We start from the raw sequence: 72,089 nt of genomic DNA, 5'->3' as shown, positions 1-72,089 counted from the left end.
ACCCGGATAAGTCCTTCAGCTGGCACTTAAACAAATATATATACTAGTTCAGTGATAAAGAACGCCATACTAGACTCCAAATTGTACACAAGAAACAAAATTAAAAATAATACAATACTAACAAAGGGCAGAGGCTCATGACTTGGGACTGGCGCAAAAATGAAGCGGTGTTAAACATGTTTATGAGATCTCAACCCTCCCCCTATACCTCTAGCCAATGTAAAAAAAGTAAACGCATAACGATACGCACATTACAATTCAGTTCAAGGGAAGTCCGAGTCTTATGTCAGAAGATGTAACTAAAGAAAATAAACAAAATGACAATAATACATAAATAACAACAGACTACTATCAGTTAACTGACATGCCAGCTCCAGACTTCAATTAAACTGAATGAAAGTTTATGTCTTTATCATATGAATATCAGGCACCATCTAACCCGTTAGGGGTTTAGTATCATACCATCATAACATATATGAGAAGAACATAACCCGTGTCATGCCAAAAACTGGTTTTGAAATAAACATGTTTAGTTCAGATGCAAAGACCCTATAAGTGGATCAATATTAACGCCAAAATATGCAATCTTTAATGACCTGACAACAGTTTCGTAATTAAGTCCTTTCTTAATCAGTCTGTTTAAAGGTGTTGTTAGCTGCTGAGGTGAATACTGACATTTTTGTGGTTTATAAAGAATATTTCCCCAAAAAATTATGAAATACCTGAACGTATAAGAAGTCTGCATGTAGAGCAATATTTACGAATGATGTCCTTATACCGATGATAAAATTTAGACTACAAAATGTAGTTTGAGATATCGAAAACCCTTGTGTAATAATTTTCAGTAACACATAAATTTCTCTCGTTAAAAACTTAAACATTGTCACATACACGAGCGAATCGTTCAAGTTGAGATATATAACCACCGTTAGATGGTTACAAGGGAACGTCCGAGTCACATCTAAAATTGAATAATCTACCGAAACTTGTAAAGTGTCCGTATACATAAGGTGTTGAATTATTATGAACAATCTCGTCAATTTCATCCGATTTGTCTTTACCGATTATAAATGATATACTAATATAGTATGGGACGTCCGAAAAATATTCCCGTTGTTCACATGAATAAAACAGTTGCCTATTGAAGTTAAGCTACAAACAAAATCAATTAACCGACATAATATACTTACAATATACTTTTCCCAGAGGTGGAATTCGTATACTTTTATTTTAAAATTCAAACGATATCAGACATGTCAGTGTTGAGTGATGCGGTCAAATAGTTTTGTTTTACACCCCATTATGAACTACTAACTTTAGTGACGGTTCAATATAATGAATACAGGGATTAAATGCTGACAATCTTAATTGATGCTGAAACTATTTTGCATTTATTGTAACGTATCAATATACGCATGTATATAGAACAACAGTAGGACAAGCTGACACTCTAAATTTATTCGGACAAAATTTGTAAGTTATTGTGTTCCAATATTGCTGACTTTTGTATTATACATTCAACCCTGACATAAAAATATTGCTGATTTTATATACGGCTGAATAAATCTTTTTTAAAAAGTACACAAATATGGTAATTTTTTAGTTAATGCATGTAAATAATTTTGTTATAGGAGTCAGCCTGAGGTGTCACAATTTTGTTGCGAGACAATATTCTGAACAAAAAGAGGACATTCTGACAATCTAAATTGATTCGAAAAAAAATAATGTATTCATGTTATGTTCCAATATTGGGGTCATTTATATTATACATTACACCCGGATATGAAAATATATCTCAATAAAAATGCGGTTATATAGATTTACATAATAAAGTGCAAAAATAGTAAGTTTTGGTTGATGAAGCCAAAAAAAATTGTTGTTAGAGTCTGCCTGATGTACCAAAAACTACTGAAATGTTGTTAGGTATCAATATATTTAATAAAAAGAGGACAGGCTTGCATTCAAAATGTGTGCGAACAAAATTGTGTAGTTATTGTGCTTAACTATTGTTGTCATTTGAATTAAACATTTTTATTCGGACATAAGATATTGCTGATTTACTGAATGTACTGGAGTTTTCCATTCTTCGGGAGCTGCGAGGATACAGTGAAATCCGTGTACATTCCCTTTCGGTATTAAAGGAGATATTATTTAAAATATTCCCCACCAAAAAACAAACGGAGTTCAAGGACACTAAGAAGTCTGGTTATTATGGCGGAGGAAGCCGAAGTACTCGGCGAGGACCACAGGGACACTTGGCGGGATCAGACAAACTGAGATATATAGTCTTGAATGTTTGTTTTTTTTTAATTTTAGTTCAAATATATGTTTCTAAGTTTAATGTGAAGTTCATTTTCACTGAACTAGTACCCATTTTGTTTATTGGAAAGCTTGGGGCCAACTCTAGAAGCGGGATTTTCTCGCTGTGTTGAAGACCAATTGGTGGCATTCAGCTGCTATCTGCTCTTTGGTTGGGTTGTTTTTCTTTGACATATCCTTCATAGGAAAAAAGAAAATAAGTATATGACAGGAACTATGTCTATCAGTGTCCAACGAATATATAAACATCATATTACAGTAAATTCCATTATTAAAAAAATAATAAGATAGCAAAATTGATAAAGTAAAACGAGTTAAAGGTTATATTGAAATATATATTGAAAATGTTCATTGATAACAGTAAAAGCATTATTCTGTCTTGCTACTCATGAATCCGCTGAGTATGATCAGAATTTATCTATAAACAATCTTCAACTTTTTTTGAGATTGGCAAACATTCTTAAATAGTACAAACATTTCACTTGATATTAAATAGTGTGTCTTTCTATGTCGTGATGTTACACTATTGTTTTATGTAAGGGTGAACATTTGTTCCTATTAAAACGTTTAAACCCACTGCATTTATTTGCCCCTGTTCTGAGTAATAAACCTGACGTTAAGTGGTTATCGTTTGTTACTGTGGTTCATAAATATTTCTCGTATCTCGTTTCTTTTCATATAGATTAGACCGTTGGTTCTTCTGTTTACATGTTTTTATACGTCTAGTCATTTTTTTTTTGGGGGGGGGGTCCTTTATAGCTTGGTGTTCGGTGTGAGTCAAGTCTCCGTGTTAAAACCCGTAATTTGACTTTTCATGATTTACTTTACAAACTCTGACTTGAATGAAGAGTTAAAAAACTCATTGGCACCCATACCGCATCTTCTTAAATATATAAATATGGGTAATAACACAAACATAAGTTGAACGTTTATGATTTTATCAATACGCATACCACTCAAGACGTTGGTTGTGTCCAATTTGCAATACTGAATTTACTGTTCTCTGATAAGCCCATAAAAGACCGATGGTCATTAATGTTCGTATACCAATACATGTAAAGAGGTATATGATCATAAGGGGATGAATAAAAAAATAAAACATATTTGACATGGCTGTAGTCAACTTTGTGAGCGGGAGGTGAAACCTAACTTCAAATTCTTGCCTACAACTTTATGACATATCTATTGTACTTTCTTTAATTTGATTTATATTCTTCCGTCTTGTTCGCCTATCATTCCTCGACACAGGCCAGTAGGAACATAGTTATTGTCTGAAATTAGTATTAATAGTTACGATGTCTTAAGGAGTTTCTCAGTTTCAAAATAACTAGCTTTCCATAACACTAGTATATATTGATAGGGTATTAACATAGAAACCAAAAACGCTAAAACAAATATAGGTCAATATGCTTGTTTTCGAGATATAAGCCATTTAAAGTTTAAGTTCTCAAAAACTATTAGAAAATAACAAGGATTTTATAAGATTTTTACAGATGGCTAACAATTATATAAAAAGTCATGTAAAAGATTTATAACAAGAATGTGTCCATAGTACACGGATGCCCCACTCGCACTATCATTTTCTATGTTCAGTGGACCGTGAAAATTGGGGTCAAAACTTTAATTTGGAATTAAAATTAGAAAAATCATATCGTAGGGAACATGTGTACTAAGTTTCAAGTTGATTTGATTTAACTTCATCAAAAACTACCTTGACTAAAAACTTTAATCTGAACTTCGCACTATCATTTTCTATGTTCAGTGGATCATGAAATTGGGGTCAACACTATAATTTGGCATTAAAATTAGAAAGATCATATCATGGGGAACATGTGTACTAAGTTTCAAGTTGATTGAACTTCAACTTCTTCAAAAACTACCTTGACCAAAAACTTTAACCTGAAGCGAACGGACGCACAGAGGGACGAACGAACGAACGGAGGCACAGACCAGAAAACATAATGCCCCTCTACTATCGTAGGTAGGGCATAAAAAGAAAAATGGGGGTCAATAAGCAAACTTTTAAAAGGCATTCAAATGAATAAAACCATAGGATTCCGAAAATCTGACAAAAATCCCAAAACATGACAAGCGAACATCCTTAAGATGTGGTATGAGTGCAAATAAGTTAACTCTCCATCCAAGTCACAATTTGTAAAGGTAAACCATTGAAGGTCAAATTACGTTTTTAACAGCCTTAGCTCACACCGACAGCAAGCTATAAAGGCCAAACAAAATTACTAGACGTGTAAAATCATTCAAACAGAAGAACCAACGGTCTAATTTATTTATAAAAAAAAAAACAGATACGAGAAACATTTATGAACCACATCAACAAAAGACAACTAACGTCAGGTTTCTAACTCAGGCCAGGTGCTAATAAATGCAACAGGTTTAAATGTTTTAAAAGAACTAATCTTCAACCTTTTATACACAATAGTGTAACATCACAACAAAGAAAGACACGCTAAAACATATCAATTGAAATGGTTGTACCTTTTAAGAATCTTTTCCATTTTTTTTTCAATAACCATTTACTTGTTTTACTTTAGTATGTCTCTCTTGATCAATTTTGCTATCTTGTTATTAATTTGTAATAAAAGAAATGTATTGTTATATAATGTTTATAATTATATTTAAACCAATTGACATACTTCCTGGCATATGCTTATTTTCAATTTCATATAAAGGCTATGTCAGATTAAGGGGGTTGGCTCGAGTATTTTGTCTTAATTATAAAAATGAGAATGGAATTGGGGAACATTTCAAGGAAACAACAACCCGACAAGAGAAGTGAACAGCCGAATGCCACCAATGGGTTTTTAACACAGCGAGTAAATTCCGGACCCAAATGCGGCACCCAGTTCGCCAATATATAAAAAATGTGTACTAGTTCAGTGAAAATTGACGTCATACTAACTCAAAAACATACTAACAAAGGCCAATAGCATACACATAGTTTTTAAAGGGTAGGGGTCCACATATCTGTCAAAACTAAACGTAAATTCAAATAAAACATACAAGAATAACAAAGGCTAGAGACATACACATACACTTGTTAAAAGGTAGGGTCAACATATTTGCCAAAACTTGTTGAAATTATCGGTGGTTTTTCATGTTTATGGTATATTGAATATGACCAACTGTATGATGTATAAATTATACACTCATAAAAACGGTCAACCAGAGTTATAGACACACATAAGAGGGTGTGCTATGCATATGTTCTCGATTGGAAGACCCTTGACACTTCAAAAGTGTAGTTTAAACATTTTTTTTAGAAATCATAAATGTCAAGATTATATCATTCTAGTGTGAAAGTAATCAAATAGTTAAAATCTAGCATACCATACCACATCTTCTTTTTTATAGGTACATGTAAACAAAGTCTGGTCGGATCAGTTTTTGTTCAAACTGTGACAACAAAAACTTTTGAATTCCTCAAAAAAATGCCAAAATAATTATCAATTGTACGGAGGAGTATTAGTGCCACACAACTTTATGTTTTTTTTTATTTCTTCCAATGCGATATAACGCAAACATTTGCTCTGATCTGGTATGACGGACACAATTTCGAGATAACGCAATTTTTTTTTTTATATCTCATTTCTTATACAAGATCCAAAGGAAGCAGCAGTTATGAATGGAGAATGCTGCATGTATTAAAATGTATACCCCTTTGTAATCATTGCGAAGTAAAATGCTTCTCATGAATATTTTTAACATATCATTGGCGAATACTAAGTAGGATAATAGATATAAGAAAATGGGGTTTGAATGTCAATGAGACAACTCTCCATCCAAGTTTCTGAAAGTAAACCATTATAGGTCAAAGTACGGTTTTCCACACGAAGCCTTGGCTCACACTTCACACCAAGCTATAAAAGGCCTAAAAATCTATACAAAAAGTCATGGTAATACATGTATATATTACAAAGAAAATGGAGTCAATTAAAGTTATATCGAAGAATATAAAAATCAATACAGCTAATACAGCTATAGCAAAATATAGATATACTTCTAAAGAAAGCTCTCGTACATGTCGTATGAGGATTGTGTAAGGTGGTTAGATCCAAACAAGCTACCGTTTTCCAATAAAAGTAAGATGTTTTGTTATTATGTCACCCGATCGACAATGTCGGGTGACATATTGCTTTTCCTCTGTTTCTTTTTCTGTATTATTATTATTATACTTCCACCTAATTTTGTCCGCCCGCTTTCTCAGAGCCAAAAGTACCAATCCAAATGATGGTGCACTATAACAAGGAACCCTGACTCCCCAGAGTCTGTGCAACTTTGGAACTAAAAAAATGGCTGCCATCACCATGGAAACGGAAAAATGGTGAAAAAATATAATTTTGGAGTTCCTTGAATTATTTGAGAATGCTTAAGCTTAAAATCTTTAGATTTTAATACAATCTAGGTGCCCACTATATACTGGTTTTGGATGATTTTGGCACATTTTGGAACTGCTATGTTGCCATGGAAACTACACCAAAAATTTCAAAAATATGGAAATGCTCCAATTTTTTTGAAACTTTAGCATAACGATGAGCAACTTTGGTAGATGTGGAATTTGGCGTTGGAATTTCCAAAATGTCTGCCGTTTCCATGGAAACAATGCAAAAAGGTCAAAATGCTCCAAAAACTTCCGGGTTTGGTGAATAACTTTGGTATGCTTGAACTTAAAATCATCAAATTTTTATGTAATATAGTTGTCCACTATATTCAGGTTTTGAATGATTTTGATAATCATTGGAACTACTATGTTACCATGGATACAGGAGCAAAAATTTCAGAATGCTTCAAAATTGATGAAACTTGATATGATTGTTAACTGTCAAGTCTAGATATGACTTTTGAAGTTGGAATTTCCAAAATGGCCACGGTTGCCATGGAAACTGCAAAAATATCAAAAATTCTCAAAATGGTTTTAACTTAATGAAATTTGATATTATTGGTAACTGACAAGTTAAGATGAGACTTTTGACTTTGAAATTTTCAAAATGGCTGCCGTTGCCATGGATGTGAAATACTTTAAAATGCTCTGAATATACTGAAAATTTACAAAAAGATGAATAGCCATGCATATTTGTGCATTTACTGTTAAACAAGTTTGAAATGGCTGCCGCTTAGTGGCAATAGGGGGAAGGGTGACATCCGCTATTGCTTGCAATGGCAATTCTAGTTAAAATTATGTTCTCTCTATTAAAATTGCTTCCCAAGCATCTTAAAGTAAAAAAAATTAGTGCGTCAAAATTTTGAAAAAAATGCTTCTTTAATAAATAATTAATAATTGATTTAAAACAGAAAACTTATTTAGCTTATTTGTCTTGAAAATTTCACAATTGTATGACATTAGTTTTGCTCTTTCAATCAAAATATGTCCAAACCCTGTTTACTTATTTGTTAAATTATGTTTGTTTCTGATACACAAATTAATTATTGATATATGTATAATTGCACTTCAAGTATTCCCTTATTCCTATGCATATTTATTATAATGATTTGTCCTAGTATGTATGGTTCATTTCCAGTAAATCACAACCGAATTTAGTGACAGATAGTCATATATATACAAATATTAATGAATAATTGAAATCAAGATGTTTGCGTTATAACCCAAATGTTTGCGTTTTTTTGCAAATGTTTGCGTTGAAACGCAAAATGTTTGCGTTAGTTCGCAAAGGTTTTCGTTATAACATCAACATAGAAAGAAATATAAAAAAACTGTGTGGCGCTAAATAAACGGCCTAAAGATACCAGAGGGACAGTTAACTCATAAATCGAAAATAAACTGACAACGCAAAGGATAAAAATGAAAAAAGACAAACAAACAAAACAGTAAACATGACAAAACATAGAAAACTAAAAAAAAAACAAGAACCCCACCTAAAAGAAGGGTTGATTTCAGGTGCTCTGGAAGGATTAGCAGATCCTGCTCCACATGTGGCACCCGTCGTGTTGCTTATGTGATAACAAATAATACGTAGGTAGGTTAATGCTGTTCTGGAGTAAATCGGCTATTTATTCATATACAAATCAATGAAATTTGAAATTATTTAGAATTTTAGTCCAGAAACTTTCTTACCAAGAACTTATTTTTATCATCCCTAATATCATCCAAAGTTTTAATCTCTAGTGTCTGGTGCCCTTTTATAATAAAAAATAACAGAAGTGACATGCAATCCAACCGTGGCCACACCAAAAGTCAACTATCTTGTCAATTTTTAAAATGTTGTATTCATTTTAAAAACAAGAAACAGCAATCCTGGTATTCATGAGCTTTCTAAGAATAAATATGCCAAGTTTTAAAGAGATCAATAAATGTTAACGGGGTTTGCCAATGCGATCTTTATAGATAAATGATATTCAAATCCTTTCGCGGCGACATTTAAACACTGAATTGATTCAGATCGATTATTCCCCTTTTTGGTGTAAAAATGCAGGGAAAGAAATAATCGACAGTTTTACAGATTTTGACTAGAAATAGACACATTAAAGATTTAAAATAATGTTATGTTTTTTTTTATTTTTACTCTTGAGGTGTTCATGCATCTTTAAAGTATCACCTTGCATACGAAGAGAAAAAAGGGGGGATACACTAACGTTATACTTTGTAAGAGCTTTCGTAACCCAATGTTAATTTCTAACTGCACATGTGTGTCATATGTGTCGATTGCAAATAAAATGATCTTGCTTACTTTCTTAAATTTGATTAGCATTGGGTCTTAACGACTTTTAGATTACCAAGGTTTGGCATAGTAAAATAACGTGATGACGAACGGCAAAACAGTATTTCTAAAACAAAATGATTCTCCTGATAGGGAAAAATACTTTACCAAGCACCAGTGCATGGTTCCATCAAACTCATGTTTCATGAGAAATAGTAATCTGCTAAGCCCTGTTAAAGTTTTGTAAATGTTTTTATTTAAAAACATTTTTAATTAGTTAACTGAATTATTAGGATCAATAACTGTCACATATCATGTGTGAATCGGTCTTTTTTAAAACTATATCAGCTGCATGTAAGAAAGAATTTCTAGAGCTATGTTCATTTGTTGAACATGCATCATTCATTCATTGCAGTCTTTTTCAGTATAAAACAGTAAATTGTTATTGAAAAAAAACATTAAAAAAAGAAATTTCCTTCAGATACAACTATTTGTTTATTCAATAAAGTTGTATGCATGTGACAGCATTGAGTTAATTATGAGTATTATCTGCCTATTAAATACATATATGTCTATTTCAAAAGATTCAATGTCAAAGAAACTTATGATAATTTTTTCATTCATTTCAAATAGTTTTCTCAAAATTAAAACAAAAAGCATTGCATATGTAACATTGAATTAAAACTACAATCCATACAATACTTTCTTGTGGGTTGCCATGATCCATAATAAATGTACACATATATCATCCTGCTGGTTTTCATATGATAATGTTGTACTAGATAATTCTTTATTCCTATACTTGTCTTTTTTTTATTTCACATGTAACATGCAAAGAATATTCCTATATTCATGTAAAATGTTGTGAATTACAAAGTAACAATATATATACCAGTAAGTACATGCAGGTACCACATATGATGTTCGAATTATAATTCTCACTCAGTTCACAGTTTTTTGTATGTATTCAAAATTATCTCAACTACTGCAAATGATGCATAAAGATATGAACATTTCCTTCTGTATGTTGATCCTTCAAGAAAGAAGTGCACAGTCATTTCCTCTGATGTAAAACTTTTATTTCTTTGTCTTCAATGTTCCAGAGTCAGTTTTAACAGTAATAAAATCCTTTCTTTTGTTGTCATACTGAAAATTGCTGCATTCCAAAGTTGTATGTGACATGGCATGGGGTTTTCATATTCAGCATTATTATAGTTTTGTTATATGTCCTCAAGCTTTTATCTTTAAAACATTGATTTCACTTTCTTTTCATGCATAGATCTAAAACTATCCCAATATATGGTTGCAAATTGTCTGACAATTTCCTTGTGTGTGTTGATCTTCATATAAACAAGTGGTCACTCTTTTTCTCTGATTAGTTTCTTTAAATTTCAGTCAGGCTATAGTTTAAACTTGTATAACAACATCTTCATACATGTACTGAAAAAAATATGTAAACAATTAGTGACATTTTAAAGTAATTGATATTCATGTTATGATATAAATAGAAAACTTCAGTCAAAATTGTCACATTAGTGTATTCCTTAAGGGAGTTCGCTTCTCAGTTTCAAAGTTATTAACTTTTCAAAACACTAGTTTATATAAATAGGGGATTAATAAAGGAATCCAAAGAGCAAAAAATATATATACATGTAGGTCACCGTGCTTGTTTTCGAGATATTAGCCATTGAAATTTTGGCGGGAAAATATTCTGTCTTGACTTTTGATAGCTTTATCATTGACAAGTTTAAGTTTTTTAAACTATTTAAAAGTAATTAAAATTTTATAAAACTTTTACAGATGGCTTATCATTATACATGTAAAAGATTTACAAAAAAAAGATGGGGGTCACCGGGCAAATTTTTTCAAGGCATTCAAATGGATAAAACCAGAGGATTCCGAAAATCTGACAAAAATCTAAAATATGACAAGCCAGCTTCCTTAAATATTATAAATAATTAAGGAATACACATTTATTGAATAAAAAGTTTAATTGATGAATTGTCTGTAAAAGTACAATAAAGTTTGTAAGTACAACTTATTTTAACTGATATTTACCCATCACATTGCTTTGCCAATTTGTTATTAATCATTATGACTAAAGCAATATTGGGTGGGTATGACTAAATACACCAGACAACTTATACACCTAGACTGAGGGTCTGGATGTTGTTTACAGAATACATACAATCATGTAATGATCATTATGGGCAAAAAGTGCAAAAATAAAAGGCTAAGAAATTAAAGTATCAGAAAAGACTGGTAATAAAAGACAATGCTGGTGTGTTAAAATACAAAGAATAGAGAATAATGAGCCAAATAGATAAAGATTATAGAAAATGGTATAAAAAAATAAAGAACTGAAGGACCCTAGCAGGAATCATTCATTATAATATAATCCATACTTACATTTATTTGTGTAGACCTCATATTTGATATTATAGAAACTACACTCTTTATGCATTGACTGTCAACTTATATGTGCCAGGTGTAAATCAATCTGCAAAAAAAAGTTACAATATTTATTGACAGGTTTCAATTAAACGCAATTGTATACACACCTGCAGATTGTAAATAAACACAATTAAGATTGATCTGTTGATGTAAATTGTTTTAAAACAAGTTTGTCAAAATTTGAACAGACCTACTCAAAGAAACAAATACTTCAGATACACATTATTATAGTGAATCAATATTCCAAATAAATTTTAAATATAATATAATGCCTTGAAACTAAACATAAGAAAACAGAACAAATTCATAAAGACACAACATTTAAATGTACACTAACAGGGATGATTTAAAATGAAAGTATAATGACTTAGCATCAGATTTAAAACCACAAATGAAAAGTTGTTTATCAATTATGACCATGATAATAAATAATATATCTCACATATCATAACATCTCATATTTGTGCCTGCCTATACAATTTTATTAAATACAGACAAGCCATAGCCAGTAGTTTGATGCACAGAATCATGCATGCATATATTTTGAGTAATTCATGCATATATTTTGAATAATTCTTTGTTTTATTTTTATAATATGTTATAAATTGGAAAAAGAAATGATTTAGAATGTGTAATCAGATTGATCTAAAGATTCATGTTCAAATATACCTAATAGATGTTTTAAAAAATGTTAAGGTGTTTGCCTCAAACATAAATTATAAAATGACATGCATCACGAGACAAATTGAGGGGGGAGGGGGGAATTAAGGCATAGGGGAAAGGTGGCGGGCATCAGGTGGGCATGGTGTTCGGACACTTTAACAAATTCTACTCCTTACTTTGCATGGTTGATCATGGGTTCTGACCATTAATGATTAAGAATGTTTGACCCGCAAGTGTGCATCCCTGGTCAGTCTGCAAAATGTCGACATAAAGTAATTTAGTCAATACTCAATGAAGATTGGATTGTTTATAAGCAAGTAGAATATTGACGTTTTTATTTGAGAGAAAAAACACTCAACATAAATCAATCTATATGTTGTACTTACATATTTCTCTTGTTTTGTTGTTTTCCTCTAATAGTTGATGTGTTTACCTCAGTTTTAGTTTGTAACCCAGTTTTGTTTTCTCTTTATGACTTTCGAACAGTGGTATACTACTCTTACCTTTATCTATAACTTCATTATTAAATCAAATTCTTTCCAATTCAATTGATTTCAACCCTTTCATCTAAATAATAGCACGAGTTATTCTAAAACTCCTCAGTTCCTTTGTTCAAAGGCTTGTCAGGTTTAATGGTATATTTTCATTTTCGGATTTTTCTATCTTTTTCTAATTGAAATTTCTTTATTTAATACTTAGTTAAATCAAACTTGTACATTTTTTGTAGATGCCCCTGTATCCTTCTAATAACCGAAATTAAACAACATAATTGCACGAGAGCTGTTTTAATTACATGTTCTGATAGATTTAAACTCACACATAACTAACTCTCAATACATGTGTAAGATTTGTCTCCCGTTCTCAAGACATATCCATTTACAGATATAGATTGGTCCAGTAATGAATTTCAGCAATTTATTCAACACTTCCCTTATTTATTTTTTTATTCTTTGACAATTAACTTTTTTCCATTCCGGACGTAAAAAAGTTATAATACTAATTTTAGAAAAAAATATTTCAGTATTTTTGAAAACAAATCAATTATTTTTATCGTTTTATGATTTAATGTTTGTATATATATTTTGTAATCGATATTCTATTAATCAAATCAAATTTACACTAAACTTGTCTTGACCTCTTCTGTGGTCAAAACTAAGGTCGCCGTAGGCATTTACTTCAGATGAAACTTTAGATTAACGAATCAAGGAGTCACCAATATCCTTGACACGAAGTACTCTGAGAAAATCAATTTGATATATATATATATACCGAAAATAATAAAAATGTCTTTGCAATCGCAAACCCCTTAATAATCATTCTGTAGACTGATGCAAAAAGAGGCAGACACAGTGGTTAAATTAATGTAAAAAGTAAATTGTTAATTATTATCTTATTAAACTATGTCTATTATTAAATCTACGACCTTGTGATGAAGCATGGCAACGAACTAAAGTTGTATAATTTGTAAATTAACATAATAAACAACTTTTCAGGATTATCATTTGATTTTGATATACTTAAGAAAAAACTCGATTTGAAACATATAATTTAGTTTTCTCTTTTCTCTTCTTTAAACATGTGTGATGAGCAAGGCATATTGAGGGATCATTCATCAGTAAATAAATAGACGGATAATCTTAAAAAAACACGTTTTCTAATATCTGTCTCCAATGTTTTAAAGATTTATAAAACAAGCGGGAAAACCAACGGTCTAGTCTATATAAAAAATATATATATATATATATATATATACATTTGATAACATTTGATGATTGAAAAGTTATGCACAAGAGATTTCGTGCTCATGTTTTACCTGCCTAGATATTGAAGTTGACACTAGACATCAGCTGTGTCAATCATATATTGATTATAAGTTGTATTGTTTAATCTATCTTTTAATCGCCAACAATAATCTTTGCAATTTTGAACTTATATGAAAACGTTAAAAATAAAACTTATGAGAAATATCAAATCTTAATCTATTCATTTCTTAGCAAGTACAAGTTGTGCCATGTAATGGCATTTACACACCTGGATTTATATTAAACGCGCTTGCGTGTTTTAACCATACTCACTTATTATTAATGGTGTACTCCTTATACACAAATACTTACAAAAAAATTATCGAAACTGTTACGAGAAGAACAACTAAAACAGATCCTCTTTAATTCGATTGGTTGACTATGACGATGCGTCGTTGTCTTAACGTAATAGCAACGTGTTTACGAGATCCTTAATACAGTGTTACTTGTGTAATCCGACACACTTGGGGACCGGAAAAAATGTGGGATTTAGCAGAGTGTCAGAATACTCATGTTTTTTTTCTTCATGGAAAAGAATATTTTGAGACTAGAAAATTGTGTCAGTTAAAGCAGGATGTTTTAAATACTCCGGTGTCGGATTAGGCAGGTTACACTGTAAAAAATGATCAACAATGATTAAATGTATTCCCAATTGTTACTTTTTTGATAGACTGTAAACAAATGGTTAATCCACGTTTTGCTTGTCGCTTGTATAGCTGGAAACACGCATCCTGTCAACGCCCTCAGTCTCGCTCTTTTTACATGTGTTATTGTTCATGTGATTCACTCGGTTGTTTTCGTTGCATTGATTTGTCGAATTTCCCACTTGATTTGGCCTCATATCTATTTAATTGGAGCGTCAGTGGTGAATTTGGTTTAGAGAAAATGAGCGTTCAATTATAAGCTTGTTATTTTGAATCTTCTTACTTGATTGATGCGGTATGGACATGGGTAAACTTTGTCTTCCTAATTAAATAAAAGAATGATTCAGGTTTATTTTGAACACATACTTAAGTTACTATTTTATTCGTTGATATAGTTCAGTGTTGGTGTCGTTCAGGTTAATGCCAAAAAAAAAAAAAAATTACCAAAAACGCTTGAAGAGTGTTAATTACTTTAAGAATACAATTTCGCTGTTCTAGGCTATATCTTCCATCTTTCATGAGCGATACATGTAATTTTCTGTTTATGTGGCAAATTTATCCTTTCCGAACCTATTGTATAAAAACAATTATCAACATCCGGTTTCCATAAATCTCAGAAGATGTTACTTTAATTTAACATACGAGTGATGACTATTGGTCTGGTCTTATGTCAAAACGCCTACTTTTGGTAGGTATTGTCAAAAAAGCGTAAAATAAAACCCCACCAAATGTGTCAGACTATTTGTTTGGTACACACCTTTTTTGCAATACATATTTAAAAGACGTAGTTTAATGAAGATCAAACATCTATCAAAATATCAAGATTTTTCGACAGTTTATTTTAAAGAATGTATGCTTTAAAGAAAATAATGATATTGGAAAACACATTCGACATGTTTTGAATAACTGTTTGTTCAGGTTAACTTATATCGTTACTTGAAACGATTTGCTATCAATGTAAGAAAATCAATGGCCTATATATGATGCCATATATCAAAAGTGATTGTTGTATGACGTCATTATGTCGCAAATCTTGATCAACAGTTGTAAAAAAAAGGTATACGTATAGTAGATTATGCAGTACTTAACTCTTTATGACGTTTGATCTGAATCAGGTTAATATTGGTACTAACAGTTTAACCTGCCTTATCCGACACCTGAGTATTCAAACATTCTGCCTTAACCTACACATTTTCATGAACCTAAAATATAACGACACCCTGTTTAATTCGATATTTTTTTGCTGGTTCCCAAGTGTGTCGGATAACACAGATTACATTGGCAATGATTTATCTTTCTTAAATTGTCTGTTTAAAAATTAGTAAATTATCAAAAAACTAAGCTTACATTAAATAGATGTCTATATTATATAGGTCATTTAGAGCGCTACGTTTGTTTTGTTTCTTATACATTCGTGGCTTATTTCAGTAAACATGCTATACAAATTTAACGTGCCTGATGACGGTAAATACAGAAAAGCTCTATGAAAGTACAAAATTCTTTTTTTTTAAATTTAGGTAGAATTTTTAAAATCGTATTAAACTTTGCTTTCCTATATATTGAAATATACCAATGACAAGGGAGGAAATGGAAGAAAATCAAATAATAAAACACATCAAACGAATGGACAAAACCTTCTTTTTCCGGACTTGGTACAGGCATTTTTAAATGTAAAAAATGGTGGATTAAACCTGGTTTATAGCGCTAAACCCCTCAGTTGTATGACAGAAGCATCAACTTTTATTATATTTACAACGATGCGTGAATATCTCATATAACCAACCTCCATATCCTCTTTCCAATGAGTTTTTCGTTATCACATGTTGATGCTTGAGACTCGATTGACGTTGAACATGATGAAAGCTGGGTGATTATTTTTGTACATATTCAAAGCCGTAACAAACTAATGTGTATTTAGAAGTATTCAAAAGGTTCGAAACAGAAATAAGTTGGCTTTAGCATAACTTAATTTTAGTATACGTTGTATTATCAAAATATTGATTGATTGATTGTTGGTTAATTAACCAAAATATATAGACAATAACCGTTTAGTGTCTTTAAATATCAGCTTTATTTGTACGAGGCTAGGACACATGGTGTATACGAGCTTTTAGCGAGCTATTACATTTGTTTCGAGCCGAGTACAAATACAGCTGATATGTAAAGACACTAAATAGTTATTGTCATTATCCTGCAAATGATTCTGTATATTATTTGTGTTTTGAAAGACACAAAAACACATGTTTTGCATTCTTTTTTATTTGAAATCCCTTAAGGCCCGTGTAGAATTAAAAATACAGTAATCACACATTCAGCTTAAGACGGGCTCGCAAAAAAGAATCACGAATGGTGAACAATAATACATCGTTCAAGGCGAATAAATAGCTATTGTAATATAACAACTAATTTAAACATTAAAAACAAGTAACAAAACATTGTCAAATTCAAAACAGGAGTGTACGAGTTGCCATCCGCTTCAGACTTGACATTCACTAAACATGCATGCTGAAATTGACATGGTTGTTTTTGTTACACAATAATACACATTCAAGCTTTGAAATCAATAATTGTCATTGTAGATAAGACTGCTGCTCATGTGTGTATGTTATCAGAAAATTGGTCTGATTCTTATTGCTCTAAAGAAATGTTTGAAAACAGAAACAGAAAACAGAACGTATAAAAGTAATCGTTAATTCGCAATTAATACGTCATTGGAATACGACTACAATACACATTCTGAGGTCACGAAGGTTCATACAATACTCAGTCTGGCAGTGTGCAGAGCTTTAAAGCGATATCTGTATAGTATATACAGATACGCATCGCGATATCTGTAGGGCTGTATATGTATAGAACAACCAATTGCAGGATAAAATGAAATGAATGGTTTAATAAATGTAATATATCATAGTTGATAAGGTTATTTTTAACATATTACGACCCAACATGATAATTGAGAATGTAACCTTTCAATTAGATAAAGCACGTTTATCCAAATAAAATGAGAAGTGTTTGTTAAAGGCAAGTTCAAAGTTTTTTTTTTATTAAGGAATTGTTCAACCACGTTTATCAACAACAAAAAATAAGAAGTTTTTGTTAAAGGCAAGTTCAAAGTTCTGAGTATTTTTTATCAAGGAATTGTTCGTATTTCAGCTCTTTGAAAATACTGTTTATTTCTGAAATTATTAACCATGACATTATGCAGCTATGTATTGTTAAGCGTTTTGTAGACGGATAGTGTTTCACATGTCTTATTTATTTAATGCATTTATTATGTTTTTTATTTTCCCTACAATAATTTTAATGAGCAGAGCAATAATATCCAGTTCGGTTGAAATATCATATCTAAATATTTTTTGTTTATATTTGAACTTAAACTCGAATGTTTAAAAAGCATCCGTGTTTGTTTTACTGTAATACTTTAGACGATATTCCTGGTTGAAATAATGTCCATAGTGAGAGAGTGTATGACTGACCTCTAGATGTTTTTTTTTTTTTTTGATAATTATGGCTCGTTGGGTTTCTGCTTCAATAAGTTATACCCAGCCGTTTTTAGTTGTTGTTGTTGTCATGGTTATGTTGAGTGCTATTGGAATAATACTGTACAAAATATATAGCTTTAATCAATAAGAAAAATCCGGTTTATTTTGTATTACATGTTTTTACTTTACATAAAACATATTTCTGATTAGTTTTCTTTAAGAATGGAAAACATTTAAATACATCTAATATCTAAATCATGTCCTGCTTGTGAGATCGACAAATATTTTCAGAAATTTATTTACGTATGCGTCAGTCGATGTAGCAATTTTATTTTAATTATGTGCAAGATTTTATTTAAAAATTTGATGTGTCTTTTGAAATTTCAGAATCTAATTAAAGCTTAATATAAAGTGTCATTACATTTTTAATCATTGTAGTGAATCGGACGTAAGTTTAAAAAAAACCATTTAATCTAAAGTATATTTTAATGTGGTTTATAAAGTTTATTTGATTAGCATTTCCTTGTTTTGCAGCTTTCCTTTTATAAAAATGTCATGACATACCCCAAGTATCTAGTATACTAATCATGTACTTGAATTCGCATGCACTAATTCGTAATTGCGGAGCACTCAGTATTGTAACTTGGTAAGATATGAAGTTCCCTTAACTTGAATTTTACCTTGGTTTGTTTCTTCTAACTAGACGAATGAAATTGGAACATCGGTAAACTATTGTTTCCATAAAGTTAGACTGTCGTGGTGGGTTGAGAAGAATGCCTTTAATATTGTGTTAGTTACAAATGTAGTTAGTAAAAAAACAGAAAGTTTACATCGATATAAGAAAATAATGAATATATAATGAGTTCCAAAAAGACATTATCCAGTCAAGTAAAAATTTGTAAAAGTAAACCATTATAGGTCTTTTAAAAGTACGACCTTCAACACTGAGCCTGGCCTCTCACCGAACAGCAAGCTATAAAGGGATCCAAAAATACATAAATTGATATTACTTTCATATTTCCTTTTTCTACTCCTGGTAGTTGTTTGATAAATTTTACATCTCCAAACTAAAGGAATGTCGATTGATATGAACTTATGTTTAAGGAGAAACAAGTTGATACCAATAGTATAAGAATCAATGCTTGTTTGAATTATTAATTATAATTTGTTTTCTGCATCAGCATGTATTTCCATCGAGAATATGACAGCTTGCTACAACAATGCAATTTCGACCAAAATTTTTACAGATATATATTTTTCAATTAAGTGGTATCTGATATATTGTCGTTTGATAATCTGCATGTGTATCAATTATATATGTATAATTAACGATGCATACAGGGAGATGTAAGTGTCTTTTAAAATTAAAGTTACTGTAGTCAGTTGACATTTTGATATCAAAATATTGAAATATGACATCAAAGCTTGTGTAATGTTGATATACGTACAATTTCTTTATTGATTTGTGCATCGATAAACTACTGTTGACTTAACATGTATTAACTGTTATGTGAAGTAATACTTTCAATAATTGTATGTTTACTTTAAATTGATATCTACTGATAATTCCATTTGTAGAAATGGTGGATTAAACCCGGTGCTATAGCTTGCTGAACTACTCACTTGTTTGACAGTATTATAAAATTCCTATATATTGACAACAATGTATGCACAAAACAAACAGACGCAATAGGTAAAAATGTAAAATAAAAAAAAAGGAGTACAGCAGTCAACATTGTGTTACAATCTCAATTACTACAATAACAAACAGATATATAAACAAACATTTACCATTACACTATAACGAAATCACGGGATGTATAAGTTCAGAGCCATGTCACATGCTAGAAAGATACACAAACAGGCACACAGACAAAGCACATTAGCAAAAGAGAAGAAAACGAATACAGAAATACAGAAGAAGCATAATACACACATGATTGCTATACTGTATTTTTACACAATTTTAGCTTTTGATCCCATTTAATAACACGTTGACAAGTTTGTTTTATTAGTTTTTTTTGCATAGAATAATACCAATATTACAAAACTATGGGAATGTCATACTATCACTTCAAACTGGTCTGAGTATGAAAAGATCATATTTTGTGCTCGTACTGGTCGATGAAATTGTGTAAAAATACAGTAAAGCAATCATGTGTGTATTATGCTTCTTCTGTATTTCTGTATTCGTTTTCTTCTCTTTTGCTAATGTGCTTTGTCTGTGTCCTCTGCCTTTCTGGTCGAGAACTAAATATGTTCTTTTCAGTCTTTGCAGTGTAAACAAACAGGTTTTATAACATACAACATCATGTTCAAATATATGAACCACGATAAGATAAGCAACGATGACAAATATAATCGCAGAAACTCATTGCAAAGAAGATTAAGACTTTATAACACGAACCAAACCAAAATTAAAGCCGTCTAGAAATTATGTTATCTACAAGTGTAAGCAGTTCAAATGATTTACAATGACATGTGCTAAGAAAAAATTTTTAACGGTAGAAATACTGAAGTTTTTGTTGTCCTTGTCATTGCATTTGTATAACTAGTTGATTAAATTTACTATCAATCACACAATAGTTGTAACTTTACCTAATAAAAAACAATGCAATGAATAGTTGATATATCAATTCAAAAACAAATTTCAGAGATATTTCCGGAAAATTTCATATGTTTGTTTGTACATACACTTAGGGTTATGCGTAATATATCTGAGTTCACGATTATCAAAGTCTATTATGGAACTTTTTTCACTAGGATCAAGATCAATATACAACTTAAGAGTTTTTTGTCCATGTTTACAATAATAATAAGTACAGTATTTGGAAGCTACAAATCGAAATGTTTATTTTGTTCACGGTTGTATTAAATGATTTAGTCATACTAATGAGTTAGTTTAGATAAAAGTCAACAATCCCTTAACCTGTATATGACTGTAAGTCAAACACTTATATAGATATAAGAAAAATAGTTCGCAATATTTCATCTATTTCTTTTTCGTAATTAGTGTAATGTTTCATACCTCCGAGGAATACACATATTGTAAGCGACGAGATTAAAGGAATAAACATATTGTAAGCGACGAGATTAAAAAAACACATATCTTTCTTTTCAATCATGATAGTTTATGTAGATTAATTTCATCAACACTCTAACGAATCTATAAGAGCAAAAAGGAAATATGTCTTTTCAAATGTCAGATAAAAATCAGTTAAAATCTTTCAATGCTTGATGTTTATTTCAAAGGAAGAAAACAACTACGTTATACTTTTTTTGCATACAATGTTTCATTTTAGTAAATAGCTAGTAGAAATCATGAATAAAACACAATTTCAAAGTCCATTCTTATTCAAAATATTTTGTAGTGCTAAATTTGCAAATGGGACTTAAATGCGATGTATATGTCAAGTTTTCTTATAGAAAAAAAAAATCTTTTTAATTAATATTTGAGCGTTTTTTATAATTGATTAACTAGAAACAAAAATGTACAATGAATGGAATGCAGTTTCTTCCTTTTAAATATTTAAAAGAAAACGTGCCTTTACCGTAATGCAGTCGTAAAGTTAACTGTTTTTAATAATTAATCATGTCGTATGTTCATAAACTAATTTTTTACAAATGTTTTGTTTAAAAGTAGAAAAAAATTGATCATGCTGAATTATCAAAAAATTACACAACTATTACTGACACTCTGAAATTAGTACTCTGCTCGTGTTAGAAAGAATTCACCCAAATAAAGCAAATTTGATCATTCAGGATCTTTCGACAACAGAGTGTATCTTACCCAAACAATAATGATATAGGACAAGCATATAATTAGTAGGACCTGTCACAAGCATTAGATATTGATCAAACAGAACCTTGTGGCATAAAATTTATGTGGTGAAAATCATTCTCAATAAAGAGACTACAAATCAAAGATTAAAACTTTTGATGTGAGCACTGATATTTAAAACAGTGTAGCAGTTTATTTGGCACAGGTAAAAACATAATTATCAAGGAAAGAAACAAATATTTGTTGTAACATATTAAAATAAAACCATACGGATAACATACATTTAGTATTAAGATAATCAATGTTTTCTCCGGTTTAACTTCAAAGACGGTTATTTCAAATAAATACTAGAACACACCCGCGAAATCGCAGGCATTCAGAGCGTAGTTTCAAGTATGTAAGGAATTTTGTAAAATATTGAATGACTGGAGACTTTCAGCAAAAGTATCATAAGTCATAGGTTGTCGTTTGTTTATGGGTTACATATTTGTTTTTCGTTAATTTTTTGTACATAAATAAGGCCGCTAGTTTTCTCGTATGAAATTTTATACATTGTCATTTCGTGGCCTTTTAAAGCTGAGTATGCGGTATGGGCTTTGCTCGTTGTTGAAGGCCGTACGGTGACCTATAGTTGTTAATTTATGTGTCATTTTGGTCTCTTGTGGAGAGTTGTCTCAACATGGCGCTTATCTGTGTATTATGAACAATCATTACTATTTAAATAAAGTGTATTTAGGGGACGACCATTTGATATTCTGGGGGGGGGGGGGGGGGCAGGAGGATTTTGAAAATGAATAACTCAGCCTTGAAAATCACAAAAATAAATGGTTTATTCTGTGGTAGTTTGAAAATAAATAACCTGACTTACAATGCATTGAAAATAGATAACTCAGCAGGTCTAATCGAAAGTATGAGATGGCATCAGATTATTCATAAAATTCATCTATTTTCCAAAAAAAAATCGGGAAACACTTCCCAAATCTTTTAACAATAAAAGTATAAATATTATCAAATATACTTGAAATGTCTGAAAATGGCTTTCATTTAACTTGAGGTGTATTGTCTCAGGAACACGTGCCTCACTTTTATTACAGGGAAGTAACTTCATTGAGGCAAATAGGCTCATGTAGGAAATTTCAAAACCAAAAGCTTGTCTTCATATCAAACTGTTTTCACTGAAAGCTTCTTGCAAGAAGCAAGTTCTGTTCTCCTTGGACATGGCCCGTTTTTTCAGAATTAATGTTTCTTATTTATTTGTCTTTTGTTGATTCTGTATTCTGTATGTGTTGTATTCCTTTTGTAATTTGGTAATTTTGTTATTAACTTAATCATGAGTTTAGAAAAAAAACAGCAGTCACATACATAACTATGAGAATTACATTTTTGCTTTATCCTACAGTTTGGTCTTGTAATGTTGTGTCTAAAAATTTAATTCTTACACTGAATCTACACATTTTGCTTTGAGACCAAAATATTGTCAAAAAATGATTAAAGCAGAACTTGCATTTTAAGATTAAGAAAAGGTTTTGGATAAACACCCAGAAAGCTCGATTTAGCATCATTTGTGCTATAGCTTCTTGGGGCCTTCAGCAGCATCAAAACCCTTCCAAAAAATGTTTGCCTCGCTCCGCTCGGTGAAATATGTTTGGCATTAATTAATAAAAAGGCAAGTTGCAACAAAATACTGTGTATATATGAAATACATGTATACGCAGTTGGCAAGATTCATTCCTGCAGAGGATAATGGTTAATTCTAATTAAATGGTACTTAATGACAATGATTATACATAATAGTTACATGTATTATTTATAACATGTATAATAAAATTCTATTAAAAATTGTATGTTTTTAAATATTATAAATATAGTAGTGAAAATGAATAATCAGTCCCTTGTGAAAATGAAAAATCTTGCTTCAACAGTGCAGAAAATAAATAATCTGTCTCTTAGTTTACAAAAATAAATAACCGATCCAAAACTAATCCTTCTGCCCCCCCCCCCTTCCCCCCCCCCCCAGAATATCAAATGGTCGTCCCCTTACTTTCAATTCTAAGTTTACTAATCGATCCATAGTGTTCATTGATATAGTATACAGACCCTCCCTATTTAATAAACTCTGTGACTGCCGTGGATAGTAAACTTGAAAATGATAGCAAATAGAATTCTGAAAATACACTTTATTCGTAGTATATGTATGTTCAAAGTATACAGAAAAACGCAAACCGGAAGTCTATTCTGACTTAAAATTTATTCCAATGACGGGACAATGTCCGGATGCCTTTTTCTCGTTTTTCTCCCAAAATAACTTAATCTGAATAATCATATGAATGGATGACAAATGAGACTATGCACTGTACCTATAGGACACAGAGGCGTGTTGATTAATTTATTGTGGAAAGAAGAGAAGCGACACACAAAATGAGTTCATAGTATAGATATAAAGTTTGTCGTAGATAGTTATTTCGATAAGTTATATCATTAGATTAGAACTATTAGACAAAAAATATTTGACATCACTTAATGGACTGTCTTAATCATATCAAAGGACGAAACCAAATAGCTTTTAAGACAGAACGCTCGTTTGTCTTGAAATCTCATAAACTCAATTTCTATGGGACTATTGACACGTAGTTTTTTTTTATTGATTATACGCCTACACAAAGTGAAAAATCAAAGTAAATACCATGATTTAAAAACTGACTGTAATCGTGTGCCAATCCTTGACCTACTTTTCAGTTTTATGTATATGTTATCAAGGAGTTGAATCGTTACCAGTCCGACAAAACACCGTTTTTTTAACAACAACAACCCCCTTCCCCACAACCCCACAACCCCGCCCCCTATAATACAGCAGAAAAGTTATTGATAACCTGAAAGACTGAACTCGGTTAAAGGATGTAACATTCAGACTTTTAAGATGATAATAAGAAATATTTTACCATGCAATTCTAAAATTAATTCCATAGAGTGCGTGGATATCATGAAGTTTTAAGAATCGTAATCAATTAGATGTTTCCTGAGAAATCTAGAAATTGAATACACTGACCACTTCATCATAATAAAGTTCAATTCATTAAAGCAAATTATTCTTCATAGTAAAAAAGCTCAAAATGTTATGACAAAAGGGATCGTCCTCTTGAAGTGTAACAAAAAATAACATATCATCATCCAAGAAAAGACATTCAATTTGATCTGACAATTGCCTGTATTGTACACACTCATTATCATGAAGTTTCTAATCAAATACCAAATCCTTTCATTACACAAAAGCTTTGAAATTAAAAGGCGGTCGAACGGTTGATTTTGAGGAATCTACTGTATCAACCATTCACTTTCAGGATTTAAAAAGATATAATTTAATAATGTTGTCCACTAGTTGAAAATCGCAATAATGAATGCACGCAATAATTTTTGAATTTACAGTAATTGGCAAGTCCGTAGATGCTTTAACATGATAAATCAAAAGGTATTATGATATTTATGCGAGATGTAATATAGATCAACAACAATTACCAAAGATAACAAACTCCTGACAAGGTACAGGCAGGTAAGTAAAGAATTCGGAACGTACAAAAATGAGTTTGAGCGCTCAATATTTAACTAACCTTGGACTGTAGTCTTATAGCAAAACGAGGGGTCTCGGTGGCAGAGTAGTCTTAGTAGTTACTACTGTAATTACTAGTCATTATATACCTATATAGAGTTATTTTCTTTCAGAACGACAGGTCATTCTTTTTCAGAATCAACCTGGACGATACCATGTCTCAATGAAATATGCTCCAAGGCATAAAATAATGACCTGTGTGAGGTCATAATTTGCCTTGATAAAAATGCAATCTATAATTTACTTCAAAATTTTATTCGTCTGATAGTTTATTGTTGCCGATTTGAAAATTTATTTTTTAAAGTTCAATCGATGATAGGTGTAAAAAAAAACCGTCATTGCCCGCATTTTAATTTTAGAAACAAATAACGTGAAGTTTAGTTAATTTATCGCTACAATAAAGAAACATTATCATATATGGGAGATGAATTTTAATGTAGACTTTCATAAAAGAAAGCTTGCTTTAACATATTCGTGTGTAAAATTTTGAAAATCTTATTGAGTCACACTAAATAGGTTGATTGATTTTTGGTTGCTTGCTTAACGTCTAGTGGCAAAAATTTCATGCATGTTCAGGACGATACACACTGAACAGGAAATCATACTTTGACCTACATGTATTTATATTCGTCTTCGTGTCAGTTCTTAACTTTTTTAAATTTATGTATACCATTTACTCTATCAAATGTTCAACTAAAAAGATAATCTTATTTTCTAATGAATAACATAAACGTAACTCACAAAAAGGTCGGGTGCGGAAGGTATATCATTATATCCTGATTATCTTTTAATAAAAACGTATTGCTATTCAAAAGACAATTTTTCTGAATTTTTCATTCGATTCAATTTAAATTTTTCTGCGATAGAAAGGACATTACAAATAGAAAAAAAAACCATAAAAAACATACGCCCTTCCCCTTTTTCCATAAACTAAGTGGTACAATAAATAACTTACAATGTGTCTTGTAATTGTCATACACCGTTATCGGATGGTAACAATACATTTGTGTCTAACTTCATGCAGTTACAGTAATATTTTGTTTGTGTATGGATAATAAATTTTAAAAGGTTCATATCTAGATTAATTAGTGAGTTGTATTTCACATTCTACATGAGCCGTAGGGCGTATTAAAACCCACACGCATTAAAAAGGAATATCCAACTTTAGTGTTGTCGGTAAAAAAGGATACTAAACTTTGCAAATCTTTATCAAAAATAATATTCTTTTGACGGTATATAAGTCAGATAATGCATATTTTAAGGTTTTTCTTGTCGTAGAACACACCTCGGGGTGTTCTACAACAAGAAAAACCTTAAAATATGCATTATCTATAACGTCAACACTGAGATAGTGAGTTCGAACCCCGCTCGTGCAGGTTCACCCGACTCCAATCTTAATTGACTAGGTTTGTCAGTTTTCCTATATCGAAGGTCGGTGATTTCCTCCACCAATAAAAACTGGCCGCCACGAAATAGCATTAATGTGGTGTTTAAAAGTGGCGTTAAAACACCAAAAATCAATCAATCAAAGCAAAACTTCAATCAGTCTGTACTCAACAAAATACTGTACCTTTGTTAGAAAGATTCAAGATAATAAGATCTTCATTTTGTTGTATTGATTGCTGTACTTTAATTACTGGGTTTGGTCAATGTCGTGAAATTCAATATCGTATTTAGACACGTAAATTAAGTAAAGATCTATTTTAGATTATCCAATTTACTTACATATGAAACAGAAGATCCCATTTATATTTGAAGATCTAAAAGTTCTTTGACATGATAATGTTTTAAAAAAAGTATTACGAATGAATTAAACTGGATCTCATCTATAATCTGTTAAAACTGAAAAAAAACATTAGTTTATTCGCACTATACACGCTTTCTGGTGGAGGTAAATAAAATGACCCAGTAAATCTATTAAATGATTAAAATCTAAATCTAGAAACTGTATTTTAATAGTTGAAATTCGAGTAAAATTTGAATTGGAAGCATTTCAAAAGACATAGTTTCGAGTTCAAAACGTTCACAATGAACGTTTTGAAATTTCGACTTCAAAAACAAAACGATGTTTATGTATGTTTGTGGTTTTATGCTGTGGTATTTTTGGTATTGTTGGGTTTTTTTTTTGATAATGTTCTTTGTCTATACATGTCTACCTTCTAGGTTTCTTTGTTACATATTATTCTTTTTTAGTGATTCAGATTACAAAACAAAGTTTGTTGCTGTTTCCATACTTATAAAAAAAAATGTTCGCACATCGTTGTCAATATAATGGAATGCTATATGACTGTCATACAAGTGAGATGTTTAGCTAGCTATAAAACCAGATTTTTCACATTAGAAAATGCCTGTACCAAGTCAGGAGTATGACAGTTGTTATCCATTCGTTTGATGTGTTTCACTTTTTGTTTTTTTTTCTATTTTGTTAAGCTCTTTCCGTTTTGAATTTTGCTCAGAGTTCGGTTTTTTTGTTATTTAATGTTTAACAATTGTAGAAAAGTAAACCTGGTACAGTACAAATCGTACTTATATTTGCAGGCTTCATATTTTAATCTAACTTTGGCACAGGACGTAAACTATAGACTTATTTTTCAGTCCTTTATAATGAGCTTTATGATCTGTCGAGACGAATGAACTTTTTTTTTTAAATCTACGGATTACCATAAGAATAAGAATAAGAATATTTATTATTCCAATCAAGGGCCCTTGATGGGCAGCATAACATGTACATTTATACATAAAACAATACATCATGATTTGTAACAGAAAACCATTTTTTTATATAATAAAATGAAACATTAAAAAAAGTTCAGACAGATGTTATTATCTTCATTCTATAAAAATCATATACATTCAATTCCAGGCAGGATCAGAACCATAAAATCATTACAATTATCATTGTTATTACATACATTAATTAACATTTCGTCTAACATCTAGAATTGTAATAATATAGCTCCCTAAATATTAAAGTACAGACAAATTTTCATTAGTAAATAACCAAACAAATTTTGCCTCATTTGAAAGATGTATAAAATTAGGACAAATACAGTTTATCTCCTTGAAAAATATCTCCCTATCATTTTTGTATGCTGGACAACTAGTTATAAAATGTTGTTCATCTTCAACCAGATTTAGAGTACATTTCTTACAAAGCCTTTGACCTCTTTCTATATATAATGTGTTATACCTGTCTCTTTCTATTTTGAGATCATGTGCACTGATTTTAATTTTACATATGGCACTTCTCAATTGAAAATTGTTTAAAGATAGATACATTTCTTTCGAAAAACAAGTTTTAAGTTTGAAATAAGTATCTGATTTACTACTCTGTGTATCTGTTCGTTTTGTGTTCCAAAACTTTACAAAACTATTACAAAGTTTTTGCTTAACTGACTTGATAAAAAAGTTGAGCTTCACCTCCAAATTATGAATATTCAGTTTTTTTAAAATGAAATGTATGGATGAATACCAGCATTCAATATTATTATTAAACATGTTTTTGTTACACATGTAGGTATCATACAGTAAACCATCTTTCATATTTTTTATTCTAAACCAATATTTTAGCATTGATAATACAACTGAGAAATATAAAGGGAATCTACCAAGCAAGAAATTTGTTGTTTATAAATAAAATTCAAACACTTAGATTACGTTTAAATTATTTCTATATTTTATAATATATTCCAAGTTCCTTCGAGATTCAAACTATATTTGTAATTGGAACACTATTAAATAAATCATACATATTGTTGACATTGAAATGCTTCTTACGAATATCAGTCGGTTCATGGAAGACTGAAGATTTTTATTAATTATTGTCATAATATATTTGATTATTACACGAAGGAATATTTCATTCGTTGACATTTTTAAACTTCATTTAATTTAAAATTGATTACAACCAATCCCAAAAGACCTATATACAATTTTATAGAAATTAGCAGTGTTTCTAAGAAAAGATCGTTAATTATTTGATATTGTACAACACACCATTTCAGAGTTTCAAAAAGTACAAATATTATTGGCATTTAAACTTGACACAATTACATCTAATTACACCTCGCATTGGTTTAATCAAATATGTCTGACTGTTACAGAAAGGATATTTGTCTGAATAAAAATAATTGGTCATTCACAAAACAGAAAAAAATATTAGGTAGAATAGATGCATCCGAAATTAGATTTAGATTAAAAACAAATGTTATAAGAATGTACTTATGTAGCAATAACATTACAAAACATATCAATGACGTCGTAGTATAATTTCAATGTTACGACCTCTCGTTTTTTTTTATAAGTTATGTTGTAAAGCGGACAATTCTAAGATGAATGAAAACGACTGTTTCGGAGAAAAATATATCATAAAACTGACAGTTGAGTAATTGTTGTGACATTTATTAGAAATATATATAATATGATGTTCAGAATTGATGCATCACGAGTTAATATACCTAATTAAAAAGAGAGAAAAAATGTATGTAGAATGTACTGATTTAACTGATAGTGATATAATTGAGCAACATAACATATTGAGTATTTCCAAACAGAGGCGGATCAAGCGACTTTGGTCTGGAACAAAAAGAGGGAAATAAAGGTACCAAAGGGGCGAAACCACAATAGAAGAGAAATAGAATTGAAATTGAACAGTCAACAAAGCAATTAAACACTTCACTCTGTGTAAAACGAAGAAGTTTCTAGAGTGGATATCAAGACACGAAACAAGATCGAACGTATATTTGTCTATTCATATTGCAGAAGTTAATAACTGTATAACACTGTACGACTTTCAACAATCAGTAAAACATTTGCGGCATAGTTAGCTTTTAAAGGCCACGAAATGATAAATGTTAACTAATTCAAACATAAATATTTATTATCGTTTTAAGCAACTGTTGTTTGTTACATATTTCGGAAATGCAAATAGTGCATATATATTTTTTTTTAAACCAGGCCAAGAAATTTAAAAAAAAATTATCGAATTACGTATGCTAAATAGTCACTTTCACTCTGAGGATAAACTATAAACTTTGAGATTCGTAATGAGAGCAGAGAGAAAATGTAATCGCGCTACGACAAAATTGCTGCTTAAAATCTTAATTCGGAAATTAAGCAGAATGCAACACATGCAGTTTATAAAGTTTATATTGACCTAGACCGTTTTACAGCAAATGCATTTTAATGTGAACTGCATCATCTCAACCTTGTTCCTCCGTGGTCGGTGTTTTTTCACCCAAGTTTGAGTCTTATTTTGTATTAAAAAGTGCCCGATTCTTACAAAGACTTGCAATTAACAAGACCACACGTCTTCTTATGTTCATTTGTAACAAAGCTTTGGCCAAAATGACAAGACAAGACTGATAGTAAAATTAATTCACTGTTATTCTTTTTTTTTATATATTGATAAAACAAATTTTGTTTGTGTAATATTTAGTTGAAGATATATTATTCAAGACAAAATCGACTAAATCAGACAATGCTACAGAGTATAGTAGGTCAAATTGCGTTAAAAAAAAATACGGAATTGCCAATTCCAATCCTACTTACAATAATATTAATGATAGATGTGATTCGAAAACTGATGTACTGCCTGACTCGAACAATGTGAATAAATGTTTCTCAAGTCTGTACCTTTTTTATTTGATGAATGCAACACATACAATTGATATTGTCTGATTTTTCTGTGACTGTTTTAAAGTAATTCCTTCGTTAGGTGTTCTGCATCATATCAATCAATCAGGATAAAACGTCAACTGAGTGTGATTGACTGCAAGTACTGTTGTTTATGTATTGTATTCCGAAATACTGTTCCCGACAGTTGACTCAATATATTCTATTTTGATTTTAAACAAATGGATTTATTGTTGTGCTTTTGCTTAATAACCTAAGGTTTATGAGTGTGAGTTTTAACACTATGTGTCCAACGTGAGCCTCAAGACCAAGTCAAACCCTATGACTTGTTGCGTAAGTTGTGGTAAAATAAAGCTACCTTGATGTAATGTATGCTATTGTTATTATGACAGTTTTAATTTGATGATATCGTACAATTTGTTATATAAACTGTCATTACGATTTGCTGTCTCACCAACTTTGTAATTACTTCTGCCTGTCTCATTTACCCTCAATTACTTTTTCGATGGTCATTATACCTTACACGTCATTGTGAATCAGTGCTCGTCTGTTGAGGGGACTAAATTATGGAACACAATGACTGCCTTATGTTGATGACCATCATTATATGCAGTGGTCACAACACGATATGCAGCTGTGCCAACATTATATGCAGTCGTTAAAACATCATATGCAGTGTTCACAACATTATATGCTGTCGTGATATAATTATATGCAGATGTAGGAACAGTATATGTAGTGGTCACAATAATATATGGAGTCATGATAGCATTATATGCGGTGGTCACAACAATATACGTGTTTTGATGATGACGGTGATGATCAGTGATGGGGATGTTGATGATTGATTTTTTTAACGGAATATGTCGAATCCAGTAATAATTGATAATGCCCTCCACACAAATTAAAACATTTATTGATTTATGTAATTGGGGCAATTCGATTTAAAGAAAAACTTTATTACAAAAAAATAACGCCTACTATCATGGCTATTGTCTAAAATTTGACAGACATTATTATTTCAATTTAGACGGGTAGTTTATTCCAAGGAAATGGTGAAACTAAGAGTTGAATGCACTAATTATAGTTATATTTATCTTAAGAAATGAGCACGGAATAAATTTAAGTAAAAAAATGAATGATAAATATGAAATATTAAATGACTTTTGTATTTCATTGTAATTCATTGTTTGTCTTATTTTCAGTAGCAAACTTAGTATATGTTTTCAAGACCATAGGAAATCAGAAAATACATTCACAATCATTTAATATAGAATGAAAATACTAAACGTTCACACTGTCATTTATAGGATGAAATGTTGTTTAGAGATTTAAAAATTATCTTTCGTGTGCCGCTATATGTAACTATAGTATTAATGAATGGGTGTTTTTTTAATGGCCCTGTTATATGTCCAAGGTCTGTTATAATGGTCGAGGAAGTCTGTAATGGCCCGAGGCAACACCGAGGGCTATACAGACATCCGATACCATTATTACTGACCGAGGACATATAACAGGGCCATTATAAAAACACCCATTTCTTAATACATTTATTAACCAACTGACCAAAAGTGTATGTGTTGCTGCTAACTTGATGTACGGTCTTACTCTTTTAATGACAGTTTAGTTTGAACAAAATAATTTGTACTTCACCATTATAAAGCTTTAAATATACCAAATATCCAAGATATTAAGTTGAAAGAGATATGTGTTAAAAACAGGATGAACAGTGATCCCTTTATATGGTTCTTTAATGTTGGTTGCTGGTTACTAAATTAAATAAAATACAAAAAGGTATTATACTCTTTACAACTTAGTTTTATTAACTTTATTAAAAACCCTAATAAGGCTTAATACAGACAAACTGGGCATTAATACAGGGCCATTACAGAAAAACAGGGCCATTACAGAAAAAAACAGGGCCATTACAGAAAAACAGGGCTATTACAGAAAAAACAGGGCCATTACAGAAAAACAGGGCCATTACAGAAAAAAACAGGACCATTACAGAAAAACAGGACCATTACAGAAAATATGTAATTTTTAATAAACAGTCACTTTTGGCAATAATGCACTTAGTTGGTTAATAAAATATGATCGTGCTAAACATAATTGCTTCTCAAGACAACTTCGTTATTTATTCAATGCAATACATGCACTAGATTTTTTTATCCCGTTTGATAGTGAACGCATTCTTATATGAACTGCATCATAAAAGTCTTCTTCCCCTGAAGATACAGAAAACATCCTGATGTTTATTTTCCGATAAGTATCAAATTATTATTCAAACCTATAAACTTTCTGGTTGATAGTTGTCTCGTTGACAAGACCAAATCTCCTTATATTCATTTTTACTAATAACTTTACATTTTCAAAAGGTTAATCATGACACTAGACCTGATATCAAAACTTGATGTAAGACAGATCCTTCTCTATTCCATTTACTCCATTGTTGATAATGTTGACATAAATATTGAAATACTACTTTTTGGAAACAGATTATTTTCATATTATATGAATATTGCTATTTTTAAAACTGTTCAAAAATATATCAGTGACACTCAACGTTTTGTTTGAAACATACTTAATTCTTGTTTCATCTTGTTTTATTTTTTATTTTTTTCTACACTCCAACATTAATTCATTTATTCAACTAAGCAAGCTTAGTGTCTCTTTCAAGCCATGTATATATTTCTAAGGACTTATAAAGGATATTTGCATGTTTCAAGGTACTTTGAATAACTGATGATTAATTGCCTATATATTTAAATATACTTTGCATTTAGTAAGTAACACTGTTAACATATATTTGCTCGTGTGTGCTCACACGTAGCATGCATGTTCCACTATATTACATTATTTTAAATGCAGTTGTTGTAATTGAATTATACCTTGTACATGTATTAAGGAGAGATCTTTTATAGGCTGTGCCTGTTGCTCAATCCTTTTCATATCTTAATGAATAAAATATGTTTAAAATCAAAACTTGATTATTAAATTTTATTTTAGTATTATTCTTTTTTTATTGATAAAGCTTCTGTTGTTTGTTTGATGTTCAATTGGAAATATGATGCAAAATCAGAAATCAATCAATAGGCCGAATTGCGTTAAAAAAAGAAATTACCGAATATACAGTTCCACTCCTTCGTACAATATATACAGCATTAGAGATTCGAAAAACGGATATACCGACTGACTCGTACAATGTACAATAAAATTTCTCAAGACTGGACTTTTGTATTTGATGAATGCTACGCATGAAGCTGTTTAGAAGTTATTCCATTCAAATGTGTACTGTACCATATCAATCATAACACAACTTGGTGTCAACTGAGTATGATTGACTGCAAGTACTGTTTTTTATGTCTCATTATAGTCCAAAATACTGTTCTCGACGGTTGCCTCAATATATTTTAATTTGATTTACTTAAACAGAGTGATGCATTGTTGTGCTAGTGTCTCTTTACCTTAGGTTTATAAGTGTGATCTTTTCACACGTGAGCCTCAAGACCATGTTAAACCCTATGACTTGTTGTGTAAGTTGTAAAATATCTGCGACCTTGATACGGTGCTATTGTCATTATGACATTTTGTAATTTGATAGTTTTGTACAAAGTGTTGCAACCTATGACAATACTGTATGCAGTCTCATCAACTGTTTAATTACTTCTGTGATGGTCATTTGTACATGACAGTGTGAATCAGTGCTCATCTGTTAAAGAGGGATACTCACCCAGAGATGTTTACTATAGATGCTATTACACTCTTTTTTGGCAAAACATATCAAATTGTATGTACTGGTAAATTGTACACAACTATTGTTCTTCAATTCAAATATTTAGAACATTAGTTGTTTTCGAAATATTGAGGCACTTTATTGAAGTAATGATTGTTTTCTACTCTACTTATGGTATTTTGCAAAGATCAGAACAAACGTTATAAAATTTAAAGCTTATTAATTCAGCAAATCAATTAGTTTGTCTCTGTATGGCGCGGATTTAGTAAAAAATATTAATTTAATGAGATACTGAAATATTTCAGGGTATCCATCAATCTTAATGTACTTTCGTAACTCCGTAACTCGATTTTCTGATTTGGTCGTCCTTGTAAACCTTATTTAACATGTTTAATCTACTCTTTTTTTGAAAATTTGTATAAACAACCTCATTTTAAATTGGTACCTTTAAAACCTGTAGCGACAATCCTTCCCACAGACGTAGTTAAAAATTGAATAGAAGACGGTCATCCTTTCAGAATTCTTAGGATGGTCACCTCATGAAAATCGTTACGGACACTTTACTCTAAAATGATTTTTGATCATTAGTAGTTATAAATATGATTAATTTTTAAAAGAACATCAAAGTAATTTTAACAATTTATCACTTTGCAGGCAAAAAGTATAATAACATTTTCGACAACATATGTTTATAGAACTATGCATTTTGAAGGGAGTCTGATATATATTGTTTAATAGTTTTTAAATGTTGATTCATTTGTCTTATCGAATTCAATTCTTTGTATAATTGTAATTCTTTTTTCCTTTCTTTTAAGAAAAAGTAGAATGTCTAGATATATAAAAATAGAAGATGTGATATTATTGCCAATGAGACAACTCTCCACAAGAGACCAAAATGACACAGACATTAACAACTTTAGGTCAACGTACGGCCTTCAGCAATGAGCAAAGTCCATACCGCATAGTCAGCTATAAAAGGTCCAGAAATGACAATGTAAAACACTTCAAACGAGAAAACTAATGGCCTTATTTATATAAAAAAAAATGAACGAAAAACAAATATGTAACAAGTAAACAAACGACAACCACTGAATTACAGGCTAATGACTTGCGACAGGCTTATACATACATAATGTGGCGGGATTAAACATTTTAGCGGGATCACAACCCTCCTCCTAATCTGGGACAGTGGTATAAAAGTTAGACAAAAATAGGGTGTTTTTTTTTAACCATAAACATTGCATTGTGCTTTTTTCTAAACTGTTTAACATTTGTTTAAAGTTTATGAAAGATAAATATTTTTAGTTTGTATTTATAGCATTGTAAGATTGAACGAGATTTGAGGTCTGAAAAGAATTGAATTGCCTATAGAAAAATATAATTCATTACCGGCAAAAGTTATGTGTTCAAACTAAACAGAAATGAAAATTAAAAAAAAACAGCTAAATGTTCTGATTTTATTAGGCACATGACCGTCAGTAGCATTTTACCAACATTGTAATATATATCAAATATGTCGTATTATGTAAATTTGATACTTTGAAAACAAGAGAAACATCTGTTGCAACGATTACATGTATTAAGTGAAATTTAAGCTGATTTCTATATAAATCAATATCCTGCTGTTTTGTTTTCCATTCTTCATTCTACTAAACATGCTGAATATGTTTGTGGTTGCGTTTAGTTTATTTGTCCTGTACGGTGACGTCATGATTGCTTGGAGCCATGCAAAAAGACATTCTGGTATGTTATTTTACTCTTATGTTACGAAACAATCATTTATAAAGGAGTAGGTCCAGTAAGACCCCTTTTTGGCCCCAAAATATAGCAGTTTTACAAAATTGTTAAAATGTAAACTTTTAGTCATTTATTGGATAGTAGAAAGGTTCTGCTACTTATATATGGGCTCTTTTTGACAATACAATGCACATATATTGAGAACTAGCACCATTTATTCATGCTAAATTACTGAAATCTTCACAATTCCAGCATTTTAGTTAAATTTTAGACGGTTTCCGTGTAAAACGAAAGTGGCCGCATTCGTGTTCATCCAAAATATTGAAATGGAAGTTGTATTTGATGATAATACATAACATATATAAAGATTGAGGATGAACACGGATGCGGCCACTTTCGTTTTTGACAAAAACCATCTGAAAAGTGACATTTTTTCGCATATTTGGTAGATTTCTCATATTTGAGCCTGAATCGGATCGTTTTTAATGACTAAATAAGTTAAAATCTTTCACATAAATTAATTGCGTCATATGAAATAGACACTTAAGTGTTTAAAAAGTGGTCAAAATCTTTCGTCAGATGAAACTGAAATTTGAGGCCAAAATCGGTCCTTACCGGACCTACTCCTTTAAGACTGTGAAGAGAATTTTCAGTCAATATACAGCGTGCAAGATAAGGGATAAAATTGGAATATTTATTCCTTTTTTATTTCTAACTGTTTTAATAATATTTTGTTCTCTAAAAGGCAGTTATCTTACATGTGTGTTAACATTATTCCGTCATTTTAATGTGACGTAATGCGTATGAAGCAAAACAATTAAAATCGCATAACATTTTAAAAACATGCTTGCTTGGATTTTATCTCAATACGAAAACCTCCAAGCGCTTTTAGCTTTAAAATATTTCTGTTTCCTTTAAATGCAAAAACAATTAAAGAAAAAAAACAAAGTTACCTGGCATATAATTTTGTTCATCAGACGCATATTTCGACTACAAAAGACTCGTTGGTGACACTCGAATAAGAAATACATAGTTCATTGACGACCACAATTCAAATAGATTTCTCCAAATACAATTATCGTAAGCCACGCCTTAGATAGAAACGATTTACAGGAGGTTTGAACAATACATTGATTTTAAATCGACTCCAAAAAGAATCAGTCTGACTCTTTAATTTCATTTGGAAAATTTCAAAAAAAATCTCGGAAGCAATTATTATGTCATTTTCCAAAGTAAAATTCTTTACGATGTAAATTGTTGATATACTGCCAGACTCTTTATCATGTTTATGTTTGTAATATTGTACAAACGTCACACCGAGGACTCGGTATTTACAAATGCAAATAATATCGGACAAACGATATAAGTTATAAATTATCACTTGTCTTCGGGTAGATTCTCCTTGGAACACTTAAGGTGGTACCCAACACCTTCACGAAAATTAATTTGGCTCGTTTAATTTTCATGAAATTTTGACAAAGTATTTACTTTGACCGTTTGACAAAAATATCAAAATTTCAAAACATTTGAACCAACCAATTTATCAGAAAAATTACACTGGTTATATAATAGTTTGACAAACACTAATTTTGATCATTGAGAAGACTAATATTCCCTTAACAACACAACGTAATTAAAACGTTTAGCTGATTTTACAGAGTTATCTCCCTGTAGTGTTAGGTACCACCTTAGAGGTGTCTTTCGTCAACTTGAATTATAAAAAAACAAAGAACATATGGTCTATATTTTTAATCAAAATTTAGCAAAATTTAATGAGGAATAAAGAACACTGATGTGAGTTTTCATTTAAAAGAACAAATTTTTATGATTTAAACTAATACATATTAACATTTTTACAAGTGTAGATTATATTTGAATGATTATTAATGTTTTAGAATCGACATTTTAAGGGAAGATAACTAAAACTTATAATGTCATTTTCTGAAGGAATCGACATGGAGTTTTGCTACTATGTATTTTAGCCGGAAAAAAACGTACGGTGACCCTTATTTTTTCTTTTGATATTCTCAAAGCATTTTCTAAAAACTAGTCACCGTATCTCGTAGCCAGTGACCCTCTAAAGAATAATATATGGAGATAATGATTAAGCCAATTTGCTTCTAAAGATAATGTCTTGCAAGTTGATGATCTTCTCCCATTGTAAAGTATTGTTTTAACTGCTTTTTGTAAGTACTGTTAATCTGCAGGTTTTCTGACTGATTCAAGAGTCTGTCCCTGAAGGGTGTATAAGTTATTCTTCACTGTCAATCAATGTCTGTAAGATATCCTTTACTGTCACTAAAGGATGTATAAGATGTTAATATTGTCAAGGAAGGCATTGTAAGAGGTTTTTCTGTCACTGTTCATCGAGAATATGCTGAGATTACAGATCAGTTAGATTGAGTTCGCATTAAAAATTTAAAAGATCATGTACCTCTTCAAAAATTATAACCAATATGCAATATTACTAATACATCAGGCTGTTCAGCTGTATAGTGATGCCCTATGGTTATATGGTTTTAGTCCAGAACTGAAGAAGTTTGGGGCACTTTAGGTTTGTAGTCTGTAACTCTGTCCATCGTCCAGTCAGGCAAATTAGTTTCTTTTTGCTTGAAGATATTGATTGAATATTTGTTTTTTGTTTAATCATAACAATTCTTAAATTTAGTTAAAATTTTGTTCTGGTTTGATGATTTTGAGTGGAGTTATGGTCCTTGGACTTACAGACTTTTCCAAATAATCAGTTTTCCATACTTTTTTTAATAATGCTTGAGGATATTGATTTTATATTTGGTGTATTGTTTTATCATGAAAAGTTACAGACTAAGTTTATATTTTGTTCTGATCTAATAATTTTGTGCAGAGATTTACAAAGTTATTTTTAATTATCAGTTTTCAACACCTTATTTCGTCATACTTTAAGATATTGACTGGATATTTGTTAAATGGTTTTCATTGTGACAAGTTATATTGTCATAACTGTGCTCGTATTAGACAAGACATTACATACTAAAACTATAACATAAACAACAAACCTTCTCGATACTTCCTAGGGAGAAACTTCATAGCCCAATCTGAAGTTATTACAACATCAGTGTGCGTCATGTCCTCAACAATTGACGATCTTACCTCTTCCTGGTTTCTTGATCTAATAATGTGAGCCTTCCATTTTTTTACTGCTAAAATTGACTCTTCAACCTAAATAGAAATGTAGGAAAATGGCAATCAAAGCTGAGAATCTGATTCTTTACAGACCAGTTGTAGACCTGATCTCAATTTGTGCACCAATAGATAGTACTCAATTATACAGAACAAGCATGAATTATTATACAATGTTATGCTTTTAAAAAGATTTTTTTCTCAAAAGTTGCTTTTTAAAGATAAAAAAAAAAATTCTGGTCTAAAAAAAATTTTTGCTTGTATCAGGAGTTTGAACTTGTTACAATCTGCAATTAATGATGGTGGTCTATGATCTTTTAATTTATGTCGTAGGCTATATTTAATACTAGGCTAGATAATCAATTTTCAAATCCCAGTGTCAGTAAGATTGATTTTTAAGTCAAAAAAGGTGTGGCATGATTGCCAATGAGACAAGTCTTAACAAGAGACTAAAGGACACCGAAGAAATATAATATTACTGTAGTTGAATATGTAGACAGCTATCTCACAAGCAAAAAACCCTAAGTGTAAAAGTGATCTTACTGTATACATAATAGCTTCTTTATTTTCCCATGTAACTTTCTCATCAGCTTTGTCTTTAATTAAACTCAGGGTTACATCAATGTTTTCACAGTCTCCGCATAACATGTCATGGCTATGCTCACACAAACTTTTAAATGGTAGCTCAGTTGAACTTAGTGCAAATGACAAACAATGATCTCCAACTTGACACTCTCTACTTGTGTGTACCTGAAACAGTTTGGAAGGCAAATTAATTCAAGTTTCAATGAAGTGTATAAAACATTTAATAATTTTAAGTTTTTGACTTTTTGACTCACAATTATGCTTCATAAACTTGTTTCATGAAAATGAAACATACATGACATAAATAAGATTTTAAAAAAAATTTCTATTATTTTCAATGTCTTTCTGGGACTATAAATATACAATTCATATTCAACAATTAAAAACGATAGTGTGCAAACCTTAAGCTCAGACTTCAGATATCGCTTGGCATTTTGCAGATTTTCTAGAACAGATTTGGATTCAGCATTGTTCAATCCCAGTTTATGCACTACAGACTCTAGATCTCTGAAGGCCCTACAACCTTCCATTACAAAATTATCCAGACCTTCAATACTACGCCTAACTAATGCTGCACAGTCTTCTAACAGTTTGTACAATGTACTAGAACCTAAATGAAAAGATTTAATTTCAGAAGCAAGTCATATATGACTAGTAAAATTAATTGAAATCAAACAAATAAAATCACAAGAAGATGTATGGTGAAATGTCTCGCCTGCTTACTTTATTATTGATTTATGTTAAATTTGAAAGTCTTTATCTAAGAAAACTGTTTTTTTTTTTTTTTTTATCTTTATCTTTATCTGTAAACCTACATTTATTCATATTTAGGTAATATTTGTGTGCTTACTTTTTAAAGTTCTATCTCTGATTATATTTCTGTAATCTGTTCAGTTTTTGATAATTATGCAATTTTTTTTACATAAATAACATGAATAAGTCCATTAGTTTTCTCGTTTGAATTGTTTTACATTGTCTTACCGTGGCCTTTTACAGCTGACTATGCGATATGGCCTTTGCTCATTGTTGAAGGCCGTACAGTGACCTATAGTTGTTTTAATGTCTGTGTCATTTTGGTCTTTTGTGGATAGTTGCCTTATTGGCAATCATACCATATCTTCTTTTTTATATTAACTATGTTGCATAATATTCAATTATGTTTCTATATTACACATTTAAAACAACCTTACCTAATGGATTGATATTTTCTTCTTTGCATAAAGCTGTGTATTGTAATATTATTGTTGAAGGGGCAAGACTTCTTATAACACTAGGTATTTTAATAATTTCTCCATTTGTTAATTTCAAAGTCTTATCTCCAAATGGTTGATCCTTAATGTGTCCGGAAGTTATAAAATCAATAAAGTGTTCAAGTTGATCAGTATCAAAGTTTTCCCTGGTCTGTTTGGTTTTCTTCACAGGCTCTCCAGTTCCAAACTCCTTGCAGTGCTTCTTTGCAGCCTTAAACTTGTACTGGGTTACATCTGGAATCAGCTAAAAACAAACAAATAAATAAATATTTAAAAAAGTAAAACATGATGTGTCCACTTTCAGAAACATAATGATCATGAATTAAACTATTTTAAGTACTGGTCAATATTTTTTTTTCATTTCAAATCCACATCCACAGACAAAATGCCATTTCTTTTTTATGTTTAATTGTTTTCTTGACAATATTTAAAGATATTTTGTTTAAAACAACATTTTTTTAAATAGCATACATCAATTAACCTGAAGTAAAAGGTTATCATTATAAGCTGTGATAATTAAGTAACTTGTTTAATAAAAACTGATTTCAAGAAATCAAATTAAATTCTTATTGATATATATATAGTCTGCAATTTTACCTTCTTCACATCATCATAACTGTGTTGGTCAGCAATTATTGACAAGATCTGCCTCTGAAGGTCCCAAGTATCTGCCCGTTGGTAAATTTCTACAAGTACCTCTAAGGTCACCTTCTCGCTTTGATCTGTTTCATTTTCTGTCAATAAAGCTGACTTGAGAAATTCGCCTCCTCCAGGACAAATGGTGTGGCACATTACATCAAAGCACTGTCTAGCCTTTTCTACATATCTCTGCTGTGTTCTTTTACTAGCATCACTTATCTGACCTTGCAACTCTTTAACAGGACTTAATCCTTAAATCAAATCAAATATCGCATTTAATATAATAACCTAATATCTACAAACAATATAAACACAGAAGGAAATACTACATGTATTTATGACAATGTTGATGCAAAAAAATGACAATTTCAACTTAAATCTAACTGCTTTTTTTAAAGGTAAACCAGCCAACAAAATTAACCAATATTGTTAAAAGTAGCTCTTAAGATATCAAAGTAAATTATATATAAACTAAGGAATATCAACAGCAGATCAATACATGTATTTTACTTACAATATATTGATTAAACATTGTTGCATAATTTTTTTTTAAATCCAAGAAAACTTATTCAAGGTGGAACCCAACAACTTGGCTTAATATATAATTAGGCTTGTTCAATTTTCATTAAACTTTCATTGGTTATATGTCAATTTGACAAACACTTATTTTGGTCATTGAAAAGCTTAATATTTCATTTACAATACAAGTTGATTAAAACTTTTAGCTGATTTGAACAGTTATCTCCTTGTTGTATTAGGTATCACCTTAAAATACAAATTGTATGAAAAAAAGTTCCATTACAAAAAAAAATATTCATACCTGAAAAACTGAGAAGACTGTTCAAGGCTTCCAGCTTCATGGAATTACAAATCGAGGACTCCGAAGTTTGACTCAAACAAGCTTGTTCACTTTCACATGTTTCCTGACTACATGTATCTTCTAGGATTGGAAATGGATCACTTTTAACTGTAATTGTCTGTAATAAATTCAATTTAAGAGAACACATCATAAAAAGTTTAATTCTTTACTACAAATATTTGATTAAAATGTGTATAATTGTATGATAAAGCTTCCTGTCTATTAGTTTTAAATGAATCTTTGTTTTCATTGTATTTTGGTAATGGTTTGTATGCTTTTATTTGGTGTCCTATATATATGTAAAAAAAGAAGATATTTTAGTACTATCCCAATGGAACTTTAATTTGGGGCTTTATTCATATAATAGACATTTAAAGATTTTTTAGTACTATTCTCAAAGTCCTTTTATGTTTAGAATAATTATCCCAATGTTAAAGGTACTTGATTTCAGTTTTTTTTGTTTATTTCAATTTTTCCGGTTAAGGACATGTATTGTCATAGTTTATGTATTGGATGTTTATTCCATGTTTTATGTTAATGATATTTATACCCATGTTTAATGTTGAGGATATTTATTCCCATGTTTCATGTTGAGGATATTTATTCCCATGTTTTTTGTAAAAGAAATTTATACCTGTGTTTCATGTTAGGGAGATTTATTGCCATGTTTTATATTAAGGATATTTATTCCTGTGTTTCATGTTAAGGAGATTTATTCCTAAGTTTTATGTTTAGAATATTATTCTCATGTTTCCTTTTAAAGATATTTGTTCCTATGATTCATGTTGAGGTCTGTATTAGGATGTTTATTCCCTTTTTCATTTTACAGCTAATTTCCTAATGCTTGGAGGGTAAAACTTTGTTTGTCTAAATGTTTACCCATGTTATGAAATTAAGATTGATATCTTAAAACAATATATATAAATGTAGTTTAACCTGTAATACTTTTATATTATATTTAAATTTAATTCGAAGTTATTCAAAGTACAATTGTACAATATACAAACAAAGCAAGCAAGCTAAACACAGTTTTGCTCTACATGCATTAGGAAATTAGCTGTGAATGACAAAGTTTGTTTGAGTCAGTATTTTTGAAGATGAGGCTGATTCAAATATATGTCTTTGAAAGTATTGGGGTAACCCCTGATCTTCCTAATTGTGAAGTACTGGTACCACTTCTTTCATTAATAGTACCAGATCATACTCCTGAATGTTTATTAAAAGTGTTCAGCTATTTACCTGTCTTGTTCTTTTGATTGGGCCTGAATCATCCAAATCTGTGACTTGATCTATCTGAATAAATAAAAATAAAAATATATATTTGGACAGTGAAGATCATGATTAGTCTGTACTTCTAATGAAATCCAAAAAAAAAAACCATTACCAACATTATGCTTTAAATTATTTAATTAGCAATCTCAGTTATATAAAACCTTTTTCTACCTTTAATTATGTTTAAAGAACAAAATAGGCAATTTATTAGATAAAGTATAAAGATTTCAACAAGTAAAATTCATGTTTATGACTTCTTCAGGATCTTTACTTCATAGATCAAAACATCTTTAAAAAGATGCAGTAATGAGAAGTTGGAACATAATACAATATACCTTTCTTGTTTGTTTGTTATGCACTTCAGTAAGGTTGTTCTCATCAAGTATCTTATTTGTTATCTGGAAAAAACAATAGAATAATACATAGGTATTTAAATAAAGGTCTTTAAAATGACTCATGCAGAAAATCATAATGTAAACACTATATTATGCTTAGTTTAAAATGTTTCTTAAAACACTTGTTTTACTTGCCTCACCTGTTAAATTAGAAAATGAATTTAATAACTTTTTACATAATGGGTTATTATTCTTATCTTTCTTCATCTTTTAAAGATGCTTTAAATACATAATTTTATATACTTTGTCAAGGCAATCAGTTATGCCAAATAGATTTCCAGTCTATACTTAGAACAATTGTTTAATAAGTTTTATACATGTACATAAACTGATTGTTTAAGGTCAAGACATAATTTATATTTCCCTTGATGATCTGATCAGATGACAAATTTTGCCATTTTGGTTTGTGTAAAAATTAAATGTTTTGTATTAGGAACCAAATTATCAATTGTAATATCATAATCATTAAGTAATACATACCTTTTCTTGATAAATAGATTTGTTAACTGATTTGTTTTGGCCATCAAGCAACAATTTTCTACAGCTTCTGCAAATACCTGGAATTGAAAGAGAATCATTAACATTTTCCATACACATTATGGCCATTTAATTTAATTTCAATATACTTCATTTAACCTGCAACTTTGTGGTCAATCCATTATAAATTGTTAAGGTCAGTACAGCATTCTATTTCCAATATATTTTAAAGGAGCATAATCTACCATACATGTACTTGACAAATATTCATATTTGCATTGATAGCTTAAGTTACTTTAAAAAAACTCACTCAAAAGTCCTCATTATGCTAACAGAGTTTTAGACTTGCAATTGTGAGATTATTTTTTTAAAGGTATATGAATAAAGGCACACATGCATGTATTTGCCTGGCAAGGAACCGTACACAAAGCAAACATACGCTTTAAATGGGGGCAACATTATCAATCAATTAAAAGAGAACAAAGTGTATAAGTACATTTATATATATATATATATATATATATATATATATATATATATAGCAGCTTGACACTATATGGGGATAGACCCTTTATCGGGACTTCCAGATCAGGTGTTTTTAAGTTCCGGATTGACCCTTTTGAGATCCGAGAATTCTTTTTTTGAATTTCAGGATTTAAATCTATTTCAATTCAGGACCTGAGGTTTTCGTGTTTTTTTAGTCCGTGATTTTTGGGATCAGGACCCCTCTTACCTCAACCCACCCTAGGAATAGCTTACAAAAATCACTGAAAAAAACTAAGTCCAGATATGTGAAAAATTTGGCCAGCATTTCCCCAGGGAAAACAACTTTTACAACCCTTGTAATTCATTAGTAAGGCCTTTTAAGTATGGACAAAGAACGAAAATGCAAAGAAATGGGACAGCTCCCCTTATACCTAAAGGAACATATTTCTTTGCCAAAAAATAGAAATTGATAATTTTATTAAAAAATATGCTTACCTGTTCCAACTGGAAGGACCAGTCCATGGAGTGTGTTTATGGCTTCCACATTTGACAGTGACATGTCTCTGTCAGATCTTCTTTTTGCGTCAGGCTGTTCATGCGAGTTTATCAAAAATGGAATTTCACATAATTTTCTTCTCTTTCTTTTTTCATTTCTTTCCAAATACATAGTAACATGGCTTGAGCATATTTTTAAATTACATGAAAGTGATGGGAGCAGACCACTTTCTGTACACACTGCCACTTGTTCATCATAGTTATGTTCACTCAAGTTAATTATGTCCTCTGAACATTGTAAAGCCTTATCATTCATATAAAATTGGCAAGCCATCATAAAACAGTTGTAAGTATGTAGATATTATTTAAAATTAGATATAAAATGTATAAAATACTGATTAAAAATAGTAAAAGTTGTAGCAGACGTCTATCTCCATTGTTGTTTAGGTAAATACATGAATTTACTATTTTTATTCTTAGGTGAGTTCTTAAAAGGGAAATAACTCTTGTATAAATCAGGCAATATTTTGCACTTTCATTTCAATTTTATGAAAAAAATCTAATGAGCCCCAAAAATATTATTGCATTAATGAAAAATATAGATCTTTTTAAATATAAGCTATTATTCAGTTTATTTAGGAATGGATGCGTTTCAGCAAAAAATATGAAGAAAGTTAGTGCATAATTGCATTAGAATATGCTAAAATTCATACTACTAACCTAGATTAAAAATGTCAATTTGAGTATAATATCAGAAAAAGTGAAAAAATGTCACTGAACAAGTATTTGAAAGAATTTGATATGATATAAACTGCAACAGACCTATTATGCAGTATATAAGCCACTGTAAGCCGTGAATAGCAAAAATCAGCTATTTTCATCATTTTAAAGCCTGTTGCCATGGTAACCATACATAATTCAGGGTGACATGTACAGACTTTTTTTCATATTTCATATCAACGTTTGTTGTCAGAAAGTTTCAACAAAATCGGTGACCACCCGTGCCCAACTTTGGTTGACGGTTACAGAGAATGGGTGTTAACATTCAACGTGGTGTTTTCATTATCATTCCATTTCGGCAGATGTAGATTCCTAGTATAGGTTCACGTCTAAGCAGCATAATTGTCAATGCCTTGTAGGCACTTTCAGATCTTGTTCATTCGGAGATCAAGTTATTGTTTTACTCCCAAAAAAAGAAAGGAAACCTGTGAAAAGTAACTTATCCTTGCTAACCGTCCGACAACTGGCTGTTGATGATTTTTTGTGTTTTAGTGTACTCCTTGTTTTGAATTCCGATATCCTTGTACACGTCATACTGACTAGTAAAATATGTCTCCGCATGTGAAGTGTAAGTAGGAACGGTGGAACCACAGCTGTCGGGTAATTGCTATTAATCCATTCTGTTTAATAAAAAGAGCAGGGCTTTATTTAATGAACTACACGACAGTTTTGAACATAATCGACATTTTTATACAAAAGTACTTTTTAAGTATTACACTTTTGTCAGAAAGATAAATTTTTCTTTAGAGATACCGTTAGTTTAATTGTCGGAGTTTAATTTGATTTTCCTGTTGTAGTTGATTGCTATCTTCATTAGTAGTACCTGATCTACATTGTAATAAAGCATAATCAAATAATAGACTTGTATATCGTTGATATGGAGACTATAACACGCAGCGGTTAAAATAAAAGGCTTTGTGAAACTCTGGCCCTTAATGGATTGCTTTTACATGTTTTACTGGCTTCTCAATCTTGTACTTTCTGAAGTTTTTAAAAAAGCCATGATGAAACCCATTACATAGTAGTGTTAATTCAAAGTCTTTTCTCAATGGAGTACAATGGGTTTTAAAAATAATAACAACCCATTCCAACTCTTATAGATACATAGACCTGCCAAAGGCTGTTGAACATAAATTTTCTGACAAAATAAATTAGTGAATGAATATACATACATAATGGTATTTCGCACTGCAAATTAATGTATGGATGATTTTAAGGGAGGTTCACAGCCACAAAACGTCGGTGTTTTAAAAGATTAATGACATGTATGAATACAAAATTAAAGAAATTAACCTTTGCATTTTGCAAAAGGCGTAGGCGTAATACTTTAGTAATCTTCCAGTTCTTTGAAATTAAAGATATATACGGTTTTATTTTTTAAACTTCAAAAACGAAAGCAGGTCAAATATTTAAAACTGTAAACAGATATAAATGTTAATTACTTTTTCAATTTGAAAACATTTAGGATCTCGAACTAAACATAAGTGTTTCCAAGAACAGCCCTAACAGAGCGTCAAATAGTGTTGCGGGTAAACTTACCGATCATTCAAATAAACTTATTCTACAAGATTACCACTTCATCATTGTAATTATATATTTAAACATTATATTCAATGGTATTATATTGTTTTTGATATCAGTTAATTAAAATCAAACTAGATATTACTTTTTAATGTATATACATTTATGCACATGCGTGGTTCTACAATCTGTGACAATCGATACCTGAAGCATGGCTGTGCACATAGTTCTGCTTTCCCTGACTGTTTATGGTGTCTTTACACTAAATTCTTTGGATTGTTTATGTGTATTGATTGATATATTATTTTTTTATGAATTATTTTTCTATTAGTTGTTTTGGGCTTTGTCAGTAACTATGAGTACTTTCAGATCTGTATTTGGCGGGTTTTTTTTCTTGCGCTGAAGTACCCGTCCATGACCGCTCTTTATTTTTGTTAGATACATTTTTATTTGTATCCATCGAATGAGTTAAGCCTTTTTCAACTGTTTTTTTTATAGTTTGTTCTTATGTTGTACTGTTACCCAACTGTCCCGGTTATATAAGGGGAGGGTTTGCGTCTTCAAGCGATTTAAACCCTACTTGTTTCTGTTTGTGCTTGTCTCAAGTCCGAGCCAGTTATTAAGAGGTTGTCGTTTGTCGCTGTTCAACATACGTATTATCATTATTTGTTTTTGCATAAATTAGGCCGTTAATTGTGATACGCTTTCGCTTTTTTTAGGGTCTTTTATAGCCGACAATTCGTTATGATCTTTGTTCATAGTTGAAGATCATACGGAGACATATACAATGTAGTTATAATTTCATTTTTTCCCAGATGAATGCAGGTATCCATTCCGAACAATAGGAGATAGCTGTTACTTTATCAGCAGGGAGAAAGCGACCCCAGATCAAGCATTTGTAAGTTAAAAAATCATGTTTAGATATAGTATGAAACAATGTATTTAGGCTCTAATACTTTGTTATATTTTACCTTCTACATTTGTGTATTAGTAAGGGAGGATGAAGAATAGAGGAAAGGAGAGCGGGCTTAATAGTAGTAAATGTCAAAAATAAGCTAGGATGATTTTATGATCTTTTTTATTACTTTTTTCCGATCACATGAATGGGTTACGCATACAAATATATTGCATAATCAAATGTTATTGCAATTATTTGACGTATTAAAAAAATCTTGATTTAATTTCCTAGTTAATACATGTTGTACGTTGTTAGCACCTTGTTTAGGGTTTTCACAAAACATTTTTATTTTCAAAAGGCTTTCCAATATTTGCATTACAAAATTAAAACCTTTTATTTAGGCATTGTGTTTACGACGTGGTGCATATCTGGCTAATTTGGAAACTTTCGAAGAGGCCATGCTGGTAAAATATGAAGTTCAACAAATGAAAACAGGTATATTAACATTTTATTTTTTGTTTCCCTCTTAAATTAAGAAAATGTTATTATACTATTAACAATGAGACACCTTTTCATACACAGACCATTGGGGAGGAAATAGGCAGCTTTAGATCAACGTTAGACCTTCAGCAATGAACAAAACTAATACTGTATAGTATATCATAAAAGGCCCCGGCTTGCTAGAAGGTCAAGCATACAAAAGATAAACCATTTGCATGAGCTATGCTAAAATCAATTAAACAGATATGGCAGACGGTTACAAACGACATCCACTGCATCATAATGTAGTTATTTGGAATATGCCCATTAATATTGTTTCGGATTTGAAAGCGCTCAACCCAACTCCTTAACAACAACAGTTTCTTTGACTGTTTGCCACTGTTTGTATAAATGCTTATGTGTTAAGATATTTTTGTTCCAGTAGAGCGATTTATTGTACTTACAGTGCTTCTTAAATACAACTGAATGTTCATTATCTCGCTACTGATTAACTATGTTGTTTTTTTGTTTTATTTAATTAGTTTCTATTGCAAAAAAAACTGCTAAAATAGATACCGTAAATTGGGAAATTTTGGCGTGGGGATACTTTGGCGGTTTTCTTTCGAAAGGCATGTGTTTTATTTTGGTGTGTGTAATTTTGGCGCTTCGTCCAATTGATATGTTTAATTTTGGAACAACAGTAGTTAACAAGCTCATTCATATTTGCCTTTATTTACCCGTTTATTGACACAATATCATTAAATTTCTCAAACTAGAAACACGACAAAGTTAAACTTAATGAAGGAATCGGATACGGATGCAATTGCAAATAATTCCGTATATCGTGGTTCAAAGCTGAAAGAAAATATGAAATAAAATCTTAAACATTGAAAACACTTTTTAAATAGATTATCTATTTTTTTATGAAATAATTTTAATCATCTCTTTTGCAGTACATGTTAATCAATTGACAATCAAGGATTTAAATTCGAATCATTATGTCTCTGGCAGTACATGTTAATTAATAGAAGATAAAAGATTAGAAAGAGTTTTGATTTTCTTATTGCCAATAACGGTGTCTAATCAGCAATTACCTGACGTATTTATGACATTTGTGAATAAAAATTCATGTTGTGTTTTCTTTACAATTTCAGAAAATTGACAATTAAGTAAAAAAAATTTAGTGTTGGTTTTAAATTATACCAGCTATTTATTTGCAGTTTTGGCTATGTGTATAATTGTAGGAAATATACGGAAGATAAAATCACATAAATTATTCCATATTGATTAAATTTTAGTAGGTTTTTCTATATGAATGGGATTTTGAATAAATGAGCATATTCACCTGCGGAAAAAGTATATTCACCGCGCAAAACGTCGCATGCTTTAACGTGCATAAATTTGGTAAAAAAACGTTCGATGTAGAATTGGGTTTGTTAAATAATTGCCATTACATACATTTCTCTCGTAATATAATTACGGTAAATATGTGGTTTTATTGACATTTGAAAAACTGATATCCACTTCGGCCATTGGCCTCAGTGAATATCAGTTCTTTAAAGGCAATAGAACTACATATTTACCTCATCAAAAGACAGTAATTGTATAATATTTTCCCTAACAATTACAATTACGATATTGTCGTACTGGTACGCGATTATGGCGTTTCAATTTTTAGCGTTGATTTTATTTTCGTGTGTTGAATTTTGGCACTTTCATTGGAGGCACCAAATAAACTAAAATAAAACTACAACCAAAATAACTCAATTTACGGTATTTTATTCAACTCGATTTCAAATTAAACATAATTATAACAATAAAATGTATCTTTTCGTACATCCACGTCAGTTTGTATCTAAATGATAGGTTGTATCATATCTCTTTATTTTGGAACATCCAGAAGCTAAGTATATATTCTATAATTTTGTCGTTTCTTAATAAAAAAAAAAAAGAACTATACCTGTCAATTGTAGACTATATTGTTGTAATGTTCCCGTCAGTTTTCGATGTTATGCTCTAAATGTAAAAGCAAAATTTAAAATTAAGCATAACTTTACACCAGCCTTGGTTGATATATAGTAGTCAAAATATCATGTTCGATGTTTATGTTAATATATATTGGTATTATAAAATTTATAATGGAAATTGGGAATGTGTCAAAGAGACAACAACCCGACCATAGAGCAAAACACAGTCGAAGGTCACCAATGGGTTTTGAACATAGTGAGAACTTTCCGAATCCGAAGGCGGGCTTCAGCTGGCCCTTATACAAAAATATGTACTAGTTCAGTAATAATGAACGTCTTACTAAACTCCAAAACATATCAATGAACTACAATTAATTAAATGTTGATCATTGTTACTTCACACACAGTAATAACGCACCATTTCGTAGGAATGTACATAACATTTGTTTAAATCAATTGGACATCGTAATTCTTTACATCACAGTTACGTTTTTTATGTTAAGGTGATTATTGATTTTAAAAATGTCAAGGTATGAAATTAACTCGTGATTGTTTTCAAGGTTTACACTTCTACATTGGAGGGCGGAACATTAACAGATATGTACCTGGTGGAGACTGGAGATGGATACAAAACGGTAAAATGAACAAGATGAAGTACAAGGCTTTTGGTACTAACCAACCTGATGGATCAAATGCTGGCCCACAAGACTGCATGATGTTTTATGCAGGAGAAAGATATATCTGGCATGATATATACTGTGACCATCCTTCGTGGCGTAGTGGTTATATTTGTGAAAAGTGATGAAATAAACATCTTTTGAAAATTACTATTTTTTTCTTGAGATATCATTTCATTGATCAAATGACGATACTAGGGCACACAATCAATTCTTGCATTTCATTTGCCAAAGAGAGATACTAGGGCACGCACAATCCCTTCTTGCATTTCATTGACCAATGAAAGATACTAGGGCACACCCAATCACTTCTATAAGTAATTTGCTAAAGGGATTTTCTGTTACGCTTTAGTAATTGGCTAAAGGGATTTTCTGTTACGCTTTTGATGATCTTCTTAATGTTCTTTGATTGTCTGCAAATGATTGTTAAGAATGTAACAGGCGGAATGTGGAATTATTACCAACAAGCCAAGTATCTTCGAATCCCAAATCAAATGAAGTAGATGAAAGCATATATAAATCACCGTACGGTCTGATAAAATAATGAGCAAACCCCATAACGCAGAGTAAGCTATAAGAGGCGTATACACCATATATCTGTTCCCAAAAATTAAAGGTTTCGCAATATTTTAACTTTTATATTTGTTGATATGAAAAATGAGAGACAAACGCATGATTCAGATTGAAAATAGTAATCAATGGTTAAGTTTTTGTTCAAATGTGGTTTTTTTTTTCTATTCACACAAGAGGTCCCGCTATAAATATAGCATGAAATAAAGGAGAGAAAAAAAAATCAACTATCTTATATATTGTGTATTTGAATGCAAACTACAAGGCTAAAAAGATATGACAACACCGAGTCATATTTTCTCTTCTCATAATTGTTATATAAAACAATGAAATGACTACTTCTAATTGTTTATGGTATGTTTTATCAAAACAAAACCAAACAGTTCCGAAAGTTTGATTAAAAAGAAAATTAAATGAAGCGTTTTCAATTCCTTATAAGCGGAGAGTAATTACAGGATCTGTGTTTCAATCAGCATTGTGACACTATGATCTAGTGCACGAGTAAAGGAGACCAGTGTGCAATGCAAGTTATTTTACGATGTAACAGCATAAATTTCGTTTAACGTCTTTGTAGTAGAATTGACACTGTAAAGTTTGAAGTTGTTGTTCTTCAACATTTAAATGTTCCACAATGCTTTTGAAAACAGTGCACGATTTAACGTCATGACGTCATCATAACCATAGAATCATATTATAAAGGTTCTCTAGCTTTAGGTTTCGTGCAGTCAATTGCTGAAATTCAGGACGCATTTTGAAGTATCAAAAATGTATAACTTATCACAAGACGCTGTGGTGAAATTTCCGACAAAGCACATGAATAGGTCGTTACTTATTTGGGCATGTTCATGATTTCTGAGAAATGTTCCGATTTAAACTATTAAACACACATACAATCATTCACTTACATCTTAATAATGAATATTTCAGACACAATATGCTTAGTTAACTCATAGACACCAATTCGAAATCTACATTTCTTTTATATATCAGGGTGTTTTACTAAGTGTAAAAATACATGATGAAATAATTCTAGGACGTCACATGGTTATTATATTAGACTGGATTTACACCAACATGAAATCTCCATTAAACACAGTGGACTTTTCATCGTACACGAGACAGCATATGTGTAACATATTTTACTAGGAATATAATGTTGGAAAGGCGAGTTTTTATTTACTCTGAAACAGGTTTTTTTTTCATTTTGCCTCATTTTGAAGCATTTAGCCTAATAGTAATTATATCATTGATACAGTCAAAAGTATTGTTGTTGACTTTTAGTGTCTTTTGTTAATAAATGCAACAGTAGTATACCACTGTTCAAAAGTCGCTGAGAGAAAACAAATCTTGGTTACAAACTAAAACCGAGGAAAGCACATCAACTCAAACAGAAAAAACAATAAAACAGTGAAACAACAGAACACTGAAGTACAACAAAAAACAACGATAACAACAGCACACTCCTGACTTATGACATTCGAAGAAAAAAATGGTTGATTAAAAACTATTCTAACAGCAGTCTCAATGTTATTGTAACCTATTCTAAAAACGGACTCGAAGTTCTTTCAAACTGGATTTAACTTTGTGTATTGCTGTGTGTTTTTGTTTTCATTGCATTGTCTATGTGTATAAGGGAAGGATTCAGATCTCATTAAACATAATTGCAATTCAGTGGTTGTCGTTTGTGTATGTGTTACATATTTGTTTTTCGTTCATTTTATCATATAAATAAGGCCATTAGTTTTCTCGTTTGAATTGTTTTACATTGTCAATTTGGGGCCTTTTATAGCTGACTATGCAGTATGGGGCTTTTCTCATTGTTGGAGGCCGTACGATAACCTATAGTTGTTAACTTTTGTGTCATTTTGGTCTCTTGCGGACAGTTCTCCCATTTGCATTCATATCACACCTTCTTTTTTATATTAACCCCACAGCATTTTTGCGCCTGTCACAAGGCAGGAGCCTCTGACCTTTGTTAGTCTAGTATAATTGATAATTTTAATGTTCAACATCACTGAACGAGTACACAATTTTTAAGGGCCAGCTGAATTACGCATCCGAGTGCTGGATTTTATCGCTATGTTAGAGACCCATTGGTAACCTTCGGCTGTTTTATACTCCTTAGTCGGGTTGTTGTTTCCTTAAACCATACCTCATTTCCATTCTCAATTGTATTGTAGCAGAGGTGAACCAATGATGATGTTGTTTTATTTTGGAAATATATAACCGGATTTCTCAAATAAAGGCAACATAAAAATTTATATGCTTCGTTAAACATTATTCGGCTTCAACGGAATTGAAGGGAAAATGTTCGATAGATGATAAATGTTATTTGAGGTAAGTATATAGCATTTATAGGTCAACAAACAACACTAAATGCAAGTGTCACAAAAGTTGATCCAGAAATATTTATAAGGATTTCATATAACACAAGTTCATATTTCTTAAATATGTATTACTAGATGAGTCACATTAAAGCACACAAACAACACTTCAATCCATCGTCCCTTAAAATTAAAAAAAACAATATGCGATATATATTAGAGATATAATCAATTTGAAAATGGTAACATGTACAATTTATTTATTTTTGGTGTTTTAACGCTACTTTTTAGCACCGCTTTTGGGCTATTTCGTGGCGGCTATTATTTATTAGTGGAGGAAGCCGGAGTGCCCGGAGAAAACCACCGACCTTCGATAGGAAAACTGACAATCCCAGTCAATTAAGATTGGATTCGAGTGCACCCGCACGAGCGGGGTTCGAACTCACAACCTCAGTGTTGACTGGCTAGTGATTATAACATGTACAAGAACAGATGGCAATGTTAATGAACATATACCTTTTAAAAAGTTTAAATATCAATAAATTATAAACTTTGGAAGGCTATGTAAAATATAAACTATGGTGAATTTAAAAATATTAAATAAACATAAAAAGTCAAGTTTCTTTGGATCTTGTTTTTTCACTTTCTGAAATTGAAAAAAAAAACATTTATGAGAATAATATTTATGATACAAAATGAAGCAAAATATGTGCACCAGACCAAGGATTTGAAAAGTGACACTATGCAAATCCTTGATTAGACACAGATTATCTTTTAATAAACAATATGTTATAAAGAAACATAACTGAATCATCTTAATTGTCTCAAATTAATTTCGTAATTGATTTTCAGTGTTATATATCAATTGTATGTAACTTTTAAACAATTGTTTAATACATGTTTCTTTTCTTATATTTTTAATATGCATATCTCAAGGAATATTTTTATGTTTTTATAATATGTATTATATGTCAATTATTTTGAATTTTATTTATATAAAATAAATACTATAAATTAAGATTATAGTGGTTAAATTGTATAAGAATATTTAATGCTAACTATACAAACAGACAATCAGACAGACAGAGGTCAGAGCACTATTGTTTTATAATTAACGTATAAGTGTTTGTAATTATTACTTCTAAAAGGAAGAGTTATGTTTTGTAGCACTATTTATATTTTGATATATATATATATATATATATATATGAGTGTAACATATTCGTTGACTTCAAATCTTTTTTTAAAGGTATATTTGGGTGTTAGTATGACATTGATTATCACTGAAATTGTAATTTAAGGTCCTGCTTAAGTATTTCTATAAGTACTGAATTTTCTGACTGTATTTATTTGCTCTTTGGTCGGGTTTTATTTCTTTGAGACATTCCCCATATCCATTTTCAATTGTATTATAATGTATAGGTTTAGCTTTTAATTGGAAAATAGAATACCGTTGTTGACTAAATATTGGCTTTTTTAACAACTGAATGGACATGTATCTGGTACAAGCATCATTCCGACATAATAAATAAGACATGTTGGAAATTTATAATAGTTATTACCTTTGTTGATAATAATATTATTGTTTCCCAAGTTAATATTGAACTTGATCTGTAAATAAATAAGAAAAAAATAATAAGCATTTTGAGAGTATTCCAATTAATTGCATATTACACTTTATTTTATAAATTAATTGTACTGGAACAAAAAAATATTTTCAATGGTTTAAATTTTATAACAAATATAAAGTCATTTTCTTCAATCGTGACAAATGTGAAAAAAGCAAACTTATAATATGTAATAATGTCAAAAATTAAAGACAGCATACATTTTTGTCAACATAATTGAATTAATGTAATTGTCTTATACATCAGAAATTTTTTAACTGTATATCCAAGTTTAATCCATTTTTTTACATAAGTTTTTGTACCACGTAATTAATATCACAGTTTTTTGCCATTCTTATATTTTTTTATCAAACCTTTTTAGTTATTTCTATTGATAATTTCAGAACCATGTTTAATGCTCAATTTCATACATAAGTAAATGGGTTTTGTTATAATTAGACTAGTTTTTCCATTTTTACTTATTATTCAAGGATCTCTTTCAGTTATAGATAGATAGATAGTTTATTCTCATAAAACCATGCAAGTACAAAGGTTAAAGAGAAGTTAAAAACATAATACACATAATAACAAAAATAAAAATGCATCAAAAATGCATAACATTTCGGATGAGATTACAACTATGAAAAATTGATTTGCTCATTGTTTAACATAATTAATTGACCTATTGTAAATATATATATATATATATATATATATATATATATATATATATATATATATATATATATATATATATATATATATATATATATATATATTTCTCATTTTGCAATCGTCTACATTTCTATTATAAAATATAAATAAAGTCAATATCTATCGTTAAATAGTTTAATACTTACTGGAATTCCATTTGTATTTATACATGTAATAGCTGCAGCAGCAGCAGCTATTACGGTAACTGTTTTACAGTTCTGATCATGGTCTGAAATAAATTTGAAATTAATAAAAGCATTTATTATGTCTCATTATGATATTTATATGTCAATTGTACTTAAATAAGCATTGTGCGAATATTGCACAGTTAATTGATCATTGTATTGGAATGAAATTCTAACTTGATCTATAACTTAATTTGTCATGGTATATACTATAAAAGATAACATACAAACCTAACACTTAATCCTTCAAACAAATTACTGAAGAAAAGGGGAAAAAACCAAAAAATGTCATTTATCTTTATTAATACAACATGTACAATGTCTTTACAATTGTTTAACAAACAATTTGCCCACAGGGCGCAACTTTATACGACCACAAATGTTTAACCCTGAACAGTTGGTTAAGTATGAACACAACATTCAGGCTTGATGCAATTCCAAATTTGAAGTCTGATAAAAATTTTGACATAATATGTGTTTTTGACACAAAACAAATGTCAAGATCTTACAAATGTATCCCGAAATATTTTGCAATTAAGTTATCTTCCTTTTTATATGAGTTTAAACCTCTGTTGAAAATTGGCATGTAAAAAGCTAATACATGTACAATTCAGGATATACCTGGTTTCTATGAAATTAAACTTAAGGTAAAATATTTAGAAAGCTTTAAAACTTTGGTTTAAGAGTTTCCTTGTGAGCAGCAACCCTCTATCAAAGAAATTATGATAGGAAATTCAAGACCGGGAATATTGAATCAATTGGGTGATATGAACTCCGTTTGCAGGCGCTGCTAAAATGAGAATGGAAATCATGGTCCCTATTCAAAATAAGCAATTCAGGACGTTTAATAGAACACAATATAGAAAGTAAGAAACCAGGCTCAAGGTAGCAGCCAACACATTAAAAATAAATCTCATAAATACTAGTAGTCCTTCTCGAAAAAACGATTCATTGATTCTGTCCTTAATACATTATACCATTTAAAAAAAACCTATATAGAAGACATTAAGAACCATCAAATGGGAAAACATATGGGATGAATTAGGAACTTAAGATAAAGTCTCACGGAGAAAAAAAAAATTTCCTATGAGTATTTATTTAGTAAAACTGGTAAGTATATTAAGTATTTTCTATCGTATTAAAGATGGAATGCCGGTATTGGAACCATGTTTGAAGCATCTAGCCTGCTCATTCACAACCCTTGCATCCTACATTCGAAGACCAAGGGTTTTACGTTATACAAAAATAAAAAGATGTGGTATGATTCCCAATGACACAACTTTTCACAAGAGACCCAGTGACACAGAAACTAACAACTAAAGGTCATGGTATGGCCTTAAACAGTTAGTAAAATCCGTATCACATAGTCAGCTATAAAATGACCCGATATTAAAAAATTGAAAACATTTTAACGAGAAAAGTTACATATAATTTGCATACGACACTTAAAAATGATGTCATTATATATAATAATGATTAATAAACAAAGCCAATAAAATGAAGTTTTGAATTGTCGGTTACAAAATACAATTGCCGACTTGCAAAAAAACTCATTATCATTTCTTCTGTAATTTCACCTTGTGTTACTGTTTAATTTGGAGAAAAAATTTCATATGGATCGTTTAGTATGCAAGTGTATCGTCCTGAATATGCATTGTAATAAGATCATTAAATATTGCTTTGATTGGTATAAATATTGGTTTTGTTATCAGTAAATTAAAAACTAGTATGTTATATACAAATATTCATTCATTGATCTACAATCTGTCGATATCGAATATGATTATATTTTTTTAACCGTTAGTTTCCTTTTTTCATTTTGATTATATTTCAATTGCTGTTGTTCGAAAGATTAAGATTTTTTAAAATTTAAACGGAGAAACCTTGTTTTTGCATGCAACATATAAAAACTCTAAAAACAAAATACACTAAGCAATCGGACAGCGGTGCAAATGTTGGATACAGTTTTGAATTGCAATCACATTATTTCAATCTTTATTTAACGTCCTTACGATAACAAGTAACTAGCGTTTATGGTCAACATTGACAGAATTTTTAAATGTAACTACATACGGACGAAGCACATGTGACATGTTATTACGAAACAATGAGTTTCGTTAGTAATTTTAAACAAGGATTAACCATAGGCTGATCCTGGAGCTGGATAGGCCTGTGGTGTCCGCATACCCCTTTCGTGGGAAAAATTTGGTTGATTATATAGGGAATCACTGAATCATGACTAGAGCGGACACACACCCCTTTTAGTCAGTCAGTGCCCCCTGCCCCTTCTGGATCCGCCACTGTTAACAATACAGATTACCTAGATTATTGAAAGCATATGCATGGGTTTATTCCATATGAAGAAATATTCAGTATTCCACTAACGCAGATCCCTGTCAAATAATATTTTGAATCTTAATAATGTTAATCAGTCTGATATATCATCTATTTTTAACAAATAAAAAAGAACATACTAGAAAACACCAAAGATTTCATTCACGCGAGATATAGTGGATTGGTTTAGTGAAAATATAACACCCTGCATGTAACTTATAACTTAATTTAATCGTTAACATTATTACGATTATTGAATCATATAAAACGTTTTGTTTATGCATTTGTTATAGAATCACACCGTATTCCGTCTATTTACTCCAAAGACAATTTCGTTTAATTTTCTTTTGAACTATGTTATCAGACATGGTATTGGTAAAAAAAAGTAGTTCATTCCATGTTTATCATTTCTCGTTTATAAGTACAAGTAACTTGACAAATAAGTTATTTTGAAATTAATCTTTAAGATATCGTTCGCCTTTGTAAAATAATGAGCTGATCTACATGGATGACTTTCCGTTTTAAATCACAACTGAACATCAATTTTTTATACTTTCTATTAAACAGAGTAAGATAACGCATTAACAATGTTTCAATCTTTGTGGAATAATGTTTTTCTCTGATTTTCTCTAAAAAGAGTGTCTTTAATCATCTGTGTTTTTGTATTATTTCAGGTTCTTTTTAATGTTTTTTTCTATAGTTTTATCTATTATTTTTTTCTTTATACATTTTGCCTATTTGTTATCTACTCTTATTCTTTATATTTTAGTACCCCTTTATTCTCTTTCCTTTTTTTTAAACCCGTTTTAACTGTTATCGTTTTATCTTTTTGTCATTTTTGCTGATGTATTATTCTCTATTCTGTAAAACCGGTCCAAACACTCATTGCGATACTTGTAAGAATTGTTCGGAAAATAAGACTATTTGTAACTTTTGATCATCAGATTATTCTTTGTAAGGCTATTTTCAATTACAATTATAAGACATACTATGAATTGTTGTTATCTCCCTTTGTCGGTTTCAGCATTTCAGTGAGAGAGTTATAATTGAATTTTAATTCAAAAATTAAATCCATGTATCACTTACGTTCCTGGTCGGAGATTACTCTGACGTCCAACTGGTGTTTTGACAGACAAGCTAGGGCATTGAGACGTCAGAGCTCGTCCCATATCAAAAGGTGGATATTTGCACGTCCAACAAAGATCGACTGCTTTGTTAATTCTGGGGCTTTCTGGAGGCCTTGGGTGCATATATATAGAGCTTCAACTTGTTTATTATTTATGTATCTCTTCATTTATGTTACTTTTATCATGTTTCTGCCACCTTTTCTTTTCTCATATTTGTACAGTTTTCACAGTGATCCATCGTTTCTGCATGGCATTTAATTTGTAACAGCCATTCAATTGCAGAGTATTATTGGACTGACACGATCCACTTGATTTTTGGGGGGAACAGGGAAGCGGGTAATGTGTGTTTCATGCTGAAAATAGTTGTCCCTGATTAACTGAATGAAATTGATTTTACAGTTGACAATACTAAAATTATAAGACTAAAAAGGCCAAATTGTTCTTGAAAAGTCTTACAAATACTGAAAACAATATTGTCAAGAGTTTGAAACTTTTTCAGTGTTTTGTTCAAATTACAGTGCTTGTCGATCGTCAATTCAGAGTAACGATTTCTATTTGAAAAAGAGAAAATTTATTCTTTTTTCCCACTTTACTTTCATGAAATATGTGTTGATTTGATATTGGTAAGCTTGTATATTTTGGGGAAAAAGCCCCCAAATGATATAAGATATTCTTAAAAACCAGCATTTAATGATGAAGCAAGTTATCTCCTTCAGTTTGGGACCAAGTCACCAAAATGAAATGACAACACATTTTTTTCTGTTTTATGAAGGCGATATTATAGTATGTAGCTTGGGCATCCACAAAATATGTTTTTAAAGAAAATTTTAAAATTGTTAATACTTTCTGCTAAGCAAATATTCAAAATATTTTTGTGGCAAAAGTCCAACGTTTACCAAAAAAAAGCGAGTGCAAGAAAAAAGAAAGTATCAGTTTGCTTGCATAAGAAGACAAAAGCAAATAACGTAAAATATAATTAATGTTTAATTTCATTATTGTCTCGAATCAAGTCCTTTATGCGAGTGATCTAAATTACTGCAACGACTAAACATTTTACTGAATAAAGACTGAATAATTTTAACAAATATTATTTTAAGTCATTAAAGACATTTTCAGTTCGATTGTGACCTATAATGGTTTACTTTTTCTAAATTGTTTTTTAGATTGAGAGTTGTCTCATTGGCATTCACACCACATCTTCCTATATCTATCTACAGATGAAAAGTGTCAAAACAACTTTATTTAGAGAATGAACATGGGGTCCATGGAAGGGCCTTTTTTTAAATTAGATAAAACTTATCTAAGGGTAATAAAATAATTGTTTTCAATCCAGGAACCCCCCTTTTGAAATTTCTGAATTTTCCCTTGTTATCAATCTACTACTTTAGTGATCCGGTTTTGCTATATATTCAAGTGTGTTGTTGTTCTGGTTATCTTGAAGTGGGTCCATTCTGATACATTCTCGAACTTAAACAATAGAAATTGAAGTCTCCTTAGGAAATCAAAAGAAAGGTATGTCGTATATATCCTGTATTTTTACAAATTATTATGAATATCTTTAGTGCTTCCTAATATTTTGAGTATTTCTTTTAAATGTTTTTCATCTTGCCAATTTTTTTTTTTTTTTTTTTATTTAGAATACTTTTTCAATATAAAAAATAAGATGTGGTATGATATGCCAATGAGACAACTGTCCACAAGAGGATTTTGAAATTTGCTGTAGAAATAATATTCTCGTGTAAGCAATAATTGGAATGGGTTGGGATCCCGCTAATATGTTTAATCCGCCATATTCTGTATGTATGTGCCTGACCCAAGTCAGGAGTATGTAATTCAGTGATTGTCGTTTGTTGATGTGTAACATTGTTTTCTTATTTTGTGTATAGAAGTTAGGCCGTAAGTTTTCCCGTTTGAAATGTTTAAAGTTTGTCATTTCGGGGTCTTTTATAGCTGACTTTTCTGTATGGGCTTTACTCATTGTTGAAGGCCGTACCATGACTTTAATTTCTGTGTCATTTGGTCTCTTGTGAAGAGTTGTCTGAAGAGCAATCATACCACATCTTCTTTTTTTATAAATGGTAATAAATGCTAAATTCTGTATTTATTGTTTAAAGATTGAAAGTTATTTTCAGATCAGTAGAAATTTATAAAATGCGCAACACTTTGTAACAGATGGCTTAAAGCAAGACACGTTTATACGTGATCACTAATTTGATTGATATAGGGGGAAATGTGAAATTTTAACGAAATGACGATGGCGGTTAATATTTCAAAGTTTGTAATGCGTATATGCATGTCTTAAGTCAACTGTTTTATAAACGTGATGGATAACAGGTATGTTTATTGTTATAAAAGATATATTATTAAAGTCTACTGGTACTCTCTTTTCTATACAGGTTAATGCGTCAGTACATTTCAGGATTCTCTTCGCTGACAAAGATTAAGTATAAATTAAAAGCAAAGTTTGGTAATTGACACTTAACGTTTGAAATGCCAATTTGCCTTCAAATTAGGCTGTCGTGCTAATTAGAAATAAAAAAAACTCACATGTGGTTGTGTAATAAATATGTTATGGTTCATGAATATAGGTTTTTTTCCTGTTCCGGTAATTTAAGACATAATTTGGTTGAAGTTAACCATTAAAGGGAGCTTAACGGTCCGGAATTTGCTTTCGTTCTGATAAAATGATAGCTTAAAGTTCTGGGTTTACCAAAGAGACCTTTCATTTATAATTAAGGATGAGAATAACTTTGAAAAAAGGATAGTTAGGTCTGCGAGTTATTTTCAGCTATGTTTTCATATTCTTCAAGTTACTTATTTTTATAAAAGGCTTGCATGATAAAGTTCAATACTTATAGATTGACGTTTAGATTAAATGTACTTAGTATTCTTTCCCTAAAATTGTTTTTTTAGCCATACATGAAATAATTTTTGCCTTCCGCTCTGTTCTTTTAATTCGTTAAATTGAATGTAAATCTATTATTCCTGTAGTGTAAAAATATGTTCGTTTTAATTTGTCCTGCAATCTACCAAGTACTGTATGAATACCAAATATAAAAACGTTGGGTTTTGTTCATGTTGTTGTATTGTTAAGATATTTGTCTCCCCAAACTTATATTCTGGATCAATTTGCAGTTAACGTTTATGTTGAAACTATTGTGTATGTCACTGTTACATGCATTAAACATGTCCGTTTGTATGACAATCAATCACAACGTACGGCTGGTTTGATATGAAAAACAATCACAACGCATGGTATGAACAAATTAAATATCAAACTTCAGAACGATAAGCTATTGTTCGATTACAAGATAATTACATACACAAAATCGAAACATGTAAAAAAAAAAACGTATAAACTAATTTCTTCTCGGCACATCAGACCTAACAAGTTGGTTCGTCTTAAATGTATGTGTATGCATCTGAGCCATGGTAACCCCAAAACAATCTCTTACTTGCTAAATTTAACTGCATAAACTATAACAAGCCATATATATATATTTCTAATGACTTATAAAGGATATTTGCATGTTTCAAGGTACTTTGAATAACTGATGATTAATTGCCTATATATTTAAATATACTTTGCATTTAGTAAGTAGCACTGTTAACATATATTTGCTCGAGTGTGTTCACAAGTAGCATGTATGTTCCACTATATTGCATTATTTTAAATTCAGTTGTTATAATTGAATTATACCTTGTACATGTATTATGGAGAGAGCTTGTATAGGCTGTGCCTGTTGCTCAATCCTTTTCATATCTTAATGAATAAAATATGTTTAAATTCAAACCAAGCCAGCCCCCTTAATCTGACGTATTTTCATATTAGGAAAAAAGAAAATAAGTATATGCCAGTAAGCATGGTAAGTATGTCTATCTGTGTCAAACGAATATATAAACATTATATAACAGTAATTCCGTTATTAAAAATTAATAACATAGCAAAACTGATCAAGTAAAACAGGTAAAAGGTTATAGTGAAATAAATATTGAAAATGTTCACTGAAAACAGTAAAACTACCATTTTGTCTTGCTTCTCATTAATGCACTGAGTATGATCAGAAAATTATTTATGAACAATCTCCAACTATTTTTGAAGATTGACAAACATTCTTTAAAAGTGAAACAATTTAACTTGATATTTCATAGTGTGTCTTTGTACGTTGTGATGTTAAACTATTTTTAATATTTAAGGGTGAACATTTGTTCCTATTAAAGCGTTTGAACCCGCTGCATTTATTTGCACCTGTTCTGATTCAGAAACCTGACGTTAAGTGGTTATCTTTTGTTACTGTGGTTCATAGATATTTCTCGTATCTAGTTTCTTTTTATATATATAAGACCGTTGGTTCTTCTGTTTACATGGTTTTATAAGTCTAGTCATGTGTTGGGTCCTTTATAGCTTGGTGTTCGCTGTGAGCCAAGGCTCCGTGTTAAAAACCGTAATTTGACATTTCATGGTTTACTTTTACAAAATGTGACTTGAATGGAGAGTTAACAACTGTTTGGCACCCATACCACATCTTCTTTAATCTATATGTAATAACACATACATAAGTTGAACGTTTATGATTTGATCAATACGCATAACACTCAAGACGTTGGTTGTGGCCCAATTGCAATACTGAATTTACTGTTCTCAGATAAGCTCATAAAAGACGGACGGTCATTTATGTTCTTATACCAATACATGCGAAGAGGTATATGATCATAAGGGGAATGAATAAAAAAAAACATATTTGACATGCATGGCTGTTGTCAGCTTTGTGAGCGGGAAGTGAAACCTTACTTCTGAAACAGTTTCTAAATTTATTAATGAAGAATTAAATTGCAAAAGTATATCATTAATCAAATCAAAACCGAATCACCTACTCTTACAGAAATGACATAAAAGAATAATTATGATCATTCAAATTCATCAGAATATAGTAATCAAATTCTTGCCCACAACTTTATGATATATCTACTGTACGTTCACTAATTTGATTTAAGTTCTTTCGTCTTGTTCGCCTATCAATTCTCGACACAGGCCAGTAGGAACATATTTATTGTCTGAAATGACGATTAGATTAACAGTTACGATGTCTTAAATATTTTCGCTACTCAGTTTCAAGATAACACGCTTTCCATAACACAATAGTGTAACATCACAACATAGAAAGACACACTATAAACATCAATTAAACTCAAAATCATACTAACAAAGGCCAGAAGCATACACATATACTTTTTAAAGGGTATGGGTCCACATATCTGCCAAAACTAAACGTAAATTAAAAAAACACACAAGAATAACAAAGGCCAGAGACAAACACGTACACTTGTAAAAGGTTAGGAGTCCACATATCTGCCAAAACTTGTTGAAATTATCGGTTGTATTTTATGTTTATGGTATATTGAATATGACCAACTGTATAATGTATAAATTATACACTCATAAAAACGGTTCACCACAGTTATAGACAAACATAAGAGTGTGTGCTATGCATATGTTCTCAATTGGAAGACCATTGACACTTCAAATGTGTAGGTTAAACATTTTCTTAACGTAAATCAGAAATGTCAAGATTATATTTTTTAAGTGTGAAAGTAAATAGATAGTTAAAAACTACGTAAAAAAGTCTGGTCGGTTAGTCTTTTTCAAAAATTTACCAAATAAAAAATCCATTTGTGAAATTCCTAAACAAAAGAAGAAAAAAGGCCGACATATTACCAAAAATGGAAGCGTTTAGCGAAACACAACTTTATTTTTTTTTATTTTTCCAATGTTTGCGATATACCTTTGTTTTATCTTATTTTTTATTTAAGGTTCAAAGGAAGCAGCAGTTATAAATTGAGGTTGCTGCATGTATTAAAATTTACCCCCCTTTGTACTCATTGCAAAGTAAAATGCTTGTCGTGAACAGTTAGAACATATCATTGACGAATACTGAGTAGGATAATATATATAAGAAAATAGGGTTTGAATGTCAATGAGACAAATCTCTATCCAAGTTTCTAAAAGTAAACCATTATAGATCAAAGTACGGTCTTCCACACGGACCCTTGTTTCACACTTACACTTAACAACAAGCTTTAAAGTGCCTAAAAAATGTACAAAAAGTCATGATAATACATGTTTATATTACAAAGAAAATGGAGTAAATTGAAATTAGATCGAAGAATATAAAAAAAATCAACCCTGCTAATACAGCTATAGCAAAATATAAATATACTTACAAAGAAAGCTCTCGTTTGAGGATTGTGTAAGGTGGTTAGATCAAAACAAGCTACCGTTTTCCAATTAAATTCAGATGCTTTATTGTAAAAATCATGTTCTCTCCATAAACATTGCTTCCCAAGCATCTTGAAGTAAAGACAAAAAGATTTATTGCATCAAAATTTTAAAAACAATGTTTCTTTATTATTAATTCATTTAAAACAGAAAACTCATGGTGTCTACTTGTCTTGAAAGTTTCACAATTGTATGACATTATTTTTGCTCTTTAAATCAAAATATGCCCATACACTATCTATTTATTTGTTAAATTATATATGTTTCTGATGCACAAATAATTCTAAATATATGTATAATGGCACTTCAAGTATTCCCTTATTCCTATGCATATTTATTATAATGACTTGTCCTAGTATTTATGGTTCTATTCCAGTAAATCACAACCGAAATTAGTGACAGACAGTCATATATATGCATATATTCAAATATTAATGAATAATTGAAATCAAGATGTTTGCGTTATAACCCAAATGTTTGCGTTATTTTGAAAAGGTTTGCGGTATTTCGCATAGGTTTTCGTTAAAATGCAAACATAGGAAGAAATATTTAAAAAAAGTTTTGTGGCGCTAATACACTTTCGTAGTATTGATTACCTATAAAAAATATTGTTTTTCTTATTCATCATGTCCTTCTGCAATCTACATAATGTTGGTTTCTCTTCCAAAGACTACATGATGCACCAGTTATCTGACGAGCAGACGCTAAGTTGAATATTTGTCAGTCTGTCACAATTTAGGGTCTTTCTGCGTAATAAACTAATGACAGGTTTTTTTTATCGACTTAATAAACAAGAATTTCAAGCGAGATATCTAGGCCGAGATGATATTCGAGCTGATGAAATCAGTATAAAACAAACTGTCATTATTCTATTTATCGGCAATTTGCTATAATTGTTGTTGAGAATATGAAGTAAAATAAAAAAAGCTCGTAAAACTGTTTTTAAGCGTACAAACCGTGTTGATGTTGTTCGGTCGTATGAATGCCGTCGCCTGCATTTCATTGGTATAATTAAACTCATCGGAGATACCAGGACTAAATTTTGTATATACGCCAGACGCGCGTTACGTCTACAAACGACTCATCAGTGACGCTCGAATCTAAAGTAAAAAAGGCCAAATAAAGTACGAAGTTGAAGAGCATTGAGGACCAAAGTTCCTAAAAGTTTTGCCGAATCCAGCTAAGGTAATCTATGCCTGAGTTAGAAAAGCCTTGGTATTTCAAAAATTCTATATTAAATTTTGTAAACAGTTAATTTATAAATATAATCATATCACTGATACTTGTTATTCATGTCAGCACAAAAAGTGCTGACTACTGGGATGGTGATACCCTCGGGGAAATAAATCTCCACCAGCAGTGTCATCGACCCAGTGGTTGTAAATAAACTCATCTTAGATACCAGGACTAAATTTTGTATATACGCCAGACGCGCGTTTCGTCTACAAAAGACTCATCAGTGACGCTCGAATCCAAAAATGTTAAAAAGGCCAAATAAAGTACGAAGTTGAGGAGCATTGAGAAACAAAATTCCTAAAAGTTTTGACAAATCCAGCTTATTTAATCATTGCCTGAGGTAGAAAAGCCTTATTGATGCTGAACAAGTGATGTTGCTCTGTACTGATTAATGACGTCATTAACTATTAATGTCAAATTCTGTCCATAATCTTAAAAATATTAGGCAATAAGATCAAAGAGAAAATGTACAAATTCCCGGTAACGGTGGTTATCTGTTATTCTTAATTTGTATTGGGGTGAATTTTCAGAGCATATCTTCTAGAATATTGACGTTTTTATTTGAAAAAAAACTCAACATCAATCAATCTATATGTTGCACTTACATATTTCTGTTGTTCCGTTGTTTTCCCCTTAAAGTTGATGTGTTTACCTCAGTTTTAGTTTGTAACCCAGATTTGTGTTCTCTTTATGACTTTCAAACAGCGGTATACTACTCTTCTCGTTATTTATAACTTCATAATATTATCAAATTATTTCCAATTCAATTTATTTCAACACTTTCATCTTAATAACCGAAAGCAAACAATATAAATGCACGAGAGCTGTTTCAATTACATGTCCTAATAGATTTAAACGCACACATAAATCTCAATACATCTGTAAGATTTGTCTCCCGTTCTCCAGACATGTCCAAACACAGATATAGATTGGTCCAGTAACAAACTTCAGCAATTCATTCAACACTTCCCTATTTTTTTTATTCTTTGACAATTATCTTTTTTCCATTCCGGTCGTAAAATAGTTATAATACTAATTTTAGAAAAAAAATATTGCAGTATTTTTGAAAACAAATTAAATGTTTTTAATCATTTTATCATTTGATGCTGGTATATATATATTGTAATCGTTATTCTATTAATCAATTCAAAGTTACACTAAACTTGTCTTGAACTCTTCTGTGGTCAAAACTAAGGTCGTCGTAGGCATTTACTTCAGATGAAACTTAATATTAACGAATCAAGGAGTCACCAATATCATTGACACGAAGCACTCTGAGAAAATCATTTTGATATATATATACCTAAGTTAATAAAAATGTCTTGTAAGCAATCGTGAACTCCTTAATAATCATTCTGTAGACTGATGCGAAAAGAGGCAGACACAGTCTTGTGATGAAACACGGCAACGAACTAAAGTTGTATAATTTGTAAATTAACAGAATAAACAACTATTTTCAGGATTATCATTTGTTGTTGATATACTTATGAACAAACTCGATTTGAAACATATAATTTAGTTTTCTTTTTCTTTTCTTTAAACATGTGTGATGAGCAAGGCATATTCAATAATAAATAAATAGACAGATAATCTTAAAACAAAACGTTTTCTAATGAATGTCTAATGTTTTATACAACACTATATACATTCAATAAAATTCGATGATTGAAAAGTAAGCCACAAGAAAGCAGGATCTGGTTACCTTTCCGAGAACACGAGTTTTTGATGGGGTTCGTCTTGCTTATTCTTAAGTTTTCCATGTTGTGTCATGTGGACTATTGTTTGTCTGTTTGTCTTTTTCATTTTAAGCCATGGCGTTGTCAGTTTATTTTCGATTTATGAGTTTGACTGTCCCTCTGGTATCTTTCGTCCCTCTTTTCGTGTTCATGTTTAACCTGCCTAGATATTGAAGTTCCTACTAGACATCAGCTGTGTAAATCATATGTTGATTCTTAGTTGTATTTTTTAATCTATCTTTTGATCGTCAACAATAAATACAATTTAAGGTGATATGAAAACATTTATAAAATAAAACTTATATGAAATCTTTATCTATTCATTTCTTAGCAGTTACAAATTCTTTGCTCCATCGTATGGTATTTACACACCTCCATTCATATTTAAACGCGCGTCCGTGTTTTAACTATACTCACTTATTATTAATGGTGTACTCCTTATACACACGTGCTTACATAAAAACTATCGAATCTGTTACGAGAAGAACGACTAAAATAGATCCTCTTTAATTTGACGATCATTATCACGAATTGATTGACTATATAATGACGATTCTTCGTTGCCTTAACATAATAGCAACATGTTTACGAGATCCTATGTACAGTGTAACTTGTGTAATCCGACACACTGGGAGAACGGAAAAATGTCGGTTAAAGAAGAATGTATGAAATACTCAGGTGTCGGATTAGGCAGGTCACACTGTAAACATTTATCAATACTGTTTTGTAATTAATATAAGTGTATTTCCAATCGTAACCTTTTTTGACAGACTGTAAATCCACGTTTTGTATGTCGCCTGTATAGCTGGAAACGCTCATCCTGTCGACGCCCTCAGTCTCGCTCTTTTTACATGTGTTATTGTTCATGTGATTCACTCAGTTGTTTTCGTTGCATTGATTTGTCGAATTTCCCACTTGATTTGACCTCATATCTATTTAGTTGGAGCGTCACTTGTGAATTTTGTTTAGAGAAAATGAGCGTTTAATTATAAGCTTGTTATTTTGAATCTTCATAATTGATTTATGCGGTATGGACATGGGTAAATTTTGTCTCCCTAATTTAAAAAAAAAACGGTGCAGGTTTCAGACTTTATTTTGGAACAAATATCCAAATTACTATTCAATTTGTTGATACAGTTCAGTTTTGGAGTCGTTTCGGGGTTTTTTTTCAATGAGGTTTAATTTACCAAAAACGCTTGGAAGGTGTAAATTATTTTACGAATCAAATTTCGCTGTACTTTTGGTATACCTTTCATCTGTCATGAGCGATACATGTAATTTTCTGTTTATGTGGCAATTTTATCCTTTCCGAACCCATTGTATAAACAAAAATATCAACATCTGGTTGCCGTAGATCTCAGAAGAAGGTTACTTTATTTGGTCACGAAATTGTTCACGACATATGAGTGGCGACTACTGGTCTGCTCTTATCCTCTATGACAAAACGCCTACTTTTGGTAGGCATCGTCGAAATAGTGTAGAATGTAAAACCCCACAAAATATGTCAGA

The 72,089-nt window shown here is 30.7% G+C and overlaps 2 protein-coding genes across 2 annotated transcripts; one reads left to right on the top strand and one right to left on the bottom strand.

Moving 5' to 3' along the window:
* The first annotated feature begins 36,409 nt into the window (after nt 1–36,409).
* LOC143058415 (C-type lectin domain family 6 member A-like) lies at nt 36,410–52,620 on the top strand. The gene is made up of 4 exons (XM_076231907.1): nt 36,410–36,536; nt 49,264–49,346; nt 49,748–49,841; nt 52,354–52,620. Exons 1-4 carry the CDS (start codon nt 36,449–36,451, stop codon nt 52,593–52,595), a joined length of 507 nt encoding a protein of 168 aa, XP_076088022.1. The 5' UTR covers nt 36,410–36,448; the 3' UTR covers nt 52,596–52,620.
* On the bottom strand, nt 38,782–40,804 carry LOC143059305 (uncharacterized). The gene is made up of 4 exons (XM_076232784.1): nt 40,676–40,804; nt 40,233–40,439; nt 39,566–39,728; nt 38,782–38,828 (listed from the first exon to the last, which is right to left on the bottom strand). The coding sequence occupies exons 1-4, from the start codon at nt 40,802–40,804 to the stop codon at nt 38,782–38,784; spliced, it is 546 nt and encodes a 181-aa protein (XP_076088899.1).
* Nucleotides 52,621–72,089: the final 19,469 nt, after the last annotated feature.

Source organism: Mytilus galloprovincialis, chromosome 14, assembly GCF_965363235.1.
Source record: "Mytilus galloprovincialis chromosome 14, xbMytGall1.hap1.1, whole genome shotgun sequence".
Taxonomy (NCBI): Eukaryota; Metazoa; Mollusca; class Bivalvia; order Mytilida; family Mytilidae; genus Mytilus; species Mytilus galloprovincialis.
Note: the sequence above shows the minus strand (reverse complement) of the source record. Positions and strands in the feature narration are given on the sequence as shown.

Excerpts from the sequence above, each read along its gene's own strand:
- LOC143058415 (XM_076231907.1), top strand. The coding sequence starts at position 36,449 with ATGCTGAATATGTTTGTGGTTGCGTTTAGTTTATTTGTCCTGTACGGT. Across the intron at positions 36,537-49,263 it reads CCATGCAAAAAGACATTCTG|ATGAATGCAGGTATCCATTC; the intron begins GTATGTTATTTT and ends ATTTTTTCCCAG. Across the intron at positions 49,842-52,353 it reads AGTTCAACAAATGAAAACAG|GTTTACACTTCTACATTGGA; the intron begins GTATATTAACAT and ends ATTGTTTTCAAG.
- LOC143059305 (XM_076232784.1), bottom strand. The coding sequence starts at position 40,804 with ATGGAAGGTTGTAGGGCCTTCAGAGATCTAGAGTCTGTAGTGCATAAA. Across the intron at positions 40,440-40,675 it reads ATCTGAAGTCTGAGCTTAAG|GTACACACAAGTAGAGAGTG; the intron begins GTTTGCACACTA and ends AAACTGTTTCAG. Across the intron at positions 38,829-39,565 it reads CCCTAGGAAGTATCGAGAAG|TGACAGTAAAGGATATCTTA; the intron begins GTTTGTTGTTTA and ends TACATCCTTTAG.